This window comes from Lethenteron reissneri, chromosome 27 (genome assembly GCF_015708825.2).
Source record: "Lethenteron reissneri isolate LAM-NWPU_2019-01 chromosome 27, ASM1570882v1, whole genome shotgun sequence".
NCBI classification, from domain to species: Eukaryota; Metazoa; Chordata; class Hyperoartia; order Petromyzontiformes; family Petromyzontidae; genus Lethenteron; species Lethenteron reissneri.
In genome coordinates this window covers 550043-622131 of record NC_083805.1, presented here as the reverse complement: position 1 = coordinate 622131, position 72089 = coordinate 550043, and the positions used below count along the sequence as shown (strand labels likewise).

Here is a 72089-nt window from a genome sequence, read left to right as displayed (position 1 = left end):
GGCGCTGTGAGATGCGGCCCCGTCTCCTCGTCACGCCCCCTGTGAGTGTTCTTCCACGGGCCTTGTCCTCTCGGCGTGGCGCCGTCTCGCCCCTGACCTCGAGCGCTGCCCTCGCCTCCTCGGCACCCTGCCTGCCCCCACCCACCGCCTGCCCCCACCGCCTGCCCACCCTAATCACCGTGTCGGTGTCACTCAGTGTTTTGAAAGACAAGCGAACGCCTTCACAGCGATAGACCACCCACTCCCTGCCACCCTCTCCTCCACCCTCTCAAAAAACATTTCTCACCCAATGTCTCATCAATACCGCCGGCATTTTCCGAAGGACTGCTATTCATAGCCTGTAAAGATGACAATGGTAATGAATTATAATTGATCACGATTCTGAGCGTCTCAAGACGCCACTCCACGAGGCAATTGTCGGAACATTAACGGCACGAACTGGAATGTACACCACAAATAAAACAAGGGGTGTATCTCCGATGTTTCATATCTGGCGATCGTTCCGAATCTCGCGGTGAATCTCTCCGTGACGTTTGCAGAAGCTCCGCTCTGGCTTCGCGTTAAATCAATTTCAACCCAGATCTTCCGTAAACTAATCAAGAAACTGCTCTTCTCAATTTCCTCTCACCTGGTTATAAACAAATGATGTCTCTGTAATACTCACTATCAGATAATATATTCTTATGGAGGGAACTTCCATGCGTCAGCATTGCATAGTGCCATACATCACATCTCAACCCTGCGACCCTGCAAAATGCAATCGGCCGGCGTGTTGGATGGAGGATCGCAGTGGCACTGTGCCCCCGAGTCGCATTCCCTCGGCCTCTTTTTCTCCGATACAACTGGGTTCCAGAACTGCGTACAGTGCAAAGGAAGTTCTACATACATACGTACATTTCCATACGCAGGGCGCATTGGGATCTACGGATGAAATGCGCCACTTTCAAAATGTAAATCATAGTTACGAGTCTGCCCGGACGTGGTCTCTGTCGGTGGAATCCTTGGCCGGGTGTCTGAGCTAAGACCTCCTCCTTCCTGCCACGGCTCTAACGGCGCTTGAGGTCTGGGAGCACAGCGGGGTCCCTCTGCGGCCTGGGCGCGAGCGAGCGGGCGGGCGAAGGAGGCGCCGGGTGAGCGGCCGAGCGCTCCGTCGCCACCGCACACTCCACTTCATCAACAGCGGCGAGGGAGACAAAGGCTGCTGCTGGACATGGTGCTGACCCCACGCCACCCTCCTCGCGTGCTGTGCCGGATATAACAAGTGCTCATTAAAAGCACTTGCCCCAACAATCTAGCCCGGATAAAAAGGGGGTCTTTGTGTCCCGTGCGGGCGCGCGCACGCGCACGCGAGTGCGGGTGGCTGCCTTGAGGTGTGGCGATGTGTGTGGCTGGGCGAGGCGGTGGGCGAGGGGGCTGCGGCTGGCTGGGGGTGCGAGGGCGCGGGTGCGGTGCCCAGTGTTGTGGCTTCGTGTGCCGAGCAGTGGCAAAGCGGATAGCGCACTGGGCTACAAGCCCTGCGGACCTAACGTCGGTGGACATCGTGATATCTGAACCAGTTCTGGGTCTCCCCTAGGCCGACTCAGCCTTAAATGAAGATGTGGGGTTGGTGTGTAAACATCAGCTCTGGGGATATGAATACAGCCGGGCGTGGTGCTGGCCACACCACCGCGTCGTGCGCCGCTCCAGCCTTCATCGGCGCTCACTTGCAGCCCCTTCCCCAACAGTCCGTGTGGGCTGCGTGAGACAGGGGTGCCCTGTTTAGTGTAACAATAGCCGGGACATCTCCTCAGTGGGACGGGAAGGGTCCTGGCACGGATTATGATCTAACATTGCTGGCCAAGCAAGATGAGGAGAGGCTTGCGGGGCCACAAAGTGGTTTCAGGCCAGGGTGGTCCTACACAAATGCCATATTCTCTGTACGTCTGCTGCAATTGAAGTGTAGGAAATGTCAACAGGATCTACATATTCATAATCAACGTTTTTGGGTTTAGATCGCGTTATTTATAAATGTGTCGTAACCCTCCACCACCCGACACGGCCAATCAGTAAAAATGTGTCACGTTGACAAAGACAAATAATTCACTGCTTTAGCCCACCGGTGTGTTGAAGCCACAACATTTACAATTTGAGTACCTTCAACACACCGGTGGGCTAAAGCAGTGAACTATTTGTCTTTGTCAACGTGACACATTTTTATTGATTGGCCGTGTCGGGTGGTGGAGGGTTACGACACATTTATAAATAACGCGATCTAAACCCAAAAACGTTGATTATGAATAACATTGGTCGCGAAAGCCTACGTGTTAAGGATCTACATATCTGTTTGTTTTACCTGGCTAAGGCTTTGGGTGATTTTCTTTCTTTTGGAGTCCCTGACTTTGCTCACAGTCATTAAGGCCCTTCATGACGGTGGGCAGGACCGAGTAAAGCCGTGTGGTCTGGAGTCGGAGCCATTGCCTATTCACGTTGGGGTTGCGACAGGGAGATCCGCTAGTCCCTACACTGTTGAACAATTCTTCACCACACAAGTTCGAGAACCTGTCCATGGCTTTACCGGAATAATTTTCCATCTGGTACAGATCCAATGGGAAGTGAACTTTGTTATGCGGATGACCTGGTCAGTAGTGCTCATATTGAGAATGATTTGGTGACCAGCTGCCCATCTGAAGCTTTCCACTAAGAAGTCGTACTTTCTGTCAAGGTCTAAAGTACTTGAGTCACGGTAGTGGCTGTGGAGATGGCAGAGTTCCCATACCTGGGCAGTACGCATTGCCAGCTCCGGTTTGGCAGCAGAGCTCTCACTCTGAATCGGTTAAACAGCGTTGTCTCTTCATCGGCAGTGTAATGCTGTGTGGAAGCTGTCTGGCCTATGGCTCCACACGAGCTCCGGGTCTTCTGGGCCAGGGATGCCAACGACATGGATGGCCAGGTTAGGGGAATTCCAGGACACTGGAGCAGCAGCAGCAGCAGAAAAGGGGGCCAATTCTCAATGAGCAGAGGTGGCTGGAGGGTTTTGCCCAAAGGCCCTTGGGTTGCTTAAGCAGAGAGCAGGTGGAAGAAAGTCGACCGAGATAAGGGAGAAGAGGTGGGCAGGGAGGATGTTGATGGATGATGGAGTTGCAATGGTCTCGTTGGGATGTGGTGAATACGAGGATACGGGTCGCGGCCGTGATGGTGGATGCAGGGGATGTTACACAGGTGAGAGATGTTGCGCAGGTGAGAGGTGTGGGAGGACAACGCGAGCTCAGAGTCATCGATGACCCCAAATGTGCACAAGCGTGCGTTCCGCCATCGTTGTGAGTTGAGGAGGTGCATTCCCATTGCCGAGAATAGACTTTTTTTTTACCGATCATTGAGATTTCAGGTTTGGAAATATTGAACCAATCCACGATGAGACCGCATCGAGCCATCATATGACAGCAGCACAACCGCCAAAAGCCATGCGGCGGTAGCGGGCGCCCTGGGGGGACAATCACCGCGGCCCTCTCGCCCCGGTCACTCGCGAGCCGGCGGTCAGTCGCCTCCTTATCGCTCTGCTCTCGCTATTGCTACCATGGCGACTGTTCCCACGAACTTCACGCATTGATTCCTCCACCCGAATCGGACACTGATTGTGTCGTCTCATCCACCACACTCCACGTCACAACCCACTCACCCACCTACTCACCAACCCACTCACCCACCCACTCACCACGCTCACCTCACTTAACTTTCTGCTTCTTCCCTCGCACTTTCCACTTTGCAATTCCCTCCAAGTGTCTCTTGTCCCAAGCTCTTATAACTAACTTATACAGTAGATTACAATTCATAACCCGTTTTAACGGTTATGTCGGAAACGTGTATTATTTTACTATAATCCTCCACCACTCGACAGAGCCAATCAAGTTAAGTTGTCACGTGGGAACACGCGCCAAAAGATTGTTTATTCGCAAAACCCAAAGAGGAATGTTGAAAAGGCCGAGCTAAAAGTTGAAATCCGACGTTTCGCCGAAGATTCCACCCAGCATCGCCAGTTGTCGACAGAAGCTCGGCACTCACCACGTGCACGAGCTTCCTGTTCCAGGTCAAGCCGGTGCCGTGACGTCACCACAATAGCCGTGCACGTGATCGCGGTTCATAATGAGAGCTGATTGGTTGCGAGTGGCGTGGCAGGTGAGTGTGACGCTCGCCAATGTGCGTGGCGCTTGGCGTTCAAGGGCTCTGCGCCACTGCGTGAGCTGGGGAGGAGGGGTCGCCACCCCCCAGGGAGGGCGTGGTTTGCTGCGTCTCGGGTTCTGCACATATTGAAGGGCACGTGACAACCGGGTAACTTACTCAGAGCTAATTCAATTAACGTATTAAATGACACCTAACCAAATTCACAGTGACGGTTAACGAATCTAGCCAAACAGACTAAATACATTGATCATATTAATAATGTACCGGCAATAATTTATTCAAAACTGTATCACTAATTCATGACAGTGCTAATATACGTAATGCTAATTAAACAACTAACGCTTAACTAAAATCACAATATAATTTCTGTAAAACTCCAGCTTCATCACCGACACGATAGAACTTAACATAATTAACGAAAGCCCATTTTCACCAATCGCTAACTCGAGTCCCCTTATCACGCTAACCTCACCTGCCAATCCACCAGCAGCAATCAACGACCGTCATTGTCAAACCGGATCACGTGCACGGCCGTCCTGGTGACTTTAGCACCTGGATCAGGAAGCTCATTCACAATACAGGGTGTTTAAAAATATTTGACCCGATTTGAAATCGCTATATCTCTGCAACCACGAACCGCCCACGAATGAAACTCTTACCACTTGAAAGGGAGGGACATAGAGAGGGGCGGGGCATAGAGTTTCAAATGATGATCGCGAGATGCCTCTCCCAGCGCACACACAGCATCAGTCATTCGCCAGATGGTGACCCCGTAAAACAAGGCGTTTTGCTTTCTGCAGTTCAAGACTGAATCCGTAATTGCGATGCAACGTGCGTTTCCACGGCGTTTTGGCATTGATCCGCCAATGTCAAAGGGCATGGTGGCACAAAAGACCGTGTTTTTGTGCCACCATTAGCGACTAATCTGGATGACCTGAAAAACAGAATCACGGCAGCAGTGACTTCAGTGGAAGAAGACTCTTTGAGAGGCGTTTGGGACGAATTCAACTATCGTCTCGATGTTGTCCGCACAGCAGGTGGAGGGCACGTAGAGCATTAATAAATTGGTTAGTAAAACTTGATAACTCATTCAACCATTTGTAACTTTTAGTGTAATTGTAACATGTTGCCATCGTGAAATATATTGCTTTGAAATTGGGTCCATCTATTTTAAACTCCCTGTAGAACTGAGCTGTAAACGCCTGACAATGCTGGATGTAATCTCCAGCGGACAACATTTATTTGGTCTTTTCAACACCCCCTTCTCCGGTGTTGCTGAAACGCGAAATCAGCTGGCACACTTGCCCACGTGACAACACCAATGCGTCGATCTAAGCCACAATAAACCCATTATGAATGAAAAAACATCTGGAAATCCTCCGTGTAAAGTGACGCTTTGTTACCTCTGCGAGGGGCCGTCACGGCCTTTCCCTCCGGACTCACGGCCGGCCCCGGTGCGAGCTGATCTTGGCTTGGAGCGAGGAGCGAGCCACCTCGGCGCGCGGGATGAGTGGAGGGGTGGGGGGATCGGCTGGCGCTGATCGCCTTAAGTCTCTCCACCTCCTCCTCGCCGCCGCCGGATTGCGGAGCCGGTAATGGATTAATGGCAGATTGTAATTACAGTAATCATGGGATGAGGCCCTCGGCAGAGATAATCGCCGTGACTCCGTCAAACAACGTTAGTCGGATCGCGGGGCACGGCGTGAGAATGCGGAGCGCGTCGCGATTTCGGAGCTGCCGCGCGCGCGCTCCCCGGCTCATCCCGATCTGCAGTGGGGGGCGGGGCACGAGGGCGCGCGCTCGTTTTTATTTCTTCAAAAGCTCCCGGTGGGTAAATAAACTCAGACGTGATCTTTGACGCATCAATGAGGGCGATTACCGTCGCGGTGTTGGGAGCAGCGAGAGATGAGTGGGAGGTGTCGCAGAGCGAGATGGATGGGGTTCAAGTTCACGTCACCAGGGTGGGAGAACTCGGGAGGCCAGGCCCAGTCCCTTTGTGAGATCGACCTGCGGACATTCGTCTGCTGCCAGCGGGCGCTGCGGTGGCCAGGAGATGTTCACTCCCTCGCCTGGTATACAGGAGGTCGTGGGTTCGATACCGACCCTGACGCCTGTATATTTGGGATTTGCGTGTCTCTCTCCCCGTGGCCGCGTGGAGTTTTGCCGGGTGCTGTTCGTGCCGGGTGGCGCTGGTGGCTGTGCCGCGCATGGCTGCTGTGACCCATTGCGGTGGAGGCAGCCGCAAGGGTTGGTGGATCACCGCAGCAATGCCGTGAAACTGCCGTACCCGGGCTCTGTCTGGAGAAGGTGGGGGGATAGAGGGTTGCCCCCTCGCTTGCAAGGCGTGGAATTTCTCCGAGTGCCTAGAACATCTTAAAATTAAAATGTAGCGGCAGCAAGACCCCCTTTTGAGAAAGAGTCATCTGACCCAGTGGCACTCTCCGGGGTAAATGAGTCCAGGGAAAGACCTCTGCCGATGAGTGGCCGCCTTTCTTGGCCTACAAGATAATCGTGGCACGATGATATTCATCGCCATCGTCGGCCATGGTCACTCCACTGCTGGATGAAGGCCTCCCGCAATTCGCCTCCGGCCCTCACGGCCCCGCAAGGCAGCAATCCACCCTGCACACGAGGCGATCTCATCGCGTCCTGCCCCAAACGCCCGCTCTCTATTCTCCAGCCACAGCTATTCGATAAACTTGAGACCAACCCGCCTGTGTCCACTCGTCCGAGTGTCCCTCCTTCTGTCTCTCGGTGTCATCCCCAGCGCGCCCACCTCCTCTACAAGCGTCTCTGCGCACCACGTGCCTCTTCGCTGTATAAACCCCACATCGCAACGAATTAAAACACTTTTAAATTGCGTATTGAGTCGAATCGTCACCTGGAACAAACCCCGATATTCACTGATATGGCGGCGGGTGTCGGTAGCGGAGGTTAACCATGCCACCTCGAATAGAATCATGAACTGCGTTTTGTGTTTGGTTTGTTGTCCTTCCCTCGCACCTCCGATTGGCACGGTTGGCTACGTACGGTGCGAAAGAAGTTCAACTTCCATACATGGACATTTGAGAAGCACCTCCCCTGCGTGTTCCGCCGCCGATGTGGGGCGGGGGGGCGGGTCCCGGTCTCCGTCGGGCTCCGAGCACCCTCGCGGCGCCACTCGGGACTCGCTCGTCGTGCCCGAGTGGTGACGCCACCAGCGTCGTAGTCACAACACCGCATGGGGAACAACGTTTGGCTGCCTGGCTGCCTGGCTGCCTGGCTGCCTGGCTGCCTGGCTGCCTGGCTGCCTGGCTGCCTGGCTGCCTGGCTGCCTGGCTGCCTGGCTGCCTGGCTGCCTGGCTGCCTGGCTGCCTGGCTGCCTGGCTGCCTGGCTGCCTGGCTGCCTGGCTGCCTGGCTGCCTGGCTGCCTGGCTGCCTGGCTGGAGAGAGGGAGGGAGGGTCGGACTGTCACGTCCAAAAGACGTCCGGACTGCTATTGTTCTCGTCGCACGTGCTCACCCAGTAAAGTGTTGCCGAGTCTCAAGACTGTTGACCAAAGACTATTCACTCGCGTGCGTCCCCTCTCACCGACCTTGACAGCGTCACGGACGCGCGGAGTGCGGGGATGGCGCAGGGTGCGAGTGGTGTGCGTGGTGTGTGTGGTGTGCGTGGTGTGCGTGGTGTGTGTGGTGTGCGTGGTGTGCGTGGATGTGCGTGGTGGTTCTGTGCGTGGTGTGCGTGGTGTGATGTGGTGTGCGTGGTGTGCGTGGTGTGCGTGGTGGTTCTGTGCGTGGTGTGCGTGGTGTGCGTGGTGTGCGTGGATGTGCGTGATGGTTCTGTGCGTGGTGTGCGTGGTGGTTCTGTGCGTGGTGTGCGTGGTGTGTGTGGTGTGCGTGGTGTGCGTGGTGTGCGTGGATGTGCGTGGTGGTTCTGTGCGTGGTGTACGTGGTGTGCGTGGTGTGCGTGGTGTGCATGGTGTGTGTGGTGTGCGTGGTGTGCGTGGTGTGTGTGGTGTGCGTGGTGTGCGTGGATGTGCGTGGTGGTTCTGTGCGTGGTGTGCGTGGTGTGTGTGTGCGTGGTGTGCGTGGTGTGCGTGGTGTGCGTGTGTGTGTGGTGTGCGTGGTGTGTCGTGGTGTGCGTGGTGTGTGTGGTGTGCGTGGTGTGTGTGTGCGTGGTGTGCGTGGTGTGCGTGGTGTGCGTGGTGTGTGTGGTGTGCGTGGTGTGCGTGGTGGTTCTGTGCGTGGTGTGCGTGGTGTGTGTGGTGTGCGTGGTGTGCGTGGTGTGCGTGGTGGTTCTGTGCGTGGTGTAGTTGCGGGGTGTGTGTGGTGTGCGTGGTGTGCGTGGTGGTTCTGTGCGTGGTGTAGTTGCGGGGTGTGCGTGGTGTGTGTGGTGTGCGTGGTGTGCGTGGTGTGCGTGGTGTAGTTGCGGGGTGTGCGTGGTGTGCGTGGTGTGCGTGGTGGTTCTGTGCGTGGTGCAGTTGCGGGGTGTGCGTGGTGTGCGTGGTGTGCGTGGTGTGCGTGGTGGTTCTGTGCGTGGTGTGCGTGGTGTGCGTGGTGTGCGTGGTGGTTCTGTGCGTGGTGTGCGTGGTGTGCGTGGGGTAGTTGCGGGGTGTGCGTGGTGTGCGTGGGGTAGTTGCGGGGTGTGCGTGGTGTGCGTGGGGTAGTTGCGGGGTAGGTCAATGAAGCGAGCGATGTGGCTGATGGGAGCGAGCACTGTGGGTTAGACAGTGTAGATGGGTAACGTGGTTGTGTGGCGTGCGATTCGCTCCACCTGCCCGCTCCACCCCGCTCCACCACACTCCACCCCGCTCCACCCCGCTCCAGCCCGCTCCACCACGCTCCACCCCGCTCTTCTCTGCTCCACCTTCTCCCCGCGTCTCTCTCTGAGCCCCGTGATCCGCGGCCCTGATCCGCCCTGATCCGCGCCGCGCCGCGTGGAGGAGCCGCGCGCGCCCTGATTGCGCGGGGCTTTGCTGCGAGCTCGAGGTGAAGGGGGGTGCGCGGCAATGGGGCGGTGGGGAGCGTGGGGGGATGTAAGGGGGTTAGAGGGGGGTTAGGGTGATGACTGATGATGTTCGTGGCCGCGAAGGCGCCTCTCGGCTCCTGGCAGCCAGGCCCTCGCGCCGATTAGACCCCACGCGGGACCCTAATACCCCCGCTCGCCGAGCGGCCACGCGGCGCGGGCTATCGGCCCAGGCATGATTATCTCCTGGACGACTCCCCCGCCCCCCCCCCCCCCGCATGCGAGACCCAGAGAGAGCCCGGGTGTGGAGTGGGAGCAGCGCTCGTTCCGCGCCCTCCCCGACCATCCCCGCCTTCCAAGCCCGACGCAAAGCAACGCAGAGCGCCCTGGTGCAGAAGGCAAGCACCGAGATGAATTAGCAGACAACGATTGAGTGCATAAAGAATTAATAATTGAGTACATTTGGTACGGGCGCTGTGGTTCACATCGCGCAGGAAGGCGCCACCGCTGCGTCTCACAGACACAGCCTGCGGTAATTTCAAAGAGGGGGGGGGGGTGGCGATAATGCTGCTGTGTGGTCTACCCTAGGGGTACCCCCAGCGGTAGCTGCCCTGGTGTGGCGCAAGGCTATCATCAGGTAGGGAGTCGCTGTTGCCATTTCTCACAGCCAGCGGGAGTTGCACAGCAGCAGTCTGCCATCCAAATTGAGTAAATTGCGGTGTCATTTGCTTTCAATTTATCAAATGTGGACCATGACACTGGCACACAATGGCCTTCTCGTTTCGGAGGACGTCACGGGGTTCTTCAAAGTCCGCCGTTACGGAGACAGCTCGTAGTAGTATTTCGTGGTAACTACACTCGAAGCAGTGACCGGGGCGGCCTGCCGGATTAGAACCGCGAACCTCTGTAACAGGTGCCAGCTGTGCTTCCGCTGGACCACGTGACCGACAATCCGCCTCCGTATCTGTCCATCCACATAACAACATTCACGTCTTTTTTACAGGTCCCATCAGCCACACGCATCTGGCAATTCACCAGCATTAGTTCGAGCGAGCCGAAGTCTGCTGATGAAACGGTGAATGTCGAAACCGGTCCGGAGTTGGTTTGTGTTGAAGGAATGCTGTTGCAATGAGTGCTGTGTATGGGTGGGGCGAGTGGGGTGTATGAGTGATGGGTGAGTGGGGTGTGTGAGTGATGGGTGAGTGATGGGTGAGTGGGGTGAGTGGGGTGTGTGAGTGATGGGTGAGTGATGGGTGAGTGGGGTGAGTGGGGTGTGTGAGTGATGGGTGAGTGAGTGATGGGTGAGTGATGGGTGTGTGAGTGATGGGTGAGTGGGGTGTGTGAGTGATGGGTGAGTGATGGGTGAGTGGGGTGAGTGGGGGTGTGAGTGATGGGTGAATGAGTGATTGGGGTGTGTGAGTGATGGGTGTGTGAGTGATGGGTGAGTGGGGTGTGTGAGTGATGGGTGAGTGATGAGTGAGTGGGGTGAGTGGGGTGTGTGAGTGATGGGTGAGTGAGTGATGGGTGAGTGATGGGTGAGTGAGTGAGTGAGTGAGTGAGTGATGGGTGAGTGATGGGTGAGTGATGGATGAGTGATGGGTGAGTGAGTGATGGGTGAGTGATGGGTGAGTGGGTGAGTGAGTGGGGTGTGTGAGTGATGGGTGAGTGAGGTGTGTGAGTGATGGGTGAGTGAGTGATGGGTGAGTGGGGTGAGTTATGGGTGAGTGATGGGTGAGTGGGGTGTGTGAGTGATGGGTGAGTGGGATGTGTGAGTGATGGGTGAGTGAGTTAGTGATGAGTGAGTGGGGTGAGTGGAGTGTGTGAGTGATGGGTGAGTGAGTGAGTGAGTGATGGGTGAGTGATGGGTGAGTGAGTGATGGGTGAGTGATGGGTGAGTGATGGGTGAGTGGGATGAGTGAGTGATGGGTGAGTGGGGTGTGTGAGTGATGGGTGAGTGAGTGGTGTGAGTGGGGTGTGTGAGTGAGCGGGGTTAGTGGGGTGTGTGAGTGATGGGTGAGTGAGTGAGTGATGGGTGAGTGATGGGTGAGTGAGTGATGGGTGAGTGATGGGTGAGTGGGGTGTGTGAGTGATGGGTGAGTGATGGGTGAGTGATGGATGAGTGATGGGTGAGTGAGTGATGGGTGAGTGATGGGTGAGTGATGGATGAGTGAGTGGGGTGTGTGAGTGATGGGTGAGTGGGGTGTGTGAGTGAGCGGGGTGAGTGGGGTGTGTGAGTGATGGGTGAGTGAGTGATGGGTGAGTGAGTGGGTGAGTGATGGGTGAGTGATGGGTGAGTGAGTGGGTGAGTGATGGGTGAGCGGGGTCTGTGGATGATGAGTGGGAGTCGGGTGGTGGCCACGGCGGTGCCAGCAGCCCTACCGGCAGATGGCGCCACCACCCTGGGGAGGGAGCCCCGTCGGAGCGACGCGCAGCTCCGATGAAGATTTGCGTGGCACGCGAGGGGGTGGGTGGCCAGTACCATGCCCGGCCGCCTGTATCTCCCCAGTGATGGTATTATTTACACATCGCATCAGGTACTCGTGTGAGGCTGAGTCGACCTAGGGGAGGCTTAGGAACGATTCATATAATCGGGACTTGTGGTTGGTGGCCGTGAGCATCGCACTCGGGTCGTGGAGTTCCAAGCGAAGCACGCGCTAACCGCATCACTGCCGCTCTCCACACGAACACTGGCACGCGTACTCGTCACACCAAGGCCGTAATTATAATATATATTGGGGGGGACACTTGCTCAAAATGTCCCCCCCCCCAATATATTTCTATAAAATAGATTTCTGGTTATATTATTGTGGTTATGGTTGTACTTTATAAATCCATCATCTCTGCCATTACATACAATGAAAGAAGAAAAGGTAAAAAAGAAAAAACAGAGCGATGTAATACAATACACTATTAGACATTATTGTAAAAAATACATTAAAAGTCCATCCTATGTGTTAGTTAATTTTTTAATATTATAGGTAGGAAATGGCAGGAAATGAGTTTTCAAATTTAGATTTTTTTTTCTGGGGGGGGGGACCCCAGACCGCCTGGAAGATTTGATCCCCCCCAATGTTGACTCCATTGCTACGGCCTTGCGTCACACACACACACACAAACACACACGTGCGCACACACACACGTGCGCACACACACACGTGCGCACACACACACACGTGCGTCACACACACGTGCGCACACACACGTGCGTCACACACACACACGTGCGCACACACACAAACACGTGCGCACACACACACAAACCCACACACGTGCGCACACACACACGTGCGCACACACACACACGTGCGTCACACACACGTGCGCACACACACGTGCGTCACACACACACACGCACACACACAAACACAAACACGTGCGCACACACACAAACACAAACACGTGCGCACACACACACACGTGCGCGCACACACACACACGTGCGCACACACACACGTGCGTCACACACACACACGTGCGCACACACACACACGTGCGCACACACACACAAACCCACACACGTGCGCACACTCACACACGTGCGCACACACACACACGTGCGCACACACACACGTGCGCGCACACACACACACGCGCGCACACACACACGTGCGCACACACACACACATGCGCACACATACACACATGCGCACACACACTCACACACGTGCGCACACGTGCGGCGACCTCTGGACGCGTCCCGCGCGCTGCTGCCCAATGCGCCACCGTGGCAACTCCCTTCGCTTCCCTCTTACAGATGCGCACGGTTGGCTGGGTACGGTGCGGAAGCAGTTCTAAATAAATACACAGCGGTAGCAATATTCTGGCTATTGCCCGATAAAGTTGATACTTGTGCGGCAAACGGCTTTCACCGCTTTGTTTGCATGCACTTACCGGTAATGCAGAAACATGGATGTTGACAGCGCTCATTGGGATGTCGCATTGAGAGGCGGGTGGACACGGGGTGGAGTCGGCGGCGTTTAAAATGTCAGCGAGCGCCTGCGTCACGGCGTCCGTGTGGCTGACATTCGTGAAGTGTTTGTGTTGGCGATTTACAACAACAACCACCATCAGCACCACCGTGTTTATCATCACTACCACCACCACCATCGTTACCACCACCACCACCACCACTGTCATCACTTCCAGCACCACCATCATCAACGACATCTTCATCATCACTACCAGCAACACCACCATAACCACCATCCTCATTATCACCATCATCACCATCTTCATCACCACCACCATCACCAACATCATTACCAGCACCACCACCACCTCCATCATCACTACCAGCACCACTATCATCACCACCACCACCATTACTACCAGCACCACCATAATCACTACCATCACCACCACCATCATCATTTCCACCAGCACCATCACCACCATTTCCCGACCACCACGTCATAATACCGAGCTAATAGAATGTAACTAACATGACACGTGGTGGTGGTGCACAGGCAAAATGACGAATCTTCAATGCTGCACCAGGCCCGTTGCTCTGAACGACGGCCTCTTAATGATGCGTGAGCCATAATCAGGCTGCAGAGATGACGATCCGAGGCGAGCCTTGTCTGGCTGTTGTTGTTGGCTGTTGTTGTTATTGGCTGTTGTTGTTATTGGCTGTTGTTATTGTTATTGGCTGTTGTTGTGGTGCTGTGTAAACTGTGCACGGAGGAAATGGCCGCGGAGGTGCGCGCCCTCGGCCCCGCGTCTCCCCTCGGGAGGTCCAGGGGGCGGGGGGGGGACTGCTGGTGATGATGGTGGTGGTGATAGTGGTGGTGATGGTGGTGGTGATGGTGGTGATGATGATGGTGATGGGGGTGGTGATGGTGGTGATACCCCCCCCCCCCCCGCCTCATCACGGGGGTAGCGATCGCGCCCCCACGCCCCAAATAATCCATCGATGATCCTCGTACCGGGCGCGTTGATCACAATCAGCGGCCGCGTGTGCGTGTGTGGGGAGCGGTGGCGCAGCGGTGAGCGCACTGCGCTACGCACCCGGTAAGCCGTCTTTGATTCCCACTCGCGGTCAACACCGCGTGGTGACGATGACCTTAACCGGTCCCGGGCCTCTCACAGGTCGAGCCGGCTTCAACTGAGTACCTGGGGTGGCGCGTACACAGGACCACGAGGGAGACGAAGACGGCCACCCCCCCCCCCCCTCCTCGTGTGAGACTTCATAGGTGCTCACTAATAGCTCTTGCCTCACTCATCTGCTAAAGGCTGTACGGGGGATCTTTGCTTTTGTTTGACGTGCACACGACCCGCCTGCCAGGCCGCCTTTGTCTCCCCGGTGCTGATTTATACACAGAGCACCGCGGGCGCGCTTGGCACCGCCCCGCGCCCCCTCGTGCGCCTTAATAGGTGCTCGCTAATTACCGGACTTATCCCATGCGATCTAATTCGGCTATACGGGGGATTCTTTACTTTGTAAGTGTACATGTTTTCGTACATGTATGTATTTGTGTATATGTGTACCTGTGTGTTTCCGATGTGTGGGCCTTAGCGGTACGTATATGTGTATGTACGTGTTTGTGTATATGTCTATGTATCTGGGGAGCGGTGGCGCAGCGGTTATCGCACACCGCTACGAACCCGGGACCAGAGTTCAATTCCCTCCGACCACCACCAACAGTGGCGATTATTTAAATAGGTCCTGGGCCTTCCGTAGGTCGATTTGGCCTCAAATCCGCGTCTGGCGCGGTGTGCTAACATCCTCACTGGGAGACGAAGTCGCCCGGGTGTGGTGTTGGTCACCCACCCCCTCGTGAGCCGTGCCGGCAGGCGAGTGGACACGATATTCATGGAAACTGCATAAACAGTGCGTGGGCAGTTGTCCACACGCATAAATAAATTCGTAGCATTCATAAACACTGCTGAAATGCAACAAAGTAAAATATGTAATCGTGTGACGTTTCTAATAACAGTCATCCTCTCTCTACCATCAATAAGGACTATTTCCCGAAACGTCAGTACTTGTGTATATGTATGTTCCTGTGATGAGGCCGTGTTGCTGATGAACGGAGCGAGCGTCGTGTACCGCGTCCGTGCGCGTGGCGAGCGGTGGCGCTGTCGTTAGCGCGCTGCGTCACGAGCCTGAGTTCGATTCCAACTCCATGCCCTCATTTCGGGGGTCCCGTGCGCGAAGGGGGTGAGACGCGTTGACTTCGCTCCGGCTGGAAGGACACGGGAGCCACGAGCCGAGCTAAGAGATCGCACTCGCCGTGGTCTTTCACGACGAAGACGCAACACGGGCTGGAGAGTGCGCGAAGAAGCGTGGAGAGACGCTCGCTTGGGATCGCACCGAGAGACGGGGAGAGACGGGAACACGGCGGCTCGAGAACGCACGCCGCGGCATCGCCCCCCAGACTGCCGAGAGGAGTGGGCGGGGCCTGGGCAGGACGCGTCACGGCCACAGGAGGCGACCGTGATGGACGATGGTCGAGAGTCGTCACGGAGCGGCAGTCAAGGAGTGGAACGCGTCCGAGAGGCCGGCCACAGCGGAGATGGAGCGATGGATCGCTAAATCGCCGGGTCGTGAGAGGTGGTGGCGCTTGGCAGTGGATTGAACATGGCTGCTGCTGCTGCTGATGATGAATGTAAATATATCCTCGACTATATTAGTGCCATGCTTCAGCTCTCTAGCCCTTTGATCGCATCATTAAAATTCACATCGGTCATTTAAGATCGCCTATACCGTCGTGTATGCTGCTGGTATGGTTGTCTGCACACGCGTTTGGGTGGAGTGGGAGGCAGTTGGCCTCCAGCAACAACGGAGGGCAGAGGAGCGAAGCTCACAACAACGAGCAGAGCGCCTGGTGGATAAACCGTTGGGGCAGTGGGGTGCACAGGTGGGGTGTCTGCCAGTCATCCCATGGCACCCGGAGCTGTTCCGTGACCTGCCAGCAGACCCTCGACACTTCGTGTGGCTTCAAAGTGCACCTAGCCTGGTACACGTGCCCTGGTCACGTCACCGCCACTTTGTGGTGAACGGTGGTTGTTGTGTGCGCACCTATCCACGTGTGTACCTGTTTATATATACACATTCACTGTGCATGTATACACGTGTGTGTATACACACAATCACTGTGCATGTATACACGTGTGTGTATACACACATTCACTGTGCATGTATACACGTGTGTATATACACACATTCACTGTGCATGTATCCACGTGTGTGTATATACACATTCACTGTGCATGTATACACGTGTGTGTATATACACATTCACTGTGCATGTATACACGTGTGTGTATATACACATTCACTGTGCATATATACACGTGTGTATACACACATTCACTGTGCATGTATCCACGTGTGTATATACACACATTCACTGTGCATGTATACACGTATATATACACACATTCACTGTGCATGTATCCACGTGTGTATATACACACATTCACTGTGCATGTATCCACGTGTGTATATACACATTCACTGTGCATGTATACACGTGTGTATATACACACATTCACTGTGCATGTATCCACGTGTGTATATATACACATTCACTGTGCATGTGTACACGTGTGTATATACACACATTCACTGTGCATGTATCCACGTGTGTATATACACACATTCACTGTGCTTGTATCCACGTGTGTATATATGATTAAACATTCACTGTGCATGTATTCACGTGTATATATATATAAACATTCACTGTGCGTAACCCAGCGCCCCTACTCGATTCCCGCTCACGACCAATAATAATAGTGGCGAATATTTTAACCGGACCTGGGCCTCCCTTAGATCGACTCAGCCTCAAATGAATACCCGATGCAGTGTGTATTAAACAACATTAGCACTGGGGAAACAAAGGTAGCCGGGCGTGATGTAGGCCACCCAAGCGCTTGTGTGCCGGGCCGGCCTTCATAGGTGTTACTCGCTAACAGCACTTGCCCCAACAGTCTGTTAGAGGCTGTACAGGGAATCTTTGTCTTTGCTTCCAATGAACGCATAATCCGCGCTCCTCCAAGCGGTCGCTTCGGCTCCGGTGCCAGCGACACGAGGGGGGGGGGGATTAGGGGGGTGGGGGGAACAGGAAATTAAACAGAGGCTCAAGTAGCTCCCCCGCACAGCACACACACCCCGCACAACACGCACACACCCCGCACAACACCCACACATCCTTCTAACAGCACACACACACCCCGCACAACACGCACACACCCCGCACAACACGCACACATCCTTCTAACAGCACACACACACCCCGCACAACACGCACACACCCCGCACAACACCCACACATCCTTCTAACAGCACACACACCCCGCACAACACGCACACACCCCGCACAACACCCACACATCCTTCTAACAGCACACACACACCCCGCACAACACGCACACATCCTTCTAACAGCACACACACCCCGCACAACACACACACCCTTCTTACAACACACACACCCTTCTTACACCACACACACACACCCCAAAGCAGACACCCCGCACAGCACACACACACACCCCGCACAGCACACACACACCCCGCACAACACCCACACATCCTTCTAACAGCACACACACACCCCGCACAACACGCACACACCCCGCACAACACCCACACATCCTTCTAACAGCACACACACACCCCGCACAACACGCACACATCCTTCTAACAGCACACACACCCCGCACAACACACACACCCTTCTTACAACACACACACCCTTCTTACACCACACACACACCCCAAAGCAGACACCCCGCACAGCACACACACACACCCCGCACAGCACACACACACCCCGCACAACACACACACCCCGCACACACACAGCACACACACGCCCACAGCACACACACACCCTTCTAACAGCACACACACACACCCCACAGCACACACCCCGTACATCACACACACACCCCGCACAGCACACACACACACCCCGCACAACACACACACACACAGCACACACACCCAGAGCACACACACACCCTTCTAACAGCACACACACACCCCACACAGCACACCCACACACAGCACACCCCGCCCAACACACACACACCCCACACAGCATACACACATACCCACAGCACACTCCGCACAGCACACACAGCACACACACCCTTCTTACACCACACACCCCCCCACAGCACACCCCGCACAGCACACACAGCACACACACACATCCCGCACAGCACACACATACACCCTTCTTACACCACACACACACACCCCGCACAGCACACAACCCCCTGTCACATCGACTCAGCATCCCCGCAGTTCCCACTCCGCTAACCCCACGAGGCATCGGGGGTCTCCCGCCGCCGCGCGTTGGAATCGCGTTAATCAAAGGGAGTCCCCGTTTAGGAGGGGTCCCCTGGGGGTCTGCTGGAGTCAAGGGGACCCCCCCGGGAGGGACCCGGGTGATGCGCGGGGTCCAACGGGGAGCGGGCAGGCGGAGAGGGGGGGATTGGGCAGCAGTGACGCGATCGTATGTGCGTGGATGTTGAATTTCTTTCGCACCGTACGTAACCGACCGTGCTCATCGGCTGCGCGGATCGCGCTCCGCACCCCCGTGCCAAGATCGGGGGCCCGGCAGCGTCCATTAGGGGACCCCCCCCCCCCGCCGCCCCATACACACACAGGGCGGGGGGGAGGGGTGGCTCAGAACAGCGCGGGTTAAATGACGTCATGTTTATTTCAATGATTAAATGACGTCATGTTTATTTCAATGATTAACATTTAGGGGCGGGGGGGAGGGGGTCGCTCGGTCGCGTGGGAGGATGGGGGGGGGGGTCACGGGACGCACCTTCACGGGGCTGCACACGGCGCGTGTGGGGGGGGGGGGGGTACAAAGAGCATCACGAGACAGAAACACGAGCCCCCCCCCCCCCCCGGAGGGGGGTGGCCCCTCCCCCCAAACCAACCACGCAGCCAGCGCCTCGACGGGCGCAGCTTTCCACCTCAATTCGCCCCCCCACCACCAGCCCACGAGATGAGGGGTGGGGGTCAAGGGTGGCAGCTTGGGGGTGGGGGGCGGATTGCAAGGGGGGGGGGTAAGGCAGGCGGGTGCAGGGAGCTGGGGAAGCGCCGCAGCTGCAGCAGGAGGGGGGGGCGGGGTGTGGGGGAGCGAGGGGGGGTGCGGGGAACGATGGGGGGGGGGGGCAATGGTGGTGGGGGGGTGCACGGGTTAGCCCCCCGACTGTACACGTGAATATTTACAGAATGTGCAATAAATTATGATGAACTCTGTGGAACAGGCTACGCAACCGATGATGAGAGCGACGGTGTGGTCGTGATATTTACACAGTATTGGCCGAATAATTACATAAATAGCTGCGATTACCTTCACTTATCATCATTACCATCATCATCATCATTGTATTAATGTTATGGTTTGTATTATCATCATTATAATTATAATTACTCGTGTTAATATCATATTGGAATTACATGGAACATGACATGGACGCTACACTATGTCACAGCTGAAAGAGGTGGGGGGCAGGTGAGGAGGGGGAGGGGGGCTCTCCCCCCCCCCATCTCACCGGGAGTTGCCCACAGGGCCAGGGGGGCTCTCCCCCCCGCCCCCCTCCACGGGGAGAGGGGCAGTCAGTCCGCAGCTCCTCCGGTCACTACGTGGTTCCTCTGTAGTGTTGGGGTGGGGGGCAATGAGGGGGGGCCCGAGGGGATGGGCCCCCCCCCCCCCCCCCCAGTGGCTCTCCCTCTCGTTGCGATCACGTGGCCGGGCTGCACAGTCTGGCCCAAGTATCAGTGGTTGAGTCGTGGACTCGGCACGAGTACTCGGTCCACTGTGTACCCACGGCTGTGTGTACTGTGTGAGTATCCTCACTGTGTGTACACTGCGTGTGCACTCAACGTGGTGATGAAAGTGTCTGTGTGTGACATGGCGCATTTCAGCCGCCACTCTGCTACACACATGGGAGTTGTGTCTGTGTTGTGGAGGATCGGCACAAAGGCGTGTGTGCGCGTGTGTGCGCGTGTGTGAGCATCTCCGTGTGTCCCAGCGTGTGCATGCGCACTCGTGTCAGTGTCTGTCTAGAATGTGTCGCCATCAGCGTTTCAAGTCCAAGTTGATTCTGTGTGTGTGTGTGGCCAGGTGTGCACTCAGGAGGCCAGTACAGAGTCTCAATTGCCAGCGAGACTTTGGGCCCCAGTCTGCTGCCACGATTTTGCGGCGTCCAATCCCACTCGAGCAATATTTTCCAACTTGGACCCTGCTAATGACGTCACGGGATCTTTAACGTCCGCAGCGAAGCAGACGACACGTGGTGTTGTCACGGCCAATGCGCACCACCGCGGTATTAATCGGGGCGGCCGCCGCCGCCGGGCCGCGTCGCCGCCCGAGCGTAGGCGGATCCTGTCGGCATGAAGGGTGCGCGTGCGTGCGTGTGTGTCGGCATCGGTGCGTACGTGCTCGCGTCACCCCCGGCGTCACAGCGAGCGCGCGCGCCGGAACGCCTTCGTGTTTGTCGGTCGGCTGCCCCCCCCCACCCTCCCGCGCGTGGGCAGCGGCAGGCTCGGGGGGCGGAGCGGCAGGCAGCGGACTAGGACGGGCTGCCCCTGCCGGGAGACGCGCCCCGCTTGCCGCCCTCCAGGCCGCTCACGAGCCGCTGGATGCTCCGCAGCTCGCTCTTGCCCTCTCGCTCGGGGCTGGCGCCGTGGCTCCTCGGGGGGGCGGGCGACGCGGCCCCCCCAAGTTTCCCCTCGACGCCGGACGCGGCCTCGGCCGCCCCGGACGGCGGCGCCGCGGGCGGCGGGGGCGGAGCCGCGGCCGCCGCCCCCGCGGCCAGGAGGCCCGGGCCGCCGGGGGCCGGGGGCGTGGACAGGGGCAGCGAGTAGGGGCTGAAGCGCAGGTGCTGGCGGCCGAACAGCGGGTGCCGGTGCGCGGGGCTGCCCGCCCCGGCCGCCGCCGCGGCCGCGGCGGCCGCCATGTAGGTGTAGTGGTAGGGGAAGAGGCTGCCGAAGGCCGACACGGGCAGGCCCTGCGACGCGAGCAGGTGGTGGGGCAGTCCCGGGAAGTGCAGCGCGGCCGACGAGGCGGGGACGCCGTGCGGGGCGCCCGCCGCGTCCGCGCCGCCCAGCACGCCCGACATGGAGGCCAGCAGGGGCCCCATGCCGGCGCTCAGGCCCGGGAAGGCGCCCGAGGCCATGGCCATCTGGCCGGGGTGCAGGAAGAGCGGGTGGCTCCCGTTGATGGGCGCGAAGAAGGGCTGCCCGTGCAGGCCCGGGAAGCCGAGGTTGTGCAGCGCTCCCGACGCGACGTGCGCGTGCGGCCCGTCCGTCTGCACGGTGAGCGGGGCGAAGCTCTCCTTGCCGCCGCCGCGCGCGGAGGCCCCGTCGCGGGCCTTGCCCGCCGGGTCGTGGTGCTTGTCGGCGCCGTTGTGCTCGGGGTGGCGCGACGCCTCCGAGGGGCACGAGGAGGAGCGCGCCGGGTGACGCGGGGCATCGCGCTCCGGGGTGCGAGACGAGGAGGAGGAGGACGAGGCGGAGAAGGCGGCCGCGGCGGCCGCGCGGTCTCCCGGGGAGCGCAGCTCCTTGGCCGAGAGGTCGAGGCCGCGGTCCTCGCCGCCGCCGCCGCGGCCTCCTCGCTGCTCGCGGTCGTCGCGGCTCCGCTCTGCGACGCGAGAAGAGAGTTTGAGAGCACGGCTCTGAGCTCGCGGAGTGTCACGACGTCTCTGGGTTAACCCCGCGCTTGCCAACTCCGGGGAGAGGAGGCTCGTTGGCAAGAGCTACGACTTGGGTCACCACCAACGGCACAAACGTCAAATAAAGAGCAGCGATCCGAGGAAACAGCGTGCGTGTTCGTGTTGATGTGCACGCGTGTTTGTGTACCGATGTCACGTGCACACGCGGTAGCGTTTTATATTTTACTGTGAATATCAAAACCAGGCCGTAGTTTTGCTTGCGTTGAACCGACACAGCCGAAATAACGCTCTCCCTCAAAGCCGGAGCGAGCGACGAGATTATTTTGATTCTAAATCCAGTCGCCTGATTGTGGCCACGGCAAAGCGACAGCCATTGCCCCCATCATCATCACCATCATCGCCGGCCATCATTGCCCACGTCTGCCTCCATCTCGGATCCCTGCTCCCACGTGCGCGGAGTCGCAAACTCGCTCTGCCGCTTTGCAAACGCTTCGCGAGACGGCACCAGAGTGGTTGGCACAGATGTACGTATATAAATGTTGAACTTCTCTCGCACCTAACGTAGCCAACCGTGCTAATCGGAGGTGCAATCGTCCGATCACCCGCTCGCACTTTAAACCTCAGTACCTGGGTTCAGCCCGGCCTGAGCACGCACCCCCCCACTGAATGGGAGATTAAAGACGCAGTGACGGGAGTAGTGCGATTGTGGCCATGTCACCCTCACTGTGGGCCCACACAGTAAACCACTGCAGGCTGCGTTCCTTCAACGGAGGAGCAGCCAAACGACACGAACTCTCGCTCTGCTGAAGCCCCCTCGTCGTAGCCAGCAGCAGCAGAACCTCGACAACGTCATCGAGCTCCTGGACTACATCGCCGCCGCCATCGCGCGAGAATCGGATGCGATAGTATCCCGCTGCCCGGTGCCGCCGTGGCGTGTGGCCATCACGGAATCCTCGATCTGGCACCGATTCTCCAGGTTCACGGCACAGACACCGACTCGATTGTGCAGGGACCCAGGTCTCTCGATGATGAACAGGATGATGATGATGACAGTAGATGGGGGGCTACGGGAGGCCGACGCGACGAACCCACGGGTGCAATCGAGACGTACGAGGAATGCGCTCCCGAGTGGAACCGCGACGCCGATTCGTCGCAATTCGTCTGTCGTCTGGATGCCGTGTGCGTGACGGTGGTGGGGCGCGAGTGGTGGTGGGGTGTGAGTGGTGGTGGGGTGTGAGTGGTGGTACTTGGGGTGTGCGTACCGGAGTAGAGCGGGCTGGCAGGGAGAGTGTGTCTGGACGAGGCGCTGGCGGAGCCCGGGGGGGGCTCCTCGTCCGAGTCGCCGTCGTCGCGCTCCTCGCCCTCCGCCTCCTCGTACGTGCGCAGCGAGTGGAGCGCCAGCTGCTTCCTGCAGGGGGCACGGGGGGGGGAGGGCGGGGGTCAGTCGGGGTTGGGGTCAGGGTCAGGAGATGGGGGGCAGCAGATGGTGAGACACGGAGACACCTGCATCGCACGTGGGGGTCAGCTTGATGCTTCTCGTGAATGGTCACCCTGGCGAGTGGCGAGGTGGCCCTGCTGAGTGGTCACCCTGGTGAGTGGTCACCCTGCTGAGTGGCGAGGTGGCCCTGGTGGTCACACTGATGGCGTTCCGCGTCATCGCCGCCAGGTGGCGCCACTTGCTCGGCATTGACCCCCGAGGCGACGAGAATCAGGACTGGGGCAGGTGAGCAGCGGGGTGAGTTTGTTCCCACCGGGGGGTGTGTAGAGCTGGGTGAGCGAGGGCACGTGCGGGGTGGTGGTGCGTGGTGGTAGTGGTGCGTGGTGGTGGTGCGTGGTGGTGCGATGCCCTCCGCACCACCGCCCGGGTGCGAACTCTCTACCTCTTCTCTCGGCGGCCGTTGCCCGTGTCCCGGAACCCCTTGGCGAAGGGGTTGTTGTCGATCTTCAGCTGTGTGATCTAGGGGAGGGAGGGGTGGGGTGAGAGGAGAGGGACGTGAGGGCGGGGGGGGGTCACCGTGGGGCGGTGTGTGTGTATATTTACCCCGTGTCAATGAACACTGTGTACATGTGCAATGCGTACGTGCGCGTGTGTGTTTGTGTACACAGCGTGTGCGTCTCTGCTTGTGTTAAGCTCCGTATGTGTCAGTGTACAATGCACGTGTGTGTTTGTCAATGAACATCGGAGCTCGCTGGCAGCACTTGCCCCGACAGCACGTGCGGATATATTCCGGGGCATCTTTGTCTTTGTCAATGTACACGCGCTGTAGCGACATGGGTGCAGTGCTATGTTAACACTCTTTCTCTGTGCGTGTGTGTTTATGTATGTATTGTGTAAGCTCTGTATACGTGTGGATACTGTTATGTCAGCGTGTTTCAATGTGCGATGTGTAACGCGTGTGTGTACGTGCATGGCGATGTTGCAGGCTGCATGCGCGCACTTGCTGTGCACGCACAAGCGTGTGCACACTTGTGTACAATGCGTGTGCATCTACAATGCGTGTGCATCTACAATGCGTGTGTCTATTCCCCTGTCAGTCTTAGAGTTGGTCCCGAGATCCAACAACCTTAGCGCACAGCCCGTGCGGTCCGGGTGACACGGACACAACACCCTACACTGCAATGCCACTCGAATACAGCCAACACGGTCCGAGCTACTCCGCACAACACGCGGCCACAGTTCATGAGATGCGGAACACCCCGACCCACGGATGTCGCGACCTGTATCACTGCAGTGCGAGTGACGACGACACACAACAACAACAGCCAACAACAGCCAACAACAGCCAACAACAGCCAACAACAGCCAACAACAGCCTCACCGCCACTGCGGCCTGTCCACCGCCCCCCGTAACTCACAGCGAGACGGCACCACCTTTCAGCGAGTGTACGCGGGGAGCGACACGTGGGGGAGAGGACGGGGACAGGGGTAGGGGACAGGGGTAGGGGACAGGGGTAGTGGACAGGGCTAAGGAGAGGGGTAGTGGAGAGAGCTGTGAGAGCGGGGTAGGAGATAGGGGTCGGGGAGAGGACTGGGAGGGAGGCGTGAGACAAGGATGAGGGGTCTTTGCCGAGCCCGTGCGTCGATCCCAAGGGGACCCCGAGAGGACCGTACCCCCCCCCCCCCCCCCCCGAGAAACTGTCCGTGGCGGGGGGCGAATTCGCTCCCGCGTAGCCCGCCGCGTGTGTGCACACGCGCGGCGAGAGCTTGCACACAACACGCACTGCTGTCAGTGTACACAGCAAGCGTGTGCACACACCGTGCACTGCGAGTATACACGGCACGCGCGCTCTGGAGCTCGCGGCGAGAGAGAGGGAATTAGTAATCGAGACGCGCGTGGATTTCACTCAAATTACAACTGCGCAGAATTTCCGACTCCCAAACAAAACTTAGCTTAGCGTGGGAGGTGGATGCGGTGAGGTTCTCCCCCCCCCCACCCCATTGCTTCAATTCGCAAGTTTGATTTCAAGACCGAGCCCTGAAGATGTTCCGCGCTCTTTGTGAATGTGCGGGGGCAGTGGTGGCGCGCTCACGGCACTCGCCCCAACGGTCCTTTAAGGCTATATGGGGCACCTTTGTCTTTGGAGAGTGGTGGCGCATTGGTTAGCGGGACTGCTGCGCTAAGAAACCCAGCGACCGGAGTTCACGACCAACACCAGTGACGATTATCCGAACCGGTCGTGGGTCTCCTTTAGGTCGACTCAGCCGCAAATGAGTATCGGGTGCGGTGTGTAAACATCGCCACTGGGGATACAAAGGTGCGTGACGATGGCCACCCACCCCTCGTGTGCCGTTCTGGCCTTCATAGACACTGTACTCGCTAACGGCACTTGCCCCAACAGTTTGTCACGTCTATACGGGAGATCTTTGTCTTTGTAATGGTGTGCGCGTGTGTGAGAGTCCGTGTGTGCAACTGTGTGCCCGGGTGTGTGCGCGTGGTGTGTGCACGAGTGAATGTGTGCACGAGTGTGTACGTGAATGACTGTGTACGTGAATGACATATACCTGCACGTATATCTATATCACACTCACAAACACACACGCGTTCTAACACAAGTACAGAATGTCTCGAGCCTGACACACTGTTGGGCAAGCACTGTTAGCGAGCACCAATCAAAGCCCCATGGGAAGGGAGAGATAAAGAACCACGCACGACCGTCTTTGTCTCCCCAGTACAAATGTTCACAGACCGTGCCAGCTACTCATTTTAGTCTGAATCGGCCAGGGAGAGAGACAGCTCGGACGGGTTCGGGTACCATTGGTCCCTGGGTGCGTCGTGTCTGTCCATGGCCCGGTGTTGAACCTGGATGGCAGGGAAGGCTGCGCAGTGCGATAAATACAGCGCCACCACTCTCGTGACACGCAATAAATGCGTTTCTATTGGTTGTGGGCCTGCCCGAAGTCGGCTCAGCCTTAGAATAGCATCTGGGTCTGGCGTTCAAAATATCAGCACTAGGGAGACAAAGGCGGCTGGCCGGGCGTGGTGCTGGCCACCCACCCCGTCGTGTGCCTCCCCGGTCTTTATAGGTGCTCGCTAACAGCACTTGACCCAACATTCCGTTGATGGCTATACGGGGATCTTTGTCTTTGTCGTATGAAAGGGGGATTCGCCCACTCTCTGTCGGCTTTACCGTCACACCCGGCGGGAGGCGAGTTACTCGGTTCACCGGTGATGGATCGTGTGGACCCCGCGCTACGATTGAGACCAATCGACCCCGGGAGCTCGGGGTCCTTACAGGGCCGCCAGCAGCCACAGGGCGACAGTGCCGAGTCTCGGATATGTGCACACAGAGACTCGACTGCAGGGTGCGTGTGTGTCTGCGTGTGTGTGTCTGCGTGTGTCTGGGTGTGTGTCTGCGTGTGTGTGTCTGCGTGTGTCTGGGTGTGTGTCTGCGTGTGTGTGTCTGTGCGTGTGCCTGCGCGTGTGCCAGCGTGTGTGTCTGCGCGTGTCTGGGTGTGTGTCTGCGTGTGTGCGTGTTTGTGTCTGCGCGTGTGTCTGCGCGTGTGTCTGCGTGTGTGTCTGCGTGTGTGCCTGCGTGTGTGTCTGCGTGTGCCTGCGTGTGTGTCTGTGCCTGCGCGTGTGTCTGCGCGTGTGCCTGCGTGTGTCTGCGTGTGTCTGCGTGTGTCTCTGCGTGTGTCTCTGCGTGTGTGTCTACGCGTGTCTGCGTGCGTCTGCGTGTGTCTGCGTATGTGTCTGCGTGTGTCTGCGTGTGTCTCTGCGCGTGTCTGCGTGTGTGTGTGCGTCTGCGTGTCTCTGCGTGTGTCTCTGCGCGTGTGTCTGTGAGGAGCAGAAGTGTAGCGGTTAGCGCGCTGCGCTGCGAACCCGGCGACCCAAGTTCCATTCCCGCTCACAGCCAACATCAGTGACGAATATTTGAACCGGTCCTGGGCCTCCCCTAGATCGACTCAGCCTCAAATGAGTACCTGGTGCAATTTGTAAAAAACTCGCCACTACGCAAAGGTGGCTGGCCGAGCGCGGTGCTGGCCACCCACCCCCTCGTGTGCCGTGCCGGCCTTCATAGGGGCTTGCTAACAGCACTTGCCCCAACAGTCTATTAAGGATATACGGGTAATCTTTGTGTGTGAGAGGCAAATACCACACCACTTGCCCTTCTAGAATATCGATAGAATATACAGCAGTGAGTCACCATCGTCTGTATGTATGACACATGCACATCAATACACACGGTACACGCATGGATGTACATGAAGTATGTGCTACGCATGTGTTCAGGCCCAGTGAGAGGCTCCACACGCCATGCGGCTTTATTTGACCATACTTCACCACGATGGGCAGTGCGGATTGGTGAGGATACATATAATATAACTGGTATACACATATCATCGCGATTTCAACTTTGACTACCACCATTACCTCCACCACCACCGCAAACACAACTACCTCCACCACCACCTCTATCAATACCTCCACTACCACATCCACTACTACCACCACGACCACCACGACCATCATGATCTACCACTACAAACACAACTACCTCCACCACCATCACTACCTCTACCACCACGAAGTCTACCGCGACCTCTGTCATCACCACAACTCAACGCTCACAGGCGCAGGGACGCGTCGGTGGAGACGTTCATCCCCATGCACAGAGGCGGCCACACCAGAATAGAGAATCGCAGAGCTTGGGCTACCACCCGCCCTTCCGCTGATCTGTGGTTCCCGTCTCCTCCGTGCGACTGCGGCGATGTTGCGGGTGGTGGTGTTGTTGGCTGCGCACGTGACCCGGCGCTGTGGAGGCAGCGGCGAGGGTTGGTGGGTCACACGCAGATGTCGTGAGATTCTCTCCTCGTTGGTTCGGCGTCGAGGAACCGTAACCACTGGGACTGTGCCAGGAGAAGGCAGTGACAGCAAAGTGGGGACTGGTATCACCTGTGCCTGATTACCATGGGATCGAGTGTTGCCCCCTCGCACGCGTGAGTTTTCTCCCAAGTGTATCATAAACACAGCTCATCATTAACTGGGGCTGAACACATCTTACATCGAGAAACCCAACGTAGCGGCAGCAGCAGGACCCTCTAGATAAAGCGGCACGCGCCTCTCTTGGGTAAATGTCAATTATTATTATTTGAAATGCGATTTGCATGAATGACAATGGCTAACTACAAATCACACTTCACGGCGATGATGTCGTCGTTGTACACAAGTGTATTGTATCAATGCGCACCACGTAGGCGCGACTTGCTACACGAGTGGAGGTGTTAAGTTCCCGCTACATCATGAGATCGTGAGAGATGGCGACCGCGTGGGGAAATCTTCATCCACCAGGAGATTGATCGTAGCTGCTGCTCATGATGGCGATGGAAGAGAGCCGTCTTGATCCAATAGACATGTAGATCAGAGAGGGAGAGCCGCGGTGCAATGGTGAGCACGCTGTGCTTTGAGTTCAGTGGGGAGTAACATCTGAATCAGTCCGACCAACTCCGCCAGCCCTTCACCAACCCGCACTGACCAGCGTGGTGAAGTATGGTCAAACAACCCCCGCTGACCGGCACGGCGTGGGGAGGCATTAATTCAGCAGTGGATAGACAAAGGGGGTTGTGAATTGCTTACCGTACGCACGAGAATCTGCTCTGTACTGCGCATTGCCGTGTAAGCTGTGGACGCTGGGCGTGTGTGTTCAGTGTGAGTGTACACGTGCGTCAAGATGCACACAGGCTGAATAATGCAGCACGCGCATGGCCAGGGCTCGGAAACCTGCCGCTCCGGGGCCGCGTGCGGCTCTTCAAGAACTGCCTCGCGACGTACCATTTATTAGGGACCATCGTCTCGTCGTATTCATGTGCATCGCGGTTCCTGAAATATTGAGCGTTTTACCGAATTCGACCAACATGCCTCTGCTCGTTATGTCAGTTGTCGAGCCCTGTACATGAGACGCACCCATACACACAAAGCACACGTGATGCATACACAGCACTCACGGTACACATTTTACATCTGCCATGTACACAACACAATGCACGCACGTGTGATGTATATGCAGTGATGGATAATAAAGACAAAGATCCCCCGTATAGCCTGCGCAGACTGTTTGGGCAAGTGTTGTTTGCGAGCACCTATGAAGGCCGTAACGGTACACGAGGGGGTGGGGTGGTCAGCACCACGCCCGACCGCCTTTGTCTCCCTGGTGACGATGTTTACGCACCACACCAGGTACTCGTTTGAGTCGACCGAGGGGAGGCCTGGGATCGGTTCAGATAATCGTCACCGGTGTTGGCCGTGAGAGGGAATCGAACTCGGCTCACCGGGTTCATAACGCAGCGTAGCGCTAACCGCTACACCACCGCTCCCCACAGTAATAATAAACCAAACACACACTTGTAGACTGTATATATATGTGTGTGTGTCACTGCACCTACGGTTACCTCTATGAATTAAACACTTCCACTGTTTCAGCACGGAGATGCTGTCGCATGCAGACGCGATTACGGAGAACAGGAGGCTTGTTAAACCGGTAACAGCTAAACCGGTTCCAGAATAGGTAACTGCTACAGCTGCAGCAGCTACAGCAGCTACAGCTACAGCAGCTACAGCTTCAGCAGATGCAGCTGTAGCAGCTACTGCTGCAGCTGCTACAGCTACAGCAGCTACTGCTGCTACAGCTACAGCAGCTACTGCTGCTACAGCTACAGCAGCTACTGCTACAGCTACTGCTACAGCAGCTACAGCTGCTACAGCTACAGCTGCTGCCTCTCTTTCTCAGCCGGAAAATCGGTAACCTGCGCCTGAACCGGTTTTACTCATTCGGTTACCGATAATGCCAAAAAATTACGATGTTAAAACCTTCATATTTAAATCCGCGTTATGTTGCCGTGCAACAATAATACACAGTACACACAATACTTCATACAATGAACATTACACAGACATTGTACATAACCGCTGCTGAGCTTAAATAACAACATTTCACCGGGATGATCCCACGAGATGGGGGTAACATATCGTTCGCTGTGTGATACGCAGACACAATACACACATATACAAAGGACATCAATGTACATCAACAATGTGTACGGTACAATAGGGACCGTTTGATACGTACACACCCACACGTTCATACATAATGTTAAACACGCACGAAATTCGTACAAATGATATGTGCATGAGACACCACGCTTTGTGTATTCGTACTTAGCATGCTCTGAAAGTACATGCACAAATAAAAGACAGAGATCCCGGTATAGCCTCAACAGACTGTTGGGGCAAATGCGGTTAGCGGGCACCTATGAAGGCCGGAACGGCACACGAGGGGGTGGGTGGCCAGCACCACGCAGGACCGCCTTTGTCTCCCCAGTGGCGATGTTTACACACCGCAGCAGGTACTCATTTAAGGCTAAGTCGACCTAGGGGAGGCCCAGCACCGGTTCAGATAATCGTCACTGGTGTTGGCCGTGAGTGGAAATCGAACCCGGGTCGCCAGGTACATAGCGCAGCGCGCTGACCGCTACAATACCGCTCCCCACACAGGTACACACACACACAGGTACACACACACAGGTACACACACACACGCGCCCGGGTGTTCCTGATTTTCTGGTTCGGTCGCCCCGCGCCGCGCGCCCCCTCGCGCCCCCCCTCCCTCTCCGCGCGTGCCCCCCCCCCGCGCGCCCCCCCCCCCGCGCGCGCCTCGGTGCTCCCCCCGTGTTTGCCGAGCGCATTACCGCGGCGTGCGGCGCGCGTACCCCACGCGGCACGCATCCTGCATTGCCACCCGCGCGAGTCCGACGGGTGTATCGGGTGCACGTGTTGTGCGTGCGCGTGTACCTTGTGTGTACCTGTGTGTGTGTGTGTGCGTGTACCTGTGTGTGTGTACACCTGTGTGTGTACCTGTGTGTGTGTACCTGTGTGTGTGTACGTGTGTGTGTACCTGTGTGTGTGTACGTGTGTGTGTGTGTACCTGTGTGTGTGTGTGCGTGTACCTGTGTGTACGTGTGTGTGTACCTGTGTGTGTGTACGTGTGGGAGCGGTAGTGTAGCAGTTAGCATGCTGCGCTATGAACCCAGCGACCCGGGTTCGATTCCCCGCTCACGGCCAACACCGGTTACGATTATGTGAACCGGTCCTGAGCCTCCCCTAGGTCGACTCAGCCTCAAATGAGTATCTTGTGCGATGTGTAAACATTGCCACTAGGGAGACAAAGGCGGCCGGGCGTGGTGTTGGCCGCCCACCCCCTCGTGTGCCGTGCTGGCCTTCATAGGTGTTACTCGCTTACAACACTTACCCCAACAGTCTTATAAAGGCTATACGGGTGATCTTTGTATTTCGTGTGTGTATGTGCGCGTGTGTGTTTGTACGTGAATTTGTGTGAGCTCACGTCTGTGCGAGTTTAATTATGTGTGCGATTATGCGTGCGTTGGATTGCGTGTGCGAGTTTATGTTCGCACCAGCGAGCGTGAGAAGGGTGAAGGTGTGTGCGTGTGTGTTGCGACAAGGGTGTAGGTGTGTGTGTTTGGAGGTGTGTGTGTGTTGGGAGAAGGTGTGTGTGTGTGTGTTGGGAGAAGGTGTGTGTGTGTTGCGAAAAGGGTGTAGATGTGTGTGTGTGTTGGGAGAAGGTGTGTGTGTTGCCAGAAGGGTGTAGATGTGTGTGTGTTGAGAGAAGGTGTGTGTGTGTGTTGGGAGAAGGTGTGTGTGTGTGTGTGTTGGGAGGTGTGTGTGTGTGTGTTGGGAGAGTGTGTGTGTGTGTTGGGAGAAGGGTATAGATGTGTGTGTGTTGGGAGGTGTGTCTGTGTTGGGAGGTGTGTGTGTGTTTGTTGGGAGAAGGTGTGTGTGTGTTGCGAAAAGGGTGTAGATGTGTGTGTGTGTGTTGGGAGAAGGTGTGTGTGTTGCCAGAAGGGTGTAGATGTGTGTGTGTTGAAAGAAGGTGTGTGTGTGTGTTGGGAGGTGTGTGTGTGTGTTGGGAGGTGTGTGTGTGTTGGGAGAGTGTGTGTGTGTGTTGGGAGAAGGGTGTAGATGTGTCTGTGTTGGGAGGTGTGTGTGTGTGTGTGTTGGGAGGTGTGTGTGTGTGTGTGTGTTGGGAGGTGTGTGTGTGTTGGGAGGTGTGTGTGTGTGTGTGTTGGGAGGTGTGTGTGTGTTGGGAGGTGTGTGTGTGTGTGTGTTGGGAGGTGTGTGTGTGGGGAGCGGTAGTGTAGCGGTTAGCGCGCTGCACTACCAAGTCGGCAGAGGCCCGAGTTCAATTCTCGCTCACAGCCACCAACACGATTATCTGAACCAGTTCTGGGCCTCATCTCGGTCGACTCAGACTCAAATTAATACCTATATGGTTCGATGAACATCCCCACCAGGGAGACAAAGGCGGCCGGGCGTGACGTGGAGCTGCCCACTCATCCCGTCATGCGCCGTTCCGGCCTTCATAGGTGCTACTCGCTAACAGCACTTGCCCCAACAGTCTGTTAAGGTTATACGGGGGTTCTTTTTCTTTAACGCTGTAAGTGTGTTTTTGATTGTGAGATTCAAGAGTGCATGTGCGTTCGTGTGCGTGTGAGTTTAGTCTGTCTGTGAAGCTGAGTGTATGTGCTTCTGTGTGAGTCTAAGCGGCTGTATGTGTGTGAATTTAAGTGTGTGTGTGTCTGGGAAAATAATTGTCCGTGCGTATGTCAGTGTGTGCGTGCGCGCATGGAAGTGCGTGTGTGAGTTTACATTTCTGCGTTTGTCTTTTGTGTGTTAATTTGAGTGTCTGTGTGTGCGCGCGCGTGTGTGCGTGTCATTGTGCGACTTTAAGTATCCGTGTTTACGTGCGTGCGTGTGTTTGAAGTGTGTGCACGTCTGTGTGGATTTAAGTTCCGTGTTCATGTGGTTTGTGTGTGAATTGCGCTGTGCGTGTCAGTCAGATTGTGTGTGTTGAAATGTGTGTGTGATGTAGCGGCTAGCGCATTACGCGACGAATCTGATGACAAGAGTTCGAATTCCGCTCATTTCCAACACCAGTGACGATTATCTGTACCGGTCCTGGGTCTCCCCTAGGTCGACTCGGCCTCCAATGAGTACCTGGTGCGGTGTGTAAACATCGCTACTTGGGAGACAAAGGCGGCCGGGCGTGGTGCTGGCCACTCACCCCCTCGTGTGCTGTTCCGGCCTCCATAGGCGCTCGCTAACAGCACTTGCCCCTACAGTCTGCTAGGCTATATGGCAGATCTTTGCCTTTGTCTTACATGTGTGCGCAGCGGTGAGCGCGCTGCGCTACGAACCCGGCTACACGAGTTCGATTCCCGCTCACGACCTATGACAGTGGCGAATATTTAAACCGGTTCTGTGCCTCGCCTAGGTTGACTCAGCCTTAACCGAGTGCGGTTTATACATATCACCACAGGGGGATGAAATAGCGGTTGTCTGGCCGGGTATGGTTGAGACCACACCACCCCCTCGTGTGGCTGTGGCAACCTTCACAGTTGCCGCGACTCGCTCACAGCACTTACCCCCCAACCGTCTGTTAAAGGCTATCCGGGGGAGCTTTGTCTTTGTTACTGCAAATGTGCCGACGTGTCTAAGCGCGTGGTGCGGCGGCGAGGTTCGACACGTGCCCAGGTGAGAGGGACGGGTGAGAGAGAGGGGGGGTACGGATGAGAGAGGGGCATGGGAGTGATAGAGGGGCACGGGTGAGAGAGGCACGGGTGAGAGGGAGGGGGGCACGACTGTGAGAGGGGGGGGCACGGCTGTGAGAGAGGTGGGGGTCGCTCCTCGTCGACTCACCTTGTCGTTCTGGTAGGCGGTCACCGCGATGAAGTCCGTCTCGGAGAAGACGTAGGTGCGGAAGGTGGAGTAGGGCAGCTTGAGGATGTCGTTGGCGCGCACGATGTGGAAGCGCGGCTGGTACTTGTGCATGGAGTTGAGGATGGTCTGCGGGAGAGAGGGCCGCAACTGAGTGGCCACACACACACACACGGGCACACACACACACGCACACACACACGGCTCACTTCGCGCTCAGCTCGGCCAACGCGGCGCGACCGCGTACGCGACGCGACAACAGCAGCAGCAATAGCGGTGCACGCGACAAACACAATAGCAGTGCACGCGACAAACACAATAGCGGTGCACGCGACAAACACAATAGCGGTGGTCGCGACAAACACAGTAGCGGTGCACGCGACAAACACAATAGCGGTGCACGCGACAAACACAATAGCAGTGCACGCGACAAACACAATAGCGGTGGTCGCGACAAACACAATAGCGGTGCACGCGACAAACACAATAGCGGTGCACGCGACAAACACAATAGCGGTGCACGCGACAAACACAATAGCGGTGCACGCGACAAACACAGTAGCGGTGCACGCGACTTCACAGTAGCAATGTACGCGACTTCACAGTAGCAATGTACGCGACTTCGCAGCAGTGTACGCGACATCACAGTAGTAGTGTACGCGACATCACAGTAGTAGTGTACGCGACATCACAGTAGTAGTGTACGCGACATCACAGTAGTAGTGTACGCGACATCACAGTAGTAGTGTACGCGACATCACAGTAGTAGTGTACGCGACATCACAGTAGCAGTGTACGCGACAAAACAGGAGCAGTCGTAGTAGTGTACGCGGCTTCACGCGACAACACCAACCAGACACACGTGTGTGCTGTGTGTACTCTGTGTGTGTACACACACACAGAGTACACACACACGGCGGTGTCAAAGGGGAGCGTGCAGCAGCAGCGCTTCGCTACACAGGCGGCTGCGTGTGCACACACAGGCGGCGTGTGTGTGCACACACAGGCGGCTGCGTGTGTCTGTGCACACACAGGCGGCTGCGTGTGTGTGTGCACACAGGCGGCGTGTGTGTGCACACACAGGCGGCTGCGTGTGTGTGTGCACACAGGCGGCGCTGTGGCGGCACAGCCGAGCGCGTTACTTCGGTCCGCACGTCGCCGCTCACGCGTGGCGCAGTGTCGCGACCCCACGGGAATGAATCCCCTTTTCGGGGGTTCCAGGGACCCCCCCCGGCCATGCCTCCTCTATCGCTGTGTCAGCGAGGTGAGGGATGGTGCTCGGGAGGGGGCAGGGGGCGTTGGGCACCGCGGCTCCCCGCACACCCCACCCCGGTAGCTCTGGGCGCGTGTCCCCTAATCCTCCCCTAATGCTTTTTGACTGAAATCCGCGCGCGGCCGCGACTCGCGGGAGCCGCGCCCGCTGACGGGAGCTGGCAGGGGCTGGGGGGCTGGGGGCGGGGGGAGGGGGCGGGGGGAGGGGGCGGGGGGTGTCACCTGGGAAGCCAACAAGCCCCCCTCACCACCACCTTGTTCCCTCCCGCCGCTGCCTCCCCCTTCTCCCCCTCCCTCCCACGCATCCGTCAACTTCACACCGGGCCCCTTCCCATTCCTTCCCTCCCTGCTGCCCCCCACGCTGCCCCCCCCCCACCCTTAATTTTGAGTAAACGCCAAGGGCAGTCGAGCCCCGTGACGTCACGCGGCGTGACCCCCTTTGGGGTCGAAATCGCAAGGACACGGGGGTGCGTGGGGGGACACGGGGGAGGTTGACAGCGAGGGGGGTGGGGTCATCTGGGGGGGGGTCATCTGGGGGGGGGGGTGGGGTCATCTGGGGGGGGTCATCTGGGGGGGGGGCATCTGGGGGGGGGGGGTGATTGCGACTCAACGCAGCGACTCGGCTCACCTCGCTAGTCGACAACTCACGACTACAAAGACAAAGTTGCCCCGTGTAGCCCACACGGCCTGTTGGCGCAAGCGAGCACCGATGAAGGATGGTAGCGGTGCGCAAGGGGCTGCCGTGGATGGCACCGCGCCCGGCCGCCTTTGTCTCCCCGTCCCGATGTTTACACACCGTAAGCGGTACTCGCATGTGGCCGAGATGATATCATCCGCCATTGACATTGGCCGTGACCGAGAATAGAATTCGTAGCAACTGCTCCCATACGCGTTGTGTATGTGTGGGTAACGCGCACTTACACATCATAGCATGTGCCACAAACCACGAGCACGCAATGCAATATATAGAGACAAAGATCCCCCGTACAGCCTAAATAAACTGTAGGGGTAAGTAGCGTTAGAGAGTGGCAATGCATGCGAGGGGGTGGGTGGCCAGCACCGTGCCCGGACGCCTTTATCCTCCATAGTGGCGGTGTTCACACATCGCATCGAGTACTCATTTCAGGCTGGGTCGACCTAAGGGAAGCCCAGGAGCGGCCTAGATAATCGTCGTGTTGGCCGTGAGCGGGAATCGCGCCCGGGTCGCCAGGTTCGCAGCGCAGCGGAGCGCTAACCACTACACTACCGCTGCCCACACAATATATCCACACACCCATGCACATACACACTACAAAACCATGCCTTTATAACATAACATCTACAATTCGCAAATACAATGCACGCATACGGCTTGATACACACACGCCACGGATACACAACAGCACACACACACAATATCTAAATATTGCACAAATTGTACACACCTTGAAACGTATTTACACAAAACCGGCTCAAGCCAGTCAACACGCGCGCAACCTGCTATGAGACATAACCTGCGTGATGTATGCACAGTCAGCATCGCCGGCTCGTCCACTCGGAGCGTCGCTCACGGCAGAGCCCACGCCGAGAGGGCCACCTCGTTCACACAACATCACCATGAGTGACACACCACCACCACCACCTCGTTCACACAACATCACCATGAGTGACACACCACCACCACCACCTCGTTCACACAACAACACCATGGGTGACACAACACCACCACCACCACCTCGTTCACACGACATCACCATGGGTGACACAACACCACCACCACCACCACCTCGTTCACACAACAACACCATGGGTGACACACCACCACCTCGTTCACACGACATCACCATGGGTGACACACCACCACCACCTCGTTCACACAACAACACCATGGGTGACACACCACCACCACCTCGTTCACACAACATCACCATGGGTGACACAACACCACCACCACGTTCACACTCACACATCACCATGGGTGACACAACACCACCACCACGTTCACACTCACACAACATCACCATGGGTGACACAACACCACCACCACCTCGTTCACACTCACACAACATCACCATGGGTGACACAACACCACCACCACCTCGTTCACACTCACACAACATCACCATGGGTGACACAACACCACCACCACGTTCACACTCACACATCACCATGGGTGACACAACACCACCACCACGTTCACACTCACACAACATCACCATGGGTGACACAACACCACCACCACCTCGTTCACACTCACACAACATCACCATGGGTGACACAACACCACCACGTTCACACTCACAACATCACCATGGGTGACACAACACCACCACCACCACGTTCACACTCACACAACATCACCATGGGTGACACCACCACCACCACCATGGATATACAATACACACCACGGCCACACAGCTCGCTACAAACGCGTGTGCACGTTACACACAGACACATACCGACACACGCGTGTACACATACCAACGCGATCACCATCAGCCATGTTCAATCCACTGCTGGACGCAGGCTGCCCCCCCCACTAACGACCCTGCAAGTAACAATCCACCCAGCACGTGCACACGGCCTGATTCCATGACTCCATCTCCCATATGTCGACACGATCATCACGCCGATGCATACATACAGACTCCTCCGAAACCGACATTACACGTGCTTGCATACAGAACACACGCATTCTGAACACCTCGCATAGAATAACAAATAAATCATAGTTCTAATTTACAACCATCGCTGTAAATCCACTGCTGGATTAATACCACGCAGCAGAGTGAGGGGGCTGTGAAGCGGAGAGTATCCCAGGTGCGCTTCACGAGCCACTCGCCACTGATGTGAGCCGTGGTCGGCAATCGAACTCAGGTGCGGCAAGGATGCATAGCGCCCTCGCAGTGGTGCTCTAACCACTGCGCCACCGCTCCACCCCCGTATACACACACACCGCATTCTTCACACCCGTAGCCAAACACGCAGGATGACACACAGACCGACACACAGACAGACTGATACACGCAGACTCACAAACACACGGACTCACACAGACTCACAAACACACACACAGACTCACAAAACACACAGACCCACAAACACTCAGACCCACGTGTAAACATTTAGCAGACAGACGCGTAAACCAACACAAACACCCGGCTACACTCACAACTCAGAGGCACATTTCGCGCCCAGGTATGTATATATCTATATACAAAGGCAAATACAAAGATCACCCATATAGGCTAAACATACTATTGGGGCAAGTGCTTTAGCGAGCACATATGAAGGCCGGCACGGCACACGAGGGGTGGGTGGCCAGCACTACGCCCGGCCACCTTTGTCTCCCCAGTGGCGATGTTTGCATACCGTACCAGGTAATCATTTGAGGCGGAGTTAACCTAGGAGAGACCCAGGACCGGTTCAAATAGTCGTCACTGGTGTTGGCCGTGAGCGGGAATCGAATCTGGGTCGCTAGGTTCGTAGCGCAGCGCGCTAACTGCTACATTACCGCTGCCCACAATATATACACACACACTGTTACACACACACGGTATGTGCTTGCGTATGCATACATCCATGGCTAGAATTCAGCACGGGTCTGTCCAGAAAATGTTTCCACACCGGCACACCACATCCAGTACACCCCATGTCGCCATGGCCGCGGCGGCGCGGGACGCATCCAGTGAGAAACGAAGCCCCCCCCGTACGTGTGTGTGTGAGCGAGCGCACACACACACACACATATATATATGTGTGTGTGTGTGTGAGCGAGCGCGCACACACACATATATATGTGTGTGTGTGAGCGAGCGCACACACACACACACATATATATATGTGTGTGTGAGCGAGCGCACACACACACATATATATGTGTGTGTGTGAGCGAGGGCACACACACACACATATATGTGTGTGTGTGAGCGAGGGCACACACACACACATATATATGTGTGTGTGTGTGAGCGAGGGCACACACACACATATATATGTGTGTGTGTGTGAGCGAGGGCACACACACACATATATATGTGTGTGTGTGAGAGCGAGGGCACACACACACACATATATATGTGTGTGTGTGTGAGCGAGGGCACACACACACACATATATAGGTGTGTGTGTGTGAGCGAGCGCACACACACACACACATATATAGGTGTGTGTGTGTGAGCGAGCGCACACATACACACACATATATATGTGTGTGTGAGAGCGAGCGCACACACACATATATATAGGTGCTCGCTCACGAAACGTGTCCCAACAGTCTGCTTGAGTCGATGCGGGGGGTGTTTGTCTTTATTTGCATAAATGTATTCCCGACGAAGGCCAGTCGGTCGAAACGTTGATATCTTTGCTTTCCTTCTTCAGTGATACGAACATATATTTGTGAGTCGCCCTTGGTAATGAGCTCCACACACCGTGTCGCTCATTGGGGGAGTGGTTTGACCATACTTCTCCACGCCGGTCAGTGCGGGCTGCTGAAAGGTGGCGGCCGCCCAGATATGGACTCAACGCCGCCGAGCGTTAGACCTGGCCGGGACCCACCCGACTAAAGAACTATCAAGATGAGTATTGTCGTCTTCTTGGTTCTTTCGGTAAAGTCACGTAGAAGGGAAATAATAAATTAATAAAAATAAAACATAATTAAATACATTCTCACGACGTTTCGACCACAACGCAAGCAGCCGTCCTCAGGTAAAGAACAGGGCTGTATTTTATTATGTTTCATTTTTATTATTTTATTATTTCCCTTCTACGCGACTTTACCGAAAGAACCAAGAAGATGAATCCCTGCAGTCACGAAAGAAGCTTCAAATCGAAATGTAGTATTGTCATGCCACTCGTCGTGTCCAGGTTCTGACCGAGCAGGTCCGCGAGTTCGACGACAAATCGCTTCTGCTCCCCCGCGTCGCTCTCCATCCAAGACGGCCGTCAGCCGCTGCTCTGTCGAGCTGCGATGATTTCAGTAGCGCAGTCACTGCCACAACGGTAGTGCAGTCATCTTCTCGTTCCGTGCGCACGTGTGTACGCACGTGTGTAAGTATGTGTGTGTAAGTACGAGTGTGTGTAAGTACGTGTGTGTAAGTACGTGTGTGTAAGCACGTGTGTGTGTAAGTACGTGTGTACGCACGTGTGTAAGTATGTGTGTGTAAGTATGTGTGTGTGTAAGTACGTGTGTGTAAGTACGTGTGTGTAAGTACGTGTGTGTAAGTATGTGTGTGTGTAAGTACGTGTGTGTAAGTACGTGTGTGTAAGTACGTGTGTGTAAGCACGTGTGTGTGTAAGTACGTGTGTACGCACTTGTGTAAGTACGTGTGTGTAAGTACGTGTGTGTAAGTACGTGTGTACGCACTTGTGTAAGTACGTGTGTGTAAGTACGTGTGTGTAAGTACGTGTGTATGTACGTGTGTAAGTACGTGTATGCGAGAGGCGGGTGGCGCAGTGATCGACCAGATGGCCCAAAGTTCCTTCCATTCCCGACCGCGGCTACCATCCGTGGCAAGCGACGTCGCTGAGCCTCACCTCGTATCGGACTGCAGATGCCCACGCATTATGAATCATGATATATCTCGTGTGGTGGGAGAGCATTAGAACTTCCAGCTACCTTTGCTACGTACACATCGCACGAGACGTAGGCGGGTTTCGGCCCTCATGCGTCTCCTCAGCAGTCAGATTTGCTAAACACATTGTGCCGTCTCATCAGCTGTTACTAGCACGTGCCTTTTCTCTGCACCACAGACAGGGCAAACACCACACAACTCAGTCCAGCCCCGCTCAGCCGGAGGTCGCTCCTTCTCTTCTGCTGCCCCCACAGTCTGGACCTCCCTTCCCACCAGACACCCGTGCTGTCAAGTCCCTGTCCCTGTTTAAGTCCAGGCTCAAGAGCTCCTCCTCTGCCTATAACGGACTGCATCTAGAAGACAAAGACCCGACCTTAACAGATTGGTTGGGGCAAGTGCTGTTAGCGAGTCGCAGCTATGAAGGCCGACACAGCACACGAGGGTCACCAGCACCACGCCCGGCCGCTTTGTGAGCGGGAATCGAACTCGGCTCACCAGGTTCATAGCGCAGCGCGCTAACCGCTACACTACCGCTCCCCACTGCCTTTGACGCACTCCTCTACACACACACACAGCCCACTTTTATAGATGCACTCCACACAGACACAGCCCACTGTTTCTAGATACACGACACACGCATTCCCCACTGCTTCTGCGCAGCACCGCTGAGACGCGCTCACATTAGCCGACCAGTGTTGGTGGCTACGCACGTCGCCTGTGACCCTGCCTTGTGGAGGCAGCAGCGAGGGTTGGGGGATCGCGCACACGGGGATGATGTCTCCCCCTTCCCACGGGTGGGCATCGAGGAGGAGCCGTGCCAGGAAACGGCGGTGCCACCAAAGCGTGGACTGTTATCCCCGTCCCTTCTGTACCGTGGGATCGAGCGTTGCCCCTTCGCACGTCGTGAGTTGTCTCCGCGTGCTCCCACTCGTATAAACATTATGAACATGGATTACCTGAAAATATACAAACGTATTATCGATATAGAGGACCGCAGAGCTCGGGAAATTGTTGGTAGCACCGCCGGCTCCTCAGCACCCTGGCTGATGCTGCCATCTTCACGCTCGCGTCTATGATTCTCCCTCGGCGATTGTGAGAGGCGCGATTTATATGAAGGGTGACGCCGCTGTGTATGCAACATCTACTACACGTGATGGACGGTCGTGATTTAGCAGCTCTTCCACTCCACATTGTATTGCACCGTTACGCTGGACACAACCTCGTCACGAGCTGTGAACTACTGCAAGTGATTCATACCAACATTCGTGTAATATCGGAGCGCGCCGATATTAACCCGGCAGCGTAGAGAACGCGGTGCAAGATATGAGGGGATACAGAACTGGAAATTCAGTGGGCCATGCATGGGACGTGTGTGTACATCAGCAGTCAAAGAGGCATGAACGTGTTGAACTCGCACAGCCGTATATATATATACAAACACGCGTACACAATCGTGTACATAACCATAAGGACAGGCACACCGCACAAACGAGCAGAGACCATGAACACACGCGTGCACAACAAGATGTGTCCGAACACATATACATGTATATATGTACACGCGTACACACGCCTACACAACCGAGCAATGCACACATAACCACCACAATGAACACAATTTGTTAATTAATTACACTGCGTAGAACAAACAAAAATATGTGTCGTGACGCAATGAATCCGCATGCGAAAATACACAATCGTGCAGTGGTTCACATATACATGTAAGCATGTTGAATGTATTTCGCACCGTACGTAGCCAACCGTACTAATTGGAGGTGCTACATTTGTATATATGCGTGGTAATTTATTACACAAATTACAGAGCCAACACACAACGAGTACACGGACATAATTACCACACAATATACACATACACCCTTATGAACGCACAAAACACGTACATTTAGCACACACACGCCTGATTGTCAAAAACGAGAACATCGTACATAACTCATAGAAATGCACAAAAACACACGAACACAATTCATGTGTTATTAACACAAACGTCAACACACCGAATACAGAAATACACACACACCTAAACACCAGTCACACACAAAGCTAACACATAATCAACATCCGCATATCAATATTCACCGACACAACAGCGCTTGTGCACAGAAGCGTGGACGTTTCGTTGTGGGCTCGGGGATTGGAGCCGGGAACGCGAGGAGGGGACACAGCGGGAAAACCCCGTCACACATCCATTAGTCAACCACAGCCAATACCCACACTTTACCCCACCACACATTCATTAGTCAACCACAGCCAATACCCACACCTTACCCCACCACACATCCATTAGTCAACCACAGTCAATACCCACACTTTACCCCACCACACATTCATTAGTCAACCACAGCCAATACGCACACTTTACCCCACCATACATTCATTAGTCAACCACAGCCAATTCCCACGCCTCAGTCAACCCACCGGTCAGCCGGCTAACTCGAATCAATGCCCACACTCGACCCTGCCAGTCAATCCCAACCGATATCAACACTCCACCCCACCACACCGGAGTCCAATCGACCACAGCCACTCCCCATAGCCGACCCCGGATCGAGGCCGGCCCTTAACGCGACCCCGTGGCCGAGTGACCCCGTAACTCAGGGGTGGAGGCAACACAGGGGCGATGGTCACGCTGGGGTAACGTAGAGGCAAAGCGGGGTCACGGCAACGCGGGGTCACGGTGGCACCGCTACGCGCAGGCCGCTATTGTTCTCCGCGCGACCCCCGTCTCGAGAGGGCGGGGGTGAGGGGGGCTAACGGGGCGGGCGGTCTCGATACGAGCGGTGATTGTCGATCGCAGTTGGAGAGGGTAGTAGGGGTGGAACGAGGGGGGCCTGGAAACCCCCTGAATGCAGCTCGCTCAAGCCCTGCCCCCATCCCACGCCCCCCCCCCCCCATTTCCCGCTCAAGTTCACGGCGTTGTTCGTTCCCCGAGCCCGGCAGCGACTCGCGGGGTCGGGAGAGCGAAGCGGGGAGAAGGGGAGAGACGGTGGTGGACGAGAGAGTGAGAGACTGTGGGAAGGAGGGAGTAGATGAAGGCAGGGAAGAGGCGGACGAGATGGGGAGAGGGAGGCGGGGGAGATGGGGAGAGGGAGGCGAGGAAGGGAGAGGAATGTGGAGTCATCGCCTTCCGCGGTGCCGGCTCCGAGTCTGCGCGTGTGTGTCTGTGTGTGCCCGCGTGTGTCTTTGCGTGTTGTTTGTCCATGTGTGTGTCTGTATTTGTGTGTCCCTCACTGTGTGTGTTCGTGTCTTTGTCTGTGGGTTCGTGTTTCTCCGCGTGCCCAGCGTGTTCCTGTTGCCCTGCGTGCGTCTTCCGTGTTGTGTGTGAAAGTGTCTATGCGGCGTTCCCGTGCGACTTCGTGTGTCTGTCCCCGCGTGTGTGTGTTGGTCTGTCCGCGTGTTTCCAAACTACAGCATATTCACGAAACGGAGAGTGCGTGCGAGAGAGAGGGGGGAGCGAGGAGAGCGAGGAGAGAGGGAGAGAGGTCCCCCGGCCGTGTTTGTCTTTGTCGAGTTGCTCACAATTGTCGCACGAACGCGTGGAATAGGGAGCGGGGCGCAGCGAATTCCCGCGCGCAAGGATCCTAAACAAACGGCGCTGATTCAATTAGCGCCGCGTCCGCCCCGTGGCCCCAGGGCCACAAGCCCCCCCCTCCCGCCTCGGCCCACGACCGCGCTCCGAGCCCCTGGGCCCCGTTTCGGGGCCCGCGGCCGCGATGCCGCCTCGCAAAGGCAGCGGCAGCACGAGAACACACGCTTTGGGTGCAAAGACAAAGATCCCCCGTAAAGCCTTTACCAGCCTGTTGGGGCAAGTGCTGTTAGGGGGTAGCACCAAGCCCGGCCGCTGTTGTATCCCTAGTGGCGATGTCTATTAGGTACAGTACTTATTTGAGGTTGAGTCAACCTAGGGGAGGCACAGGACAACTTTTTGGCCGTGAGTGGAAATCGAACTCGGGTCGCCGGGCTCTAGCGCCAGCGCGCTAACCACTGCGCCACCGCTCCCATAAACGCACACACGTACATACACGTGTACACAGCTACGAGCGCGCACGCGTGTGTACACATCAACACGTGTGCACACGTAACTAGAGACACGTGTGTACCAATACATAGACACAGCTATACACCACCAATGCATGTGCACACAACAGATGTACGTGTATGTGGTTGTACATAAATAGAAACACTGATATAACACACACAAGAAACACAAATACCCCCTTAACAGACTGTTGGGCTAAGTGTTACATTCGAGCACCTTTGAAGACCGGTACGGCACGCGAGGGGGTGGGTGGCCCGCATCACTCACGGCCACCTTTGTCTTTCTAGTGGCGATGTTTACACATCGCGCCACGTACTCAGTTGAGGCTGAGTCGACCTAGGGGAGGCCCAGGACTGCTTCAGATAATCGTCGCTGGTGTAAGCGGGAATCGAACCCGGGTCGCTGGGTTCGTCTCGCAGCGCGCTAACCGCGACACGACACACACGCACATACCATACACACACCACACACACACCATACACAAATATACACAACGGCACACGCACACACATCACACACACGCGTACACAGCATATGATATACACGTGCATTTGATCAAATGCATGCACACACACATATATATACAGTACAGCAAATACGAGCACTAAATAACATACACACGCTCACACAACACACAAAGACACACAATCGTAAACACGCACGTCCACAGATAATGGCACACGTTTCTGGGTGTGAATGCACGCACATTCGTCCATACAGGCGCACAAAAAACAAACACCGTGGCGCGTACACTCACACAACAATAAATAACCACGCAGTCGGAGTCGACTGGCACGCACAAAGACAGAGGTACCCCTGTAGCCTTACAGGCAGTTGCGGGCAAGTGCTGATAGCGAGTCCCGATCAAAATGCGGCATCGCGCACAGAGGGAGGAGGTTGTGTGGCCAACCCCTCGCCCGGCCGCCTTTGTCTCCCCAGTGCTGATGTTTACGCTCCGCACCAGGTACTCGTTTGAGGCCGAGTTGACACACGTGCATATATACACAGGTCCCCCATATAGCCTTCTACGGACTACTGGGGCAAGTGCTGTTAGCGAGCGCACAGACCTGGCACGGCATATACGGGGCATACACAAGGGGGTGTGTGGACAACACAAGCCCCGGCCACCTTTGTCTCCCCGGTGATGTTTACACACCACGCCAGGTACCCATTTAACTCTGAGTCGACCTAGTGGAGACATTTTCCCAGAACCGGTTCAGATATTCGTCACCGACAGTGACCGCGAGCGGGAATCGCGCTAACGAACACTTCACTACAACACACAAACGTGTATCACACACACGTGTATAACACACACATGTATAACACATACACACACGTGTATCACACACACACGTGTGTGTAACACACACACACGTGTATCACACACACACACGTATATAACACACACGAATGCCTCCATGTGATCACTATTTAATTCATACGTGAATGCATTTGCACCGTCATTTATTTATTACACTCCAGCGCGTGCACGTTGTCTGTGCACACTTGCAGCTCTGTGCGTGTGTGTACACGCGGTCGTGCACACATGCACACACGCGCGCGTGCAAAGGATCGCGTGTGTGTATGTGTGTCCGCGTGTACACGAGTGTGTGTCCGTGTGTACACGAGTGTGTGTCCGTGTGTACACGAGTGTGTCCGTGTGTACATGAGTGTGTGTCCGTGTGTACACGAGTGTGTGTGTGGCTTCGCTATGAACTCAGCAGAGAGAGACCCGAATTCGATTCCCGTTCACGTCCACCAATATCAGTGACGATTCATCGGAACCAGTCCTGGGGCCTCCCCTAGGTTGACTCAGCCTAAAACGAGCATCTGGCGCGATATGTAAACATCGCCACTAGGGAGACAAATACGAGCGGGTGGTGGTGGTGCTGGCCAATCCGCCCACCACGCGTGTTATACACACACACACGTGTTATACATACACGCACACACGCGTATGCCGGCCCCGGCCTTCATGGGTGCTACTCGGTAACAGCACTTGTCCCGACATTCTGTTGAAGGATATAGGGAGATGTTTGTCTTTCTACATTAGTGTACACACACACACGCGTGTTATACACAAACACACACGCAGGTGTTGTACACACACACATACACGCGTGTACACACGAACACACACACACACACGCGTGTACACACGAACACACACGTGTTGTACACACACTCGTGTACACACGGACACACACACTCGTGTACACACGGACACACACACACACGCACGCGTGTTGTACACTCCCCCCCCTTGCCGCCCCAGACTCCGCACCCACACACTCGGCCTATCGGAACGACCATCATCACGTGGCTTACCTGGCGGGGCTACACCTGAGCGCTTGGCTATCGCAACAAGAACAACGTTCACTAGCATCTATATATGCATACAACATACGTGGGTCATGTAACATATATATGGTAAACACGTGTAGCACATGAATCATGAGACTTGAGCGGATGGTGGAGACGTGGGGAATGGTGCGGCCTTCATAGGTGCTCGCTAAAAGCACTTGCCCTTGCTGTTAGCGAATACAAACGTTATATGGGGGATCTTTGTCTGTATGTGTGTACAGTCTGTGCTACGGGTGTAGCTGTCAAGTGTGTGTGAAATGTGTCGCTGCCAGGCTGTGTGACGGGTGTAGGTAGTTGTCAAGTTTGCGTGACGGGTCCCATGTGTCAGTGTAGCCGTGTTACAGTGTGCGGCTGTCAGGCTTGTTGTCGGCTGCGTCCGACAGCCTGTAGGTAGCTGCCGTTAGCTCGTGTCCAGTTAGACACGCAGTTTGTTTGTGAAGTTATCGACTACCCATCGTGTCTGTGCATCGTGTCTCCAGGGACGTCTGTGGACCCTGCAGACACGAGGCAGGGTCTGGCGCAGTGCGCCCTGGCCGTCGTGTCTGTGTCAAAGATGTCGGTGTGAAGATTCGCGTGTGAAGATTCGCGTGCGAAGATTCGCGTGTGAAGATGCGCGCGTCTGTGCGTGGTCGAGGCTCACGGCGCCTTCTGTGCTAAGCGTCGAAGTGCTGCGTTGTGTCCGGACTAAAGTCTCTGTGCTCACGGTGCGTTTGTGTGAGACTGATGATCTCTTGCAGCTGCTGCGTTGGCTTTGGTGCACAATCAAAACAAATATATATTTAAAACATCTAAACACTTTAACTATCATACTAATAATATCAAGTGTCAATAACATATATAGATGACGTTTCGGACTATGTACCTTATTTATAACGCATAGACGTTCCCTTGTAAGGCAGTACAAGTCAACATAAACCACGTACTTACATAACATGTCTGTAAGTATACATAGACTAAAGGTGCCTGTTTTCCACAGCCACCTGAACACCCTAAGTGGCCCATGTGCGCGCGACGGGGGGCGGGTGGTGGTGGTGGTGTACTCACGAAGCCGTGCTTGTCCGAGATGTTGTTGGTGAGCTTCAGCTTGTGGAACGAGACCACCTTGGACATCCACTGTTCGCCCGTGGCCGGGCTGTCGGGGTGGATGTACATGCGCTTGGGCATCTCGGGGTCGGCCTTGCCCGCCACCATCCAGCGAGAGTTGTGGAACTTGTAGCGGCAATCGTCGGCCGCCACGATGTCCATGAGCAGGATGTACTTGGCCTTCTTGTCCAGACCCGACACTCGCACCTTGAAGGGCGGGAACATTCTCCTGCGGGGGGGGGGGGGAGACGGCGAGTCGGCGATGACAAGACGGTGTCGTCTGCTGCTGCAACAGCGAGACGCAGACGGCGCCCCCGAATAACCAGGCACAGCCGTGTGCCCTTTAAATAAACACGAATCATCAGACACACGAGTCGCAATCAGACGCAGCTATGCCCTTTCATAATCAGACACAGCTGATGTCCCATAATCAAATGAGACATCGCCGGTGTCGCGTGCTATTATTGCTGCTCGCGCGGAGCCGCGCACAGAAAACCCGCGCGGTTACCGTGGCCTCGTTGATCAAGAGTCGCGCCGACACCAATACACGAGATGACGAGTACACGGGATGCAGAGTACACGGGATGCAGAGTACACCGGCTGGCGAGTACACGGGATGCAGAGTACACGGGCTGGCGAGTACACGGGATGCAGAGTACACGGGATGACGAGTACACGGGCTGGCGAGTACACGGGATGCAGCGTACACGGGCTGATGAGTACACGGGTTCGATTTATATTGTCGGACGTGTGCGTGATTATTAAGATGCAAACATGTGCGCAATGAAAAGTTTGTACGATAAAATGAGTACAAATACAAATATATATACAAGCGCACACATGAATACGTATGTGTGTGTGAAGATATCCAGCTACCTTCTCCGTGTTCAGTTGCTGGTTGAATTATAAATGTGCACGTGAGGTCTTATGAGTACGTACGCACGAATGCGTGTACATAAGAGTGAATATACACATATAGCCAATGTCTATACACGCTCTACGCACATATACACACACACGACTGCGCGTTCGTGCGTACACGCGTGTGCAAACGTCGTGGACTATCAAACACTCAAGCCAGCCCCACGCAGAGACAGACAACCACGTGTGTGTGTGTACACACACCGCGTGTGTGTGTGTAGACACACACACACGCGGTGTACACAGAATGCGTGTGTACACACAAACTATCAGCAGCGAAAACACCAACGATTGACACGAGCACAATCGTGCGTTCGTGTGTGTAGGATGAGCAGAGTTCACGCGTGTCTATGTATATATGTCTACAATGAGTGCCTGGTGCGATATATAAACATCGTCAATAGGGAGACAAAGGCGGCCGGTCGTGGTGCTGGCCACTCACCCCCTCGCGTGCCGATGTGGCCTTCGTAGGTGCTCGCTAACAGCACCTGCCCCAACAGTCTGTGAAGGCTACACGGGGGATCTTTGTCTTTGTGTCGGGGGTCCGCGCGGCTGTCGCTCGACCCACGAGTCCTTCCGACATTTCGGCAAACGCGACGCGATGTTTCGCTGTCCACAAAACATCGACGTGCAAATGTTCTAATTAATCTTAACGAGATCCGCATTTGTTTTTCGGGCAAGCATGTGCGCGTGCACGCGTGCATCGCGCACCGAGTTGTACATATATACATACACACACAGACATATCTGCCGTGTAGCCTGTGGGGGCAAGTGCTGTTCGCGAGCGCCGACGAGAGTCGGGACGGCACACGAGGGGGTGGCCGGCACCGCGCCCGGCCGACAAACACCCGCGAAGACCATCGGCCGACTTCCTGGCGTCTCCGTCGCGTCCTCTCCCCGCGAGTTCTCTCTCAAGCCCCCCCCCCAACTGCACGATTCGCACGCGAGCGACGCGCGGCGGAGGCGGGCAGAGTGCGAACTGTTGTGGGAGAGCGAACTCGGAGAAGCCGGCCAGGCCTGCGTCATGGGGGCGCTTCGCGAGGCCGCGTCTCGCTCGGGGTTGTGAGACCCCCCCCCCCCCTCGTTCTCTCTCCTCGTGTAAGCTACAAACGAAACCACTCTCGCTCAAATCCACCCCCGTGCGATCCCGATTGTCGACCCCTGTGCTGCCTGCGAGCCGCGATCTCAGCCGGTCGAGTCTCGGTTTGCAACATCGGCCCCAGTGGTCGCTCTGAGCTGTGCGGCGCGGGAGGAGAGGAAATGTGCGGAGAGGCGAGGGAAGGAGAGGGGGGGGGGGACGAGGGGAGGAGAGAGGAGAGTCGCTCTCGAGATTTTCTCACTCGAACGCCGAACGACCCTCCTCGCTCCGGAATGCGCCGGAGACACCGCGGGGAGAGACTGCGAGACGACACCGCGAGGAGACCGCGGCAGAGGCGCGCGACGTAGCCGGCTCGGCGGTGCTGTCACCGCCGCCGTTTCTGCGCCCGAGGCGCGGCGGCTCCGCGTGGAAGGGCCGCGAGAGACGGGAAGGAGCCTCCCGCGCGCGCGACGGCGACTCTCGCTCGGAGCAAAATAAATGCGCTGGTCTTGAGGTCCGTGCTGGGCCCCACGTCCCGCACAGCTCCTGGGGCCCCGCGGAGTTTGCACTGCGCGGGTCGCACGCCACCTCGTGATGGTGCCCGCACGTCTGTCCGTGCACGCCGCGACGGGGACTCTGCCTGTGTACACTGCGGTGGACGACGCCTGCACCCCGCCGCGGTGTACGCGCGTGCGATTGCGCACACGCTGTGACAACGTGTACGTGATGCAACGGTGATGCGTATACGCGTCGTCGTACGCGATGCATGGCGTGTGCACACTGCGTGTACACACTGTGTGTGTGTACACACACAGTGTGTACACATTGCAATAGTGTACGCCCGTTACAGCGACGTGCGTACACTTGCGTACACGCTCTGTCCGAGTCCGCTATGTCGGAGTCAGCGAAGGTGCGCACACGACGAGGAGGAGGAGGCGTGGGGGCCTCGCGGGGTCTCTCGAACTCGGTCGCGGGACCCCGGGCCCCGCATCCCTCCCGCTGGGGAGGGACCCCGGAATCCCCTCCCGCTGGGACCCCCCCTCTCGCACCCCGTGTCTCGGCGCTCACCTGCCGGACTTGGTGATGACCATCTCCGTGCCGAACTTGTGGAACTGGTCCCACAGATCTTTGGCTTCGAGCGTCACTTTGGGGTCATCTTCCACGGCCTCCTCCGCCTCCAGCCCCTTGAGGTGGCGCAGGTGCGCGGCCTGGTGACTCAGCGCGGACACCGAGAGGCCGGGGTCGCCGGGCATCCCCTTCCCGAGGGAGCCGGAGAGTCCCGGCGGCAGCGCGAGCGCGGGGAAGAACGGGGGCTGCGCGGCGAGCAGGGCGCTCATGGGGAGGTCGCTCGGCCGGCCGGGGAAGAAGGGGTGGTAGGCCATTCCGCTCGCAGCTAGGGCCGGCTCTCGCATCGGGACGCACGAGAAGGAGGCCGCGCGCGCCCTCGTCCGCGGCGGGGTCGCTCGCTCGGTAAAGTCGTGCGGGGGGTCGCAGCTGCTGACGGGAGGAGCGGCGGAGGAGGAGATGCAGGACGAGGAGGAGGAGGACGAGGAGGAGGAGGATCGGCGGCGGTGGCGAGAAGAGATGGAAGCGCGCCCACCCGGGCTTGGCGCGGTCGCTTGGGAGGGAGGGAGGAGGACTCCGCGGAGGGGCTGCGGGCAGGGGACGGCGCTGCGAGCTGCTGCTGCTGCTGCGTCCGGCCACGAGCGCAGCGCCGATCTCTGCCGCTGCGCGAAGTCGCGGCGCCGCGCGTCGCCCCCCGCTCCCCCCTCGTCTTTGTGCGCTCGCTGATTGAGTGGCGCTGATTGGCTCGTTGACGCGTCCCGGGCCAATGGCGAGCGGCGCGGGGCGTGGTGCCTTGACGCGGCGGCGCCGCGCGCGTTGCGTCACCGCGCGGCCGGCCGAGGTGTCGCCGCGACTTCCCCAGCGCGAGAAACAAAAAAAACTCGACGAGGGGGAGGAGAGAGGGAGGGGGGAGGGAGGGGGAAGTGAGGGAGGGGGAGGGAGGGGGGAGCCGCGGGTGTCCCGCGGCTCCCGCACGGCCCCCGCGACGAGGACGAGGCGCTTCGCAGCCAATAGCGCCCCCCCACCCCCACCACCTACCGCCTCCCACTCCGTGCAGGTGACCTATCCCCCTCCCCCGCCCATCGTCCCTACCCACTGCCCACCTGCGCTGTCCCCGACCCCCCACCAACCCCCCACAGGGCCCCCTTTCTCCCCGTTCCGGCGCCCCCCCCCCCTCGGCCCCCTCGGCGGCGCCTTCATCGCGGCCGCCCCCCCCCCGCGCGTGCTCGGGGCCGTGTTGGTGTCGCGGCGCCCAGGACGCGCGGGGCGCCGCTGCCTCTCATCCCGCCGCGCTCCCAGGACGCTCCCCCCCCCCCTCCTCCCCCTGCCCCTCCCCTACTCCTCCCCACACAACTCCCCCCCCTACTCCCCCCACCCCACCGTCATCGCGATGGATTTGACGCCGGGTTCGTGCCACGGCGAGACGCGCGGTACGCGCTCGTGTTTACATGGCGCGGCGTCGCGCTCCGCGCTCCTCCGTGCGTGTTCATCACGGCGCCGTCGCTCCCCCGCCCCCCGCGCTCCCTGTCCAGCGCCTCGCGTCGTTATTAGCGCCCTTTAATAAGCAGCGCCGCGCCCCGGCGAAGAGGAGAGGTCATCGCCCCCACCCCCATCCCTTCCCCCCGCGGGGTTCATGGGCCACTGCGCTGTCCGAGCGTGGGGTCACCCCCCCTCCCTCCCGTGTCTCCTTCGGCGCGGCGCTGAAAGAAGCGCGGCGCGGGGATTAGGGCTGCAGCAGGAGGAGGAGGAGGATGAGGGTGCCGGCCGTGCTAACAGGGTTACGGATGGGCGGCCGGGACCACAGTAGGATGAACGAGGGTGGGGAGGGGACGAGAGAGCGAGAGAGAGGGGGGAGGATGAGGGATGAGGGGCGGGGGCTCGCAGGGGGATGGCGGTGGGGGCGGTGTGGGAGAGGCCGCGGCGGGTAAAGTGATTAGCCGCTCCGACAGACCACTCGCCCGCACGGCGCCAGCGCGGCTGCTGCCCGGACAATGGCGGGGGCCACTCAGCCCCGCGTCGCGGCCCCGGGGCCCCGGGCCCCCGCACGCTCGGGGATAATGGGGGGGGGGGGTCCTCTCCTCGAATCCCGCGAGGTCCGGAGTAGCGGGGAGGGGTGTTTCGCTAATTTGGCCAACGGGAATCCAACCTCGACATTCAAAGTTGGCGGACTCGGTCAAAACGCAGCAGCGGCGGCAGCTGCGGGACGAGAATCCATGTCACTTCGCTCTCGGGGCCTCGCGTCTCGCGCAGTGCCCGCCGCGCTGCAAGTGGCCGTGAGGCGGCGGCGGCAGCGTGGGAGAGGCAACGAGGGTGCTTTGTGTGCCCCAGAGATGTTGTCGCCGCGGAGGAGAGGGTGGAGGACGCTGCCCGCGACGCTCGCCGCGTAATCCACGGCGCCGCGGCGCTCACAATGCCCTTAATCTGGCCGCTTAATTTAACAACAAAAAAGGGGTTCGGAAAAATAATGAACGTGACGTCGTCATTAGCGCTGCGTGACCGGACCGAGGCGGAGCGGGGACGAGTGGACGCGACCCGCGGCGGCGACGCGGCGTCTGGGAGTCGAGCGGCGGCGGGAGGGAGGGGAGAGGGAGGGGAGAGGGATTAACAGCTCTTCCCCCCCCCCCCAGCCTTCGGCAGGTGAGCGCGGCGCGGTGAGTTGTGGCGCCGGGCCGCGCCGCGCGCCGCGCTCCGCAGGAGAGGAGCGCCACGACCTCCTCCACCGAGGAGGGGACGGGGACGCTGCGGGGGGGAGGAGGAGGGGGGGGCACGAGGAGATAAGGAGGAGGCCGGCGGGGACCGGCGGGGTGGGGCGAGTGGCTCGAGTGCCGCTCGCGGCGCCTCCCTCCCTAATTGTGAGTAAACACGATTGTGAGTAAACACGATTGTGAGTGAACACGATTGTGAGTGGACATGTGTGGCGGTGTGGGGTTGGGGAGCGGGCGGGGGGGGGATGCGGGAACCGGGGACCCGGCGATCCGCTGCACCGACCTCCGGAATATTGAGGAGCAGGAGGAGGTGACCGATGTCGAGGCTCGTTTTAGTGGCCGTAAATACTCTCACCACCAAGTACAGGACTCGGCGCACAAAGGGATCGAGATAGGGGAGGGGGAGGCTGAGGGGAGGGGGGTTCGCATTTGAAAGCAGATTAAGGCGGCGCCTCCCGGCTCAGCCATTCAGACCCCCGCGCCGCGGCCTCTACTCCGACTTCTTATCTCAAGTGTGAGGCGCAGAACAAACGCGAAGTTTGCTGCGCACACAGAGACAATCCGCGCGGATTACACGGCGCGGCCGCGCAGATAGCGGCGCGGCGATACGCGGCGCCCCGCCCGCCCGCCCGGAGCAATCAGCCGGGTGCAGGGCGCTGGGTGCAGGGCGCTGGGTGCAGGGTGCAGGGCGCTGGGTGCATGGCGCTGGGTGCAGGGCGCTAGGTGCGAGGAGCTGGGTGCGGGGCGCTGGGTGCAGGGCGCTGGGTGCAGGGCGCTGGGTGCGAGGAGCTGGGTGCGGGGCGCTGGGTGCGAGGAGCTGGGTGCAAGGCGCTGGGTGCAAGGAGCTGGGTGCAGCGTGCTGGGTGCGAGGAGCTGGGTGCAGGGTGCTGGGTGCAAGGCGCTGGGTGCAAGGCGCTGGGTGCAGGGCGCTGGGTGCGAGGAGCTGGGTGCAGGGCGCTGGGTGCAGGGTGCTGGGTGCGAGGAGCTGGGTGCAAGGCGCTGGGTGCGAGGAGCTGGGTGCAGGGCGCTGGGTGCAGGGTGCTGGGTGCGAGGAGCTGGGTGCAAGGCGCTGGGTGCAGGGCGCTGGGCGCAGAGCGCTGGGTGCGAGGAGCTGGGTGCAGGGTGCTGGGTGCAAGGCGCTGGGTGCAGGGTGCTGGGTGCAAGGCGCTGGGTGCAGGGCGCTGGGTGCGAGGAGCTGGGTGCAGGGCGCTGGGTGCAGGGTGCTGGGTGCGAGGAGCTGGGTGCAAGGCGCTGGGTGCGGGGCGCTGGGTGCAGGGCGCAGAGCGCTGGGTGCGAGGAGCTGGGTGCAGGGCGCTGGATGCAGGGCGCGGTGCGCAGGGCGAACGTGCGGATGATTGTGGGCGTTTGGCCGAGCGGGGTGGGGGGTGTCTCTCATGGGGGTCTGCCGCTGGGGTAGCGGGAAGAGACCTCGAGACCCCCGTCGTGGGGGTCGCGGGGGTCGTGGGGGTCGCGGGGGTGCGCGCCGCTGCGGGAGGCGACGGAGGCATCGCGGCGATTTTACCGAAAATCTGACAAATTGTAGCCGTGCGCGTCTCTACGAGCCCCGGGCAAACACGCGTGCGTAGAGTGTCTATTAAAGGGCACCTAGCCTGGCACACTCGCCTGTCGGCAGCCGTTACGTTTGTTTATTTGTGTCGATGTGTGCGGGTGCGTTTGTTGGCGCAGGGAGACGGTAGTGCAGTGGTTTACAAAGTGCGCGACGAAGCCGGCTTCCTGAGTTCAATTCCGGGTCACAGCGAGAATCAGTCTCGATTAACGTCTCAATCGTTTCTGTCACACTTCGTGTAGGTCCACTCAGCCTTAAACGATGAGCTGACGCGGGTGTGTGAACATTAGCACTGGCGGTCGAGCGCGTTACCGCGTCCTGCGTTACGCGGTGGAGACCTTGATAGCTGCTCAATAACAGCACTTACCCTCGCAGTCTGAATGCCTAGACGGGGGGTCTTTGCCTGTGTATGTGCATGTGTGTGCATATTCACTCCTCGTCCAACCTCTAACACTAGCACCGGCGCCGTTGTGGCGTAAATGCCTAATTGGTGACAAATATGCTTCCGTTGTGTTGAATATACATCCGTGTTGAGTCTAAGTGAATGTTAATCATTGTCTATCACCATGTTGGTCGTTTAACGATACTTCACAATACCGGTCAGTGCGAATTACTGTAATGAAGGCTTAGGACCGTTCACATATCACTCGCCACTGATAATAACCGTGGCCGGGATATGGAACCGTAGTTGCCGGGTTCGTATAGACGAGTGCGCTAACCACTGCGCCACCGCTCGCGAATGCGTACGTGTGTTAAGATACACAACATTCTGGCGTCGCTGCAGGGAGAATAAGGGGTATAATAATTACGCTAAATAATCTACATTGCGATATAGATGAGCGGAGTATATCCCATCCGACACACACATACATGTCTCTGCACATCTAAAATAAAAGCATATTTGTTTTACCCATCCCAGTAGCCCACATGGCCTTGTGGGAGTAGATTTTGTTCAGCAGCACCTTGTTGAATACAATAATTTTTATAAACACATGAATTAAATAATAGCTCACGACGTCGTGATCTATAATTTTTCTACCTACGTGACTTTACCGGAATAACCAAAGAGTATGGATTGCTGCAGTCACGAAAGCTTCAAATCAGATGTGAATTAAATGTATATATTTTAATATATTGGAATATTTAGATGGGGTTTGCGCGGGTGTCCAAGTGTCAGCTTGTACACGCATCGTAACCACGTGATCACATGTTGCAAACCTCGTGATGACACGTGTACACACATTACAAGCACAGCGCCTACGCCGCCTGCGTGTACAACGCACAGGTGTGTGCGGTTGTGCGCGAGTGTGGGGAGCGGTGGCGCAGTGCTTAGCGACCCGAGTTAGATTCTCGCTCATGGTTACCAAACAATCATTGGCGAATATCCCAACCGGTTTGGTGCCTCGCCTAGGTCTACTCGGCCTTTAATTAGTGCCTGTTGCGTACACATCAGCACCGGAGAGGCAAATGCAGCCGGGCGTGATTCCTGATCACGCCACTCGCTGGTGGCGTGTGCCGATGCGAACTTAATGGGTACTCGCTGACAACACTTGCGCCAACAATCTATATGGGCAAACGGGGCATCTTTGTCTTTGTTGGGGGCTATAACCAAATGACTAAGCGACGTCTCCTTCACGAACCCGCCTCTCCGCGTCAACAACGCGAGTCGTGTGATCGCGCGCATCCCGGCATCAGCCCTTCTCACCGACATTGGTTCAGCACGAGCAACACCCTCATCAGCAGTTAAGGCTATGGTGGTGGGGCGGGGGGTGTTGGGGGTGTAATCTCTGTCCGGCTCTCCGTGTTGACCCCGCGTGTAAATAGTCACCGCGCCGGCGTCAGGCGCCTCGGAGGCCGGAGCCGCACCGCGTCCAATTCTGATACAGACGATTGCGCGTGTGGGCGCGACCCCCCGCGAGGGTGACCCCCCCCCCATTCACCCCCACCACTCACCTTCCATACCCACCCCTCACCACACCGCTCACCACCCACCCCACCAAGCCCTCCCCCACCATCCCCACCACTCTCCCCGCCAGCTCCCGCCCCTCCCGCGGCGCGTCAATTAGGCGCCTATTAGCGGAACCCGCGGCTGCCGGGCCGGAGGAGCGGCGGTGGATTAGGGGGCAGGGAAGAGGGGGGGGGTGGGGCGAGGCGGAGAGCCTGGTTCCAGCCCCCCCCCCGCCCCCCAGTCTAGAACCTCGCCCCCCCCAACCACCTCCATGCCCCCCCCCCCCCCGGACGTATTTCGCACGCACCCCTTCCCCTCCGTCGCGCTGCTTTGCTGAATCCCGCCGCGGGGCTAAGTGGCGTTCAGCTCAGGGCTGCGTTGGGGTTGCAGGGCCGCAAGGATGGGGCTGAGGTTGGGACAGGGTTAGGGCTCGAGACAGGGTTAGAGATATGGACAGGGTTAATGTTGGGGTTATGGTTCGGGTTTCATGTCAATTTGGGTTTAATGATAAATTAATTCGGTTTCATGATTGATACAATCTGGTCTTGTTTCCAGCGAATTGTTAATCCACTGCTGGATGAAAGCCTCCCACACTTCTAGTGTTGGATTTGCTTGACCATACTTCACCACGCTGGTCAGTGCGGGTTTTTTTTAAGGGATGGTCCCAGGCCCGCTTCAGATATCACTTTGCCACTGATGTTCGCCGTGGCCGGCTCATGGCACAGTGCGCTAACCACTATGCCTCCGCTCCACACCGAACCCTAATCCGTGTTTATTGTGGCGTCCAACATGGGTTTACCGGCCACGTGGTTCAGTGCTGAGTGGTAGATGCTGAGACTGCTTTGGTACTGGACCACCATCGCAGCATCATGGGAGGTGGCGGTGGCTTGGGGAGGCCGAGATCCAGCAGTGGATTGACAAAGGGGCACTGCATTATTATTATTATTCACTCGGGGTTAATGTTGAGGCGTTGTTTGGGCTCGAGTCATTGAGTAACGTTGAGTTCCTGAAGAAGCTCCTCAGCACGTGGAGCGAAACGTCGGACATCACGCGCCAAACGCCGCGTATAGAACGCGAGCTGCACGGCGTGGGTCACACAGCATTTGGCAGGACGCTCCTGAAAACGTCCCTTTAGACTCGGCCTGGACCACACACCCACTGATTAGTCTCATCCACCACCACTCCGTTTCCAACCACCATGCTGTGTTCAAGGACCACACTGCAGGTCACAGCAACCCACTCACCCACTTGCTCATCCGCTCACCATACTGCAGGTCGCAGCAACACACTCACCCACCCACTCACCCACTTGCTCACCCACTCCCCCACCCACTCACCACACTGCAGGTCGCAGAAACACACTCCCCCACTCACCCACTTGCTCACTCACCCACTCCCCCACCCACTCCCCCACCCACTCACCACACTGCATGTCGCCTCACTTCTCTGTCTGCCTCTCTCCTCGCGCCGCTCCGGGCTGGATTCCCTCTCTCGTCACCGCCGTCTTGTTTCCCCGAGCTCCGGCGACAACAATGCACGACACGCGTTTACTCTCATCCGTGATCACGTCCATAGCGCGGTTTGTTGCTGGGCGCTTCACGCGTTGGACCTTTGGGCTTCTACTCATCCAATGTGTAAAAAAATTGCAACGTAAAGTGGGAGATGGGGGGGGGCTGGGGGCGGTTGGGTTGTTTTTATTCCGCGCCTAATACATTTTAACAGATTATATTATTCCGATATTTGATCAACTTTCTAGAGACTAAACAAATTAAGGTTGCTTTTTTCTGTGCAGAAGCCCCCCCCCCCCCCCCCCACAAAGAAACAAGAAGTAAGGAATTTAATTATGAGGCCCGGTCTTTAATGGTTCGTCTCGAGCTCGCCGCGTCTGCGCGCGAAGTGTGTTAGAAGCGCGCTCTCGCTCGACATGAGACGTGCACACGTGGAGCGCCGCCTCGCTCCATGAACGCGGGGGGGGGGGGCTACGCGGGGCCCCACGCAGCCCCCGTCGCGAGTTCACACGCCCCCCCCCCCTCCTTCACCCGAACTCGATCCCACGTCCCGCGCGCTAAGTTTAGTCCGCGGCGCTGGGATCGCAGCGACTCCCACGCGGGCAGCAGCGGTTTCCACCAACACACACACTCGCGTGTGCGCACACACCCACACTCACGCGTGTGCGCACACACACACACACTCGCGTGTGCGCACACACACACTCACGTGTGCGCACACACACACACACACTCGTGTGCGCACACACACACTCGCGTGTGCGCACACACAAACACACTCGCGTGTGCGCACACACACACACACTCGCGTGTGCGCACACACACACTCACGTGTGCGCACACACACACACACTCGTGTGCGCACACACACACTCGCGTGTGCGCACACACACACACTCACGCGTGTGCGCACACACACACACTCGTGTGCGCACACACACACACTCACACTCGCGTGTGCGCACACACACTCACTCACGTGTGCGCACACACACTCACTCACGCGTGTGCGCACACACACACTCACGCGTGTGCGCACACACACTCACGCGTGTGCGCACACACACACACTCACTCGCGTGTGGGCACACACACTCGCGTGTGCGCACACACACACTCACGTGTGCGCACACATACACACTCACTCACGCGTGTGCGCACACACACGAACTCACTCACGTGTGTACACACTGAACGTGTGCACGCACGCACACATGTACACGGACACACTGAACGTGTACACACACATACTTAAACCGCGTGCACACACACCTAAACGTGTACATACACTTAGAACATGTGTACACATAATCACACTGCGTACACACGATTAGAACACGTGTGCACACCGCACGCTCACGCAGACTCGGAGTGTGATCACGTCTGCACGACACGATCCGAAATGAAGCGCACTCCGAGTGAGTGTGTCAGCGAGTGAGTGTGTCAGCGAGTGAGTGTGTCAGCGGGTGAGTGTGTCAGCGAGTGTGTCAGCGGGTGAGTGTGTCAGCGATTGAGTGTGTCAGCGAGTGAGTGTGTCAGCGACTGTGTCAGCGGGTGTGTCAGCGGGTGAGTGTGTCAGCGAATGAGTGTGTCAGCTGGTGAGTTTGTCAGCAAGTGTGTCAGCGGGTGAGTGTGTCAGCGAGTGAGTGTGTCAGCGAGTGAGTGTGTCAGCAGGTGAGTGAGTCAGCGGGTGAGTGTGTCAGCGGGTGTGTCAGCGGGTGAGTGTGTCAGCGAATGAGTGTGTCAGCGGGTGTGTCAGCGGGTGAGTGTGTCAGCGAGTGAGTGTGTCAGCGGGTGAGTGAGTCAGCGGGTGAGTGTGTCAGCGGGTGTGTCAGCGGGTGAGTGTGCCAGCGAGTGAGTGTGTCAGCAGGTGAGTGAGTCAGCGGGTGAGTGTGTCAGCGGGTGTGTCAGCGGGTGAGTGTGTCAGCGAGTGAGTGTGTCAGCGGGTGAGTGTGTCAGCGAGTGAGTGTGTCAGCGGTGAGTGTGTCAGCGAGTGAGTGTGTCAGCGGGTGAGTTTGTCAGCGGGTGAGTGTGTCAGCGATTGAGTGTGTCAGCGAGTGAGTGTGTCAGCGAGTGTGTCAGCGGGTGTGTCAGCGGGTGAGTGTGTCAGCGAGTGAGTGTGTCAGCGGGTGAGTGTGTCAGCGAGTGAGTGTGTCAGCAAGTATGTCAGCGGGTGAGTGTGTCCGCGGGTGAGTGTGTCAGCGGGTGAGTGTGTCAGCAAGTATGTCAGCGGGTGAGTGTGTCAGCAGGTGAGTGAATCAGCGGGTGAGTGTGTCAGCGAGTGTCAGCGGGTGAGTGTGTCAGCGAGTGAGTGTGTCAGCGGGTGAGTGTGTCAGCGGGTGAGTGTGTCAGCGAGTGAGTCAGCGGGTGAGTCAGTGGGTGAGTGTGTCAGCGATTGAGTGTGGTCAGCGGGTGAGTGTGTCAGCGAGTGAGTGTGTCAGCGAGTGAGTGTGTCAGCGGGTGCGTGTGTCAGTGAGTGAGTCAGCGGGTGAGTCAGTGGGTGAGTGTGTCAGCGATTGAGTGTGTCAGCCAGTGAGTGTGTCAGCGAGTGTGTCAGCGAGTGAGTGTGTCAGCGGGTGAGTGTGTCAGCGAGTGTGTCAGCGGGTGAGTATGTCAGCGAGTGAGTGTGTCAGCGAGTGAGTGTGAGGAGCGGTAGTTCAGTGGGTAGCGCGTTGCGCTACGAACCCTGCGACCAGAGTTCGGTTCCCGCTCACGGCCAACACCAGTGACGTTTTGTGTTGGCCGTGAGCCGGTCCTGATCCTCCCCTAGGTGGACTCAGCCGAATATGAGTGCAGTGTGTAATAATACATCGCCACTAGGGGACAAAGGCGGCCTGGCGTGGTGCTGGCCACCCACCGCCTCGTGTGCCGTCGCAACCTTCATAGGTGGTGCTCGCTAACAGCACGTGCTGTGAGCTGCAACGTGGTTGTGGTGGCGGTGGGGGTTGAACACAGCGTGGTGGTGGTGGTTGTTTTGGCAGCAGGCAGGGTACAGACCGAGTTTTTCACGCGGGCGGAGGAGTCATTGAGTGATGTTCGGAGGAGCAGCTGATGTTGATGGAGAGCAACAGCTCCCTGTATTATTGAACATGGAGGTTGTTGATGAGCCAGATGATGGCGCCAAGAGTAGCATCAGGAGTGTAGCATTAATGCCGTGATGATGGCTGCTCCACTGTGATTGTGAATCGAGCACCGAGTCTCCGTTATTTGCTCCATGGTTCTGTTCTGGGTGTCCGCACACTCCACACGCAGACAGGAGAGTTTTTTTTTTCCACGTGTGGATCACCACCGTCATCGTGACCATTGAGTGGCCTCAGTAGCTGCTGCCACGAGTTGTGTGCCGGCGCTGTTTAGCTTAGTTTGGGCTGTGGCCCAGAAGATCGAAGCCTGGGATATTTTGCGTCACCGGATCTTTCCCGAGTTGTTGGTATGGGAACATTACCGCTGATGGTAGTTGTTGGTAGGGGGACATTACCGCTGATGGTAGTTGTTGGTAGGGGACATTACCGCTGATGGTTGTTGTTGGTAGGGGGACATTACCGCTGATGGTTGTTGTTGGTAGGGAACTTTACCGCTGATGGTTGTTGTTGGTAGGGGGACATTACCGCTGATGGTAGTTGTTGGTAGGAGGACATTACCGCTGATGGTTGTTGTTGGTAGGAGGACATTACCGCTGATGGTTGTTGTTGGTAGGAGGACATTACCGCTGATGGTTGTTGTTGGTAGGGGGACATTACCGCTGATGTAGTTGTTGGTAGGGGAACATTACCGCTGATGGTTGTTGTTGGTAGGGGACATTACCGCTGATGGTAGTTGTTGGTAGGGAGACATTACCGTTGATGGTTGTTGTTGGTAGGGAACTTTACCGCTGATGGTTGTTGTTGGTAGGGGACATTACCGCTGATGGTAGTTGTTGGTAGGGGGACATTACCGCTGATGGTTGTTGTTGGTAGGGGGACATTACCGCTGATGGTTGTTGTTGGTAGGGAACTTTACCGCTGATGGTAGTTGTTGGTAGGGGACATTACCGTTGATGGTTGTTGTTGGTAGGGGACATTACCGCTGATGGTAGTTGTTGGTAGGGGACATTACCGTTGATGGTTGTTGTTGGTAGGGGGACATTACCGCTGATGGTTGTTGTTGGTAGGGAACTTTACCGCTGATTGGTTGTTGTTGGTAGGGGACATTACCGCTGATGGTAGTTGTTGGTAGGGGGACATTACCGCTGATGGTAGTTGTTGGTAGGGGGACATTACCGCTGATGGTAGTTGTTGGTAGGGGACATTACCGCTGATGGTTGTTGTTGGTAGGGGGACATTACCGCTGATGGTTGTTGTTGGTAGGGAACTTTACCGCTGATGGTTGTTGTTGGTAGGGGGAATTACCGCTGATGGTAGTTGTTGGTAGGAGGACATTACCGCTGATGGTTGTTGTTGGTAGGAGGACATTACCGCTGATGGTTGTTGTTGGTAGGAGGACATTACCGCTGATGGTTGTTGTTGGTAGGGGGACATTACCGCTGATGGTAGTTGTTGGTAGGGGAACATTACCCGCTGATGGTTGTTGTTGGTAGGGGACATTACCGCTGATGGTAGTTGTTGGTAGGGAGACATTACCGTTGATGGTTGTTGTTGGTAGGGAACTTTACCGCTGATGGTTGTTGTTGGTAGGGGACATTACCGCTGATGGTAGTTGTTGGTAGGGGGACATTACCGCTGATGGTTGTTGTTGGTAGGGGGACATTACCGCTGATGGTTGTTGTTGGTAGGGAACTTTACCGCTGATGGTAGTTGTTGGTAGGGGACATTACCGTTGATGGTTGTTGTTGGTAGGGGGACATTACCGCTGATGGTAGTTGTTGGTAGGGGACATTACCGTTGATGGTTGTTGTTGGTAGGGGGACATTACCGCTGATGGTTGTTGTTGGTAGGGAACTTTACCGCTGATGGTTGTTGTTGGTAGGGGACATTACCGCTGATGGTAGTTGTTGGTAGGGGAACATTACCGCTGATGGTTGTTGTTGGTAGGGGACATTACCGCTGATGGTAGTTGTTGGTAGGGAGACATTACCGTTGATGGTTGTTGTTGGTAGGGAACTTTACCGCTGATGGTTGTTGTTTGGTAGGGGACATTACCGCTGATGGTAGTTGTTGGTAGGGGGACATTACCGCTGATGGTTGTTGTTGGTAGGGGGACATTACCGCTGATGGTTGTTGTTGGTAGGGAACTTTACCGCTGATGGTAGTTGTTGGTAGGGGACATTACCGTTGATGGTTGTTGTTGGTAGGGGGACATTACCGCTGATGGTAGTTGTTGGTAGGGGACATTACCGTTGATGGTTGTTGTTGGTAGGGGGACATTACCGCTGATGGTTGTTGTTGGTAGGGAACTTTACCGCTGATGGTTGTTGTTGGTAGGGGACATTACCGCTGATGGTAGTTGTTGGTAGGGGGACATTACCGCTGATGGTAGTTGTTGGTAGGGGGACATTACCGCTGATGGTAGTTGTTGGTAGGGGACATTACCGCTGATGGTTGTTGTTGGTAGGGGGACATTACCGCTGATGGTTGTTGTTGGTAGGGAACTTTACCGCTGATGTTGTTTGTTGGTAGGGGGACATTACCGCTGATGGTAGTTGTTGGTAGGAGGACATTACCGCTGATGGTTGTTGTTGGTAGGAGGACATTACCGCTGATGGTTGTTGTTGGTAGGAGGACATTACCGCTGATGGTTGTTGTTGGTAGGGGGACATTACCGCTGATGGTAGTTGTTGGTAGGGGAACATTAACGCTGATGGTTGTTGTTGGTAGGGGACCTACTGCTGATGGTAGTTGTTGGTAGGGAGACATTACCGTTGATGGTTGTTGTTGGTAGGGAACTTTACCGCTGATGGTTGTTGTTGGTAGGGGACATTACCGCTGATGGTAGTTGTTGGTAGGGGGACATTACCGCTGATGGTTGTTGTTGGTAGGGGACATTACCGCTGATGGTTGTTGTTGGTAGGGAACTTTACCGCTGATGGTAGTTGTTGGTAGGGGACATTACCGTTGATGGTTGTTGTTGGTAGGGGGACATTACCGCTGATGGTAGTTGTTGGTAGGGGACATTACCGTTGATGGTTGTTGTTGGTAGGGGGACATTACCGCTGATGGTTGTTGTTGGTAGGGAACTTTACCGCTGATGGTTGTTGTTGGTAGGGGACATTACCGCTGATGGTAGTTGTTGGTAGGGGGACATTACCGCTGATGGTAGTTGTTGGTACGGGGACATTACCGCTGATGGTAGTTGTTGGTAGGGGACATTACCGCTGATGGTTGTTGTTGGTAGGGGGACATTACCGCTGATGGTTGTTGTTGGTAGGGAACTTTACCGCTGATGGTAGTTATTGGTAGGGGAACATTACCGCTGATGGTTGTTGTTGGTAGGGGGACATTACCGCTGATGGTAGTTGTTGGTAGGGGACATTACCGCTGATGGTAGTTGTTGGTAGGGGAACATTACCGCTGATGGTTGTTGTTGGTAGGGGACATTACCGCTGATGGTAGTTGTTGTATGGGAACATTACGCTGATGGTAGTTGTTGGTATGGAAACATTACCGCTGATGGTAGTTGTTGGTATGGGAACATTACCGCTGATGGTAGTTGTTGGTAGGGGGATATGACCGCTGATGGTTGTTGTTGGTAGGGGACATTACCGCTGATGGTTGTTGTTGGTAGGGGACATTACCGCTGATGGTTGTGTTGGTAGGGAACTTTACCGCTGATGGTTGTTGTTGGTAGGGGGACATTACCGCTGATGGTAGTTGTTGGTAGGAGGACATTACCGCTGATGGTTGTTGTTGGTAGGAGGACATTACCGCTGATGGTTGTTGTTGGTAGGAGGACATTACCGCTGATGGTTGTTGTTGGTAGGGGGACATTACCGCTGATGGTTGTTGTTGGTAGGGGACATTACCGCTGATGGTAGTTGTTGGTAGGGGGACATTACCGCTGATGGTTGTTGTTGGTAGGGAACTTTACCGCTGATGGTTGTTGTTGGTAGAGGACATTACCGCTGATGGTAGTTGTTGGTAGGGGGACATTACTGCTGATGGTAGTTGTTGGTAGGGGGACATTACCGCTGATGGTAGTTGTTTGGTAGGGGGACTTACCGCTGATAGTAGTTGTTGGTAGGGGGACATTACCGCTGATGGTAGTTGTTGGTAGGGGGACATTACTGCTGATGGTTGTTGTTGGTAGGGGAACATTACCGCTGATGGTTGTTATTGGTAGGGGACATTACCGCTGATGGTAGTTGTTGGTAGGGGACATTACCGCTGATGGTAGTTGTTGGTAGGGGATATTACCGCTAATGGTTGTTGTTGGTAGGGGAACATTACCGCTGATGGTAGTTGTTGGTAGGGGACATTACTGCTGATAGTAGTTGATGGTAGGGGACATTACCGCTGATGGTAGTTGTTGGTAGGGGACATTACCGCTGATGGTAGTTGTTGGTAGGGGACATTACCGCTGATGGTAGTTGTTGGTAGGGGAACATTACCGCTGATGGTTGTTGTTGGTAGGGGACAATTACCGCTGATGGTAGTTGTTGGTAGGGGACATTACCGCTGATGGTAGTTGTTGGTAGGGGATATTACCGCTAATGGTTGTTGTTGGTAGGGGAACATTACCGCTGATGGTAGTTGTTGGTAGGGGACATTACTGCTGATAGTAGTTGATGGTAGGGGACATTACCGCTGATGGTAGTTGTTGGTAGGGGACATTACCGCTGATGGTAGTTGTTGGTAGGGGACATTACCGCTGATGGTAGTTGTTGGTAGGGGAACATTACCGCTGATGGTTGTTGTTGGTAGGGGGCATTACCGCTGATGGTAGTTGTTGGTAGGGGACATTACCGCTGATGGTAGTTGTTGGTAGGGGACATTACCGCTGATGGTAGTTGTTGGTAGGGGAACATTACCGCTGATGGTTGTTGTTGGTAGGGGACATTACTGCTGACGGTAGTTGTTGGTATGGGAACATTACCGCTGATGGTAGTTGTTGGTATGGAAACATTACCGCTGATGGTAGTTGTTGGTATTGGAACATTACCGCTGATGGTAGCGCTATGAGAGTGACGGGGAGGCGCCTGACCGCCGCTGAGTGAGCGATCGACTCGAGCAAGTCGGCGAGTGCAGGCTGCATCAATCACCCCGACTGCTGCTTCTCTCGGAGTTATATCGGCTACAACTGTAAAGTAGAAGCTGGGAGCTCCACTCCAGATGTGACAGCAACAGCATCGGCAGCAGGATTCAGGCTCGGGCGGAATCTGCTGTGTTCAGCAGCATCAGGAGCTCAAGGTTCACCCTAAATCGCATCCACTGCACTTAACCATGGCACATGCGGATACCTGATGCACAAATGTAAAATTAAAAACTCTCCAGTAGTGTGCGACTGTGGTCATCCTGAACAGACCATACAACGTGTCCCGTCCACAAATACGAAGGAGACATCGCATCCACATCAGATGTACGAAAAAATGAAGATTGGCAGCAGCAGTGATGGTGATCAAGGGAGACTGGCACGGCAAATATAACTCAGTTTCTCAGGTAGAGCCGTTCCATAACGCCTCACGTGGGATGTCGTGCCAAGCAGATTCGTGGCTCTACTCTGGATGGGAACATCAGCGCAATTGACCGTGTGGCAGGAACCGTGGCATTACCCTGGCCTGGGCTCTGATGGAGCCGACCGTGACCACGTGGTTGTCGTTCCAATGACGACCGTGACCACGTGGTTGGCGCTCCAATGGCGATCGTGACCACGTGGTTGTCGCTCCAATGGCGACCGTGACCACGTGGTTGGCGCTCCAATGGAGACTCGGATCGGAGTCGGAGGGGACTGGGAGTGACCTCTCCGCGCGTTGCCAGGTGCAGTGTCTTGTGGTGCGTTAGTGAGTGCGTTCGTGAGCGAGTGACTTAGCGAGTTAGTGATTTCGTGAGTTAGTTCCTGAATGGATGAGTTCGTAAGTGCGTTAGTGAGTTAGTTGCCGAGTGCGTTAGTGAATGAGTTAGCAAGTGAGTGAGTGTGTAAGTGCGTGCATTGTGACGGTGTTTAGTGAGCGAGTTAGTGAGTTGGTGTGAGAAAATGAGTTGGCGTGAGTGTGATTTTATACCCAAAGGCGCGTGTGCGATATGAAGCCTTGACAGACTATTGGTGCAAGTGCTGTTAGCGAGCACCTATGAAAGACGAACACGGTACACAAGGGGGAGGGTGACCAGCACCACGTCCGGCCGCCTTTATCTCCCTCGTGGCAATGTTTACACATCGCACCAGATACTCAATTGAGGCTGAGTCGACCTAGGGGAGACCCAGCATTTACTCAAAGATTCGCCACTGGTGTTGGTGACCGTGAGCGGGAATCGAACTCGGCTGGCCGGGTTCGTAACGCAGCATGCACACACGCACAAACCCACGCACGCACACACGCATACACACCCGCACCCACACACACACACGCACACACGCATGCACACACACACGCGCACGCACACACACGCACGCACACACATACACACACGCACGCACACACGCACACACACATGCACACACATTCACGCACGCACACGCACACACGCACGCACACACGCACACACACGCACACACACGCACACACACACGCACACACATGCATGCACGCACACGCACACATGCACACACGCACGCACACACACGCGCACACACACGCACGCACACACATGCACACACCCACACACACGCACGCGCGCGCGTTCTTGCGGATAGAGACGCGAGACGCGGGAGACGCGGGAGACGCGGGAGGCGCCGAGTGCGCGTCTCGCTTTACGGGAAACTCGACGAGCGCCGCGCGCGGCTCCTCGCCGCTCTCTGCGCCGTCGGCGCTGCGCCCAGAGGCGGCGCGGACGCGCAGGCGACACGAGCGGGATCGCCCCCACCCCACCCCCCCATCTTACAAAATTTGTCCGCGGAAAAAATCAATGGGCGGCGGTGAGGGTTTGGCGCCCCCCGGTTGGGGGGAGGGGCTAGGGGGTGGGGGGGGGTGGTGGGGGGGGGGGCGCTTCTCTCAAAGGGACGTTTCCTCTCTCTCCCCGCGCTCCCCCCTTTCTCTCCCTCTCTCTTCCCCCCATAGCCCCCCCCCCCTCCTCGTCTCTCTCCTCGTCTCTCTCCCCATGCCGTGCTCTCTCTCACCCCGGGTCGCGCCTCTGTTTTCCGCTACGAGAGAGAGGGCGAGAGGCAGGGCGAGTGTGTATGTGTGTAAAGCGAGTGTGTGTGTGAAGCGAGTGTGTGTGTGTGTGTGAAGCGAGTGTGTGTGTGTAAAGCGAGTGTGTGTGTGTGTAAAGCGAGTGTGTGTGTGTGTAAAGCGAGTGTGTATGTGTGTAAAGCGAGTGTGTGTGTGTAAAGCGAGTGTGTGTGTGTAAAGCGAGTGTGTGTGTGAAGCGAGTGTGTGTGAACCGAGTGTGTGTGTGTGTGTGTAAAGCGAGTGTGTGTGTGTGAAGCGAGTGTGTGTGTGTAAAGCGAGTGTGTGTGTGAAGCGAGTGTGTGTGTAAAGCGAGTGTGTGTGTGTGAAGCGAGTGTGTGTGTGGGTGAAGCGAGTGTGTGTGTGTAAAGCGAGTGTGTGTGTGTGTGTAAGCGAGTGTGTGTGTGAAGCCGAGTGTGTGTGAACCGAGTGTGTGTGTGTGTAAAGCGAGTGTGTGTGTGTGAAGCGAGTGTGTGTGTGAAGCGAGTGTGTGTGTAAAGCGAGTGTGTGTGTGGGAAGCGAGGGTGTGTGTGTGTGTGAAGCGAGTGTGTGTGTGTAAAGCGAGTGTGTGTGTAAAGCGAGTGTGTGTGTGAAGCGAGTGTGTGTGAACCGAGTGTGTGTGTGTGTAAAGCGAGTGTGTGTGTGTGAAGCGAGTGTGTGTGTGAAGCGAGTATGTGTGTGTGTAAAGCGAGTGTGTGTGTGTGAAGCGAGTGTGTGTGTGAAGCGAGTGTGTGTGAACCGAGTGTGTGTGTGTGTAAAGCGAGTGTGTGTGTGTGAAGCGAGTGTGTGTGTAAAGCGAGTGTGTGTGTGAAGTGAGTGTGTGTGTAAAGCGAGTGTGTGTGTGTGAAGCGAGTGTGTGTGTGAAGCGAGTGTGTTTGTGTGTGTAAATCGAGTGTGTGTGTGTGTGTAAATCGAGTGTGTGTGTGTAAAGCGAGTGTGTGTGTGTAAGCGAGTGTGTGTGTGTAAAGCGAGTGTGTGTGTGTGTAAATCGAGTGTGTTTGTGTGTGTAAATCGAGTGTGTGTGTGTAAAGCGAGTGTGTTTGTGTGTGTAAATCGAGTGTGTGTGTGTAAAGCGAGTGTGTGTGTAAAGCGAGTGTGTGTGTGTAAAGCGAGTGTGTGTGTGTAAATCGAGTGTGTTTGTGCGTGAAAATCGAGTGTGTGTTTGTGTGAAGCGAGTGTGTGTGTGTGAAGCGAGTGTGTGTGTGTAAAGCGAGTGTGTGTGTGTAAAGCGAGTGTGTTTGTGTGTGTAAATCGAGTGTGTGTGTGTAAAGCGAGTGTGTGTGTGTGTAAAGCGAGTGTGTGTGTGTGTGAAGCGAGTGTGTGTGTGTGAACCGAGTGTGTGGTGTGTGTGTGAAGCGAGTGTGTGAGTGTGTAAAGCGAGTGTGTGTGTGTGTGTGTAAAGCGAGTGTGTGTGTAAAGCGAGTGTGTGTGTGTAAAGCGAGTGTGTGTGTAAAGCGAGTGTGTGTGTAAAGCGAGTGTGTGTGTGTAAAGCGAGTGTGTGTGTAAAGCGAGTGTGTATGTGTGTGAAGCGAGTGTGTGTGTGTGTGTAAAGCGAGTGTGTGTGTGTGTAAAGCGAGTGTGTGTGTGTGTGTGTAAAGCGAGTGTGTGTGTGTGTAAAGCGAGTGTGTGTGTGTGTAAAGCGAGTGTGTGTGTGTGTAAAGCGAGTGTGTGTGTGTAAAGCGAGTGTGTGTGTGTGTAAAGCGAGTGTGTGTGTGTGTAAAGCGAGTGTGTGTGTGTGTAAAGCGAGTGTGTGTGTGTGTAAAGCGAGTGTGTGTGTGTGTAAAGCGAGTGTGTGTGTGTAAAGCGAGTGTGTGTGTGTGTAAAGCGAGTGTGTGTGTGTGTGTGTAAAGCGAGTGTGTGTGTGTGTGTGTGTAAAGCGAGTGTGTGTGTGTGTAAAGCGAGTGTGTGTGTGTGTAAAGCGAGTGTGTGTGTGTGTGTAAAGCGAGTGTGTGTGTGTGAAGTAGACATTGTGTTGCGCGTGGTCAATGGGTCTCGTCCGAGGGGAGATGGAGTGACGAAATGTACAGGTGCTTCGTGGGCGCATTGGCTCGAGTATTTGTGCCGATATCTTGGGGAAAGCGTTCATGCAGTAGTGGACTGGCTGTTGGTGGTGGTAAGGATACGTGTGTGTGTAAACATCGTCACTGGGGAGACAAAGGCGGTCGGGCGTGGTGCTGGCCACCCACCCACCCCCTCGTCTACCGTTCCGGCCTTCAGCACTTGCCACTACAGTCTGTTAAGGCTATACGGGGGATCTTTTTTATTGGTGAGGATACGTGGCGTGCGTGTGCCTCCTGACACTCACGCACGGTTGGTTCACGAATTGTGTGGTGTGTTAACCACAGCACATGCGTGCGTTAATTAAGTACACACACACGCCAACATCATCAGCAGCAGCCGTGATCAATCCACTGCTGGATGGAGCCTCCCCCCCCCCCCCAAGCTAAGCCGTCGCTACCTCTCGCGGTTGTGCGATGTCACGACCGCACCGCTCGCGGATCTCCGAGTTGATCTCCGAGTTGAGCTCCGAGTTGATCTCTGGGTTGATCGCTGAGTTGATCTCTGGGTTGATCGCTCCGTCTCCGCGGCGGACGTCCCATCGCGCGAGTTTCCCGACTTTGGCTGCCACTCCTCTGTTAGTCTCGCCCAGCGGCCACCAACCCTTCTAGCGACGCGTCCTGTCCAAGGCCACTCACCTTAACCGTCAAATTATCTATTCAAGCCGTGCATGTAGACA

At 56.5% G+C, this 72089-nt stretch overlaps 1 protein-coding gene across 2 annotated transcripts; it reads right to left on the bottom strand.

Annotated features, from left to right (window-relative positions):
• Positions 1-18927: 18927 nt before the first annotated feature.
• On the bottom strand, positions 18928-52140 carry LOC133348265 (T-box transcription factor TBX2-like). Of its 2 annotated transcripts, none has more exons than XM_061560985.1 (6): positions 51376-52140; positions 48270-48537; positions 33960-34106; positions 23631-23707; positions 23013-23158; positions 18928-21719 (listed from the first exon to the last, which is right to left on the bottom strand). In XM_061560985.1, exons 1-6 carry the CDS (start codon positions 51717-51719, stop codon positions 20650-20652), a joined length of 2052 nt encoding a protein of 683 aa, XP_061416969.1. In that variant the 5' UTR covers positions 51720-52140; the 3' UTR covers positions 18928-20649. The 2 variants fall into 2 exon arrangements, with proteins under 2 accessions (XP_061416969.1, XP_061416968.1); XM_061560984.1 differs by having other exon boundaries at positions 33960-34127; positions 51376-52136.
• Between the last annotated feature and the right edge of the window lie 19949 nt (positions 52141-72089).

Coding starts and splice junctions, on each gene's coding strand:
- LOC133348265 (XM_061560984.1), bottom strand. CDS start 51,719: ATGCGAGAGCCGGCCCTAGCTGCGAGCGGAATGGCCTACCACCCCTTC. Junction 48,538..51,375: donor GTCATCACCAAGTCCGGCAG/GTGAGCGCCGAG, acceptor CCCCCCCCGCAG/GAGAATGTTCCCGCCCTTCA. Junction 23,159..23,630: donor AACGGCCGCCGAGAGAAGAG/GTAGAGAGTTCG, acceptor TGCCCCCTGCAG/GAAGCAGCTGGCGCTCCACT.